Source organism: Bombina bombina, chromosome 6 (genome assembly GCF_027579735.1).
Source record: "Bombina bombina isolate aBomBom1 chromosome 6, aBomBom1.pri, whole genome shotgun sequence".
NCBI classification, from domain to species: domain Eukaryota; kingdom Metazoa; phylum Chordata; class Amphibia; order Anura; family Bombinatoridae; genus Bombina; species Bombina bombina.
The window spans coordinates 163,568,641-163,640,729 of record NC_069504.1 but is presented as its reverse complement, the minus strand read 5'-3'; the positions used below and the strand labels follow the sequence as shown (position 1 = coordinate 163,640,729).

The 72,089-nt window shown below is 37.9% G+C and overlaps 1 protein-coding gene across 1 annotated transcript; it reads left to right on the top strand.

Moving 5' to 3' along the window:
* Positions 1-20,616: 20,616 nt before the first annotated feature.
* Positions 20,617-65,930, top strand: LOC128664989 (hyaluronidase PH-20-like). The gene is made up of 3 exons (XM_053719766.1): positions 20,617-21,618; positions 23,922-24,011; positions 65,825-65,930. Exons 1-3 carry the CDS (start codon positions 20,665-20,667, stop codon positions 65,837-65,839), a joined length of 1,059 nt encoding a protein of 352 aa, XP_053575741.1. The 5' UTR covers positions 20,617-20,664; the 3' UTR covers positions 65,840-65,930.
* The last annotated feature ends 6,159 nt before the right edge of the window (positions 65,931-72,089 follow it).

Below are 72,089 nucleotides of genomic sequence, written 5' to 3'. Positions count from 1 at the left end.
ATGGGATACTAATTGTATTTGATAATAAACACAATTTTTCTCTCTTCATAGAAAGTTCAGATGATGGTTAAAGTAGAATTTAACATAACGAAAATGAGCTCTCTGTTTCTAAAATACTAAGATTTAAATTGTGTTTTGATGTATGTACCCTGATACCTTGAACTAATAAAAATGTAATCAATAGAAAAGTCCCACACTTGGCAGGCATCCTCAGTAATTGAAAGACTGCAGAAAAGTCACTGTAATCACAAAACTGTTTATGTCCCTTTAAACCCCAATTCAATAAACATTATTTAGCTATTTTTATGCAGATATTTTTATGTAGAAAATATTTTTTATTGTGGTAATATAATTCTTTTTTATATGCATATCAATTTCTAGAATTTTTCAGTCCCTTTTTTGCTGATATATAAAATAATGAATATATAAAATAGACAATCATTTTTCAAAAATATTTTTTGATAAGGACTATAATCAACATGGATTTTTAACGTCTTTTTTAAAAAATGAGGTACTTTATTGTCTTGGCCTGACAAAAAAAAAATCACATTGTGGACCTCACATGTTCTGTCATCCAAGATGGCGTCCCTTCAATATCGATTGGCTGATAGAATTCTATCAGCCAATCGGAATTAAGGTAGAAAAATCCTATTGGCTGATGCAATCAGCCAATAGGATTGAGCTCGCATTCTATTGGCTGATTGGAACAGCCAATAGAATGCCAGCTCAATCCTATTGGCTGATTGCATCAGCCAATAGAAATTAACTTCAATCCTATTGGCTGATTGCATCAGCCAATATGATTTTTTCTACCTTAATTCCGATTGGCTGATAGAATTCTATCAGCCAATCGTAATTGAAGGGACGCCATCTTGGATGACGTCATTTAAAGGAACCTTCATTCCAGAAGAGCCATCGGATGAAGACAATGCTCTGCGTCGGATGTCTTGAAGATGGACCCACTCCGTGCCGGATGGATGAAGATAGAAGATGCAGTCTGGATGAAGACATCTACCCGTCTGGAGGACCACTTCGTCTGGCTTGGATGAAGACTTCTCCCGGCTTCGTTGAGGACTTCGGCCCGGTTGGATGAAGACTTCTGCCGGTAAGGTGATCTTCAAGGGGTTAGTGTTAGTTTTTTTTAAAGGGGGTATTGGGTGGGTTTTAGAGTAGGGTTGGTTGTGTGGGTGGTGGGTTTTAATGTTGGGGGGGATTTGTAATTTTTTTTACAGGTAAAAGAGCTGATTACTTTGGGGCAATGCTCCGCAAAAGGTCCTTTTAAGGGCTATTTGTAATTTAGTGTAGGGTAGGGCTTTTTTTATTTTGGGGGGGCTTTTTTATTTTGTTAGGGGGATTAGATTAGGTGTAATTTGATTAGTATTTTCTGTAATTTGTTTTTGTACTTTAGATAATTTAATTTTATTGTATTTAATTGTATTTAATTTATGGAAATAATTTAATTATAGTATAGTGTTAGGTGTAATTGTAACTTAGGTTAGGTTTTATTTTACAGGTACTTTTGTATTTATTTTATCTAGGTAGTTATTAAATAGTTAATAGCTATTTAATAACTATTGTACCTAGTTAAAATAAATACAAACTTGCCTGTAAAATAAAAATAAATCCTAAAATAGCTACAATGTAACTATTAGTTATATTGTAGCTAGCTTAGGGTTTATTTTATAGGTTAGTATTTAGTTTTTAAGTAGGAATAATTTAGTTAATTATAGGAATTTTTATTTCAATTTCTTTTAATTATATTTAAGTTAGGGGGTGTTAGGTTTAGGGTTAGACTTAGGTTTAGGGGTTAATAACTTTAATATAGTGGCGGCAGATTAGGGGTTAATAAATGTAGGTAGGTGTCGGCGATGTTAGGGCCGGCAGATTAGGGGTTAATAATACTTAACTAATGTTTGCGAGGCGGGAGTGCGGCAGTATAGGGGTTAATATGTTTATTATAGTGGCAGCGACGTTTGGGGCGGCAGATTAGGGGTTAATAAGTGTAGGTAGGTGGCGGCAACATTGAGGGCGGCAGACTAGGGGTTTATAAATATAATGTAGGTGTCGGCGATGTTGGGGGCAGCAGATTAGGGGTTAATAAGTATAATATAGGTGGCGGAGATGTTGGGGGCAGCAGATTAGGGGTTAATAAGTATAATGTAGGTGGCGGCGATGTCCGGAGCGGCAGATTAGGGGTTAATAGTTAAAATGCAGGTGTCGGCAATGTCGAGGGCAGCAGATTAGGGGTTAATAAGTGTAAGATTAGGGGTGTTTAGACTTGGGGTTCATGTTAGGGTGTTAGGTGTAAACATAAATTTTATTTCCCCATAGGAATCAATGGGGCTGCGTTAGGAGCTAAACGCTGCTTTTTGCAGGTGTTAGATGTTTTTTCAGCCGTCTCTCCCCGTTGATTTCTATGGGGAAATCGTGCACAAGCACGTTACACCAGCTCACCGCTAACGTAAGCAGCGCTGGTATTGGAGTGAGATGTGGAGCAAAATTTTGCTCAACGCTCACTTCTTGTCTTTTAACGCCAGGTTTGTAAAAACCCATAATACCAGCGCTGTCTGTAAGTGAGCAGTGAGCATAAATTGCTCGTTAGCACCGCACAGCCTCTAACACAAAACTCGTAATCTAGGTGTAAGTTACAAAAAGTAACAAACACTAAGAGGGGTAGTTATCAAGCCATCTACTTTACCTGCCTTCGCCAGTCCAATACGCCCGCCTAAGCTCGCCTACCATCGCCGCCGCGGACCTGCAAAATTTCGCCTAAGTTATCAAAAAAGCTGTCAAAAAGCCACGCACCAAGTACGGGGCAATGACTGTGAGAGTTATCACTCAGCCGATCTCGCTGCTCTTCGGCTTTTTGACAGCTTTATTGATACCCCTGTCACTAAGCACCGACACTAACTACACTGTTCTACCCCCTATACCGGCGCCCCCGGAGCCCCCCGCAACTAAATAAAGTTACTAACCCCTAAACCGCCGCTCCTAGACCCCGCCACAACTCTTATAAATGTATTAACCCCTAAACCGCCGCTCCTAGACCCCGCCGCAACTCTTATAAATGTATTAACCCCTAAACCGCTGCTCCCGGACACCACCGCAACCTACATTATACCTAGTAACCCCTATCCTGCCCCCCTATACCGTCGCCACCTATAATAAAGTTATTAACCCCTATCCTGCGGATCCCGGACCTCGCTGCAACTAAATAAATAGTTTAACCCCTAAACCGCCGCTCCCGGACCCTGCCGCAACCTATCTTAAACTTATTAACCCCTAATCTGCCCCCCCTACACCGTCGCCACCTATAATACATTTATTAACCCCTATCCTGCCCCCCCCTACACCGCCGCCACTGTAATAAAATTATTAACCCCTAAACCTAAGTCTAACACTAACCCTAACACCCCCCTAACTTAAATATTAATTAAATAAATCTAAATAATCTTTCTCTTATTAACTAAGTTAATCCTATTTAAAACTAAATACTTACCTTTAAAATAAACCCTAATATAGCTACAATATAAATAATAATTATATTGTAGCTATCTTAGGATTTATTTTTATTTTACAGGCAAATTTCAATTTATTTTAACTAGGTACAATAGCTAATACATAGTTATTAACTATTTAATAGCTGCCTAGCTAAAATAAAGAGAAATTTACCTGTAAAATAAAAACTAACCTAAGTTACAATTACACCTAACACTACACTATACTTAAATAAATTATTCCTATTTAAAACTAAATATTTACCTGTAAAATAAACCCTAAGATAGCTACAATGTAATTAATAATTACATTGTAGCTATTTTAGGATTTATATTTATTTTACAGGTAACTTTGTATTTATTTTAGCTAGTTAGAATAGTTATTAAATAGTTATTAACTATTTAATAACTACCTAGCTAAAAGAAATACAAAATTACCTGTAAAATAAATCCTAACCTAAGTTACAATTAAACCTAACACTACACTATCATTATTAATTAAATAAATTACCTACAAATAACTACAATTAAATACAATTAAATAAACTAACTAAAGTACAAAAAATAAAAAAAGCTAAGTTACAAAAAATAAAAAAATAAGTTACAAACATTTAAAAAATATTACAACAATTTTAAGCTACGTACACCTAATCTAAGCCCCCTAATAAAATAACAAAGCCCCCCAAAATAAAAAAAATGCCCTACCCTATTCTAAATTAAAAAAAGTTCAAAGCTCTTTTACCTTACCAGCTCTTAAAAGGGCCTTTTGCGGGGCATGCCCCAAAGAATTCTGCTATTTTGCCTGTAAAAGAAAAATACAACTTCCCCCCCAACATTAAAAAGCACCACCCACATACCCCTAATCTAACCCAAACCCCCCTTAAAGAAACCTAACACTACCCCCCTGAAGATCATCCTACCTTGAGTCATCTTCGGTCAGCCGACCCACCGATGGAACTGAAGAGGAGATCCGGAGCAGCAGAAATCATCATCCAGGCGGCGCTGAAGAAATCTTCCATCCAATGAAGTCATCATCCAGGCGGCGCTGAAGAAGTCTTCCATCCGATAGAAGTCTTCATCCACCCTTAAAAAATCCTAACACTAACCCTCGAAGATTTACTTACAGTTTTGAAGATCTGACATCCATCCTCCAAGAAGCCGGGAGAAGTCTTCATCGAAGCGGCAAGAAGTTCTCCAAGAAGCCGGCCGAAATCTTCATCCAAGCCCGCAGAAGTCTTCACCCAGATGGCATCTTCTATCTTCATCCATCTGGCGTGGAGCGGGTCCATCTTCAAGACATCCGACGCGGAGCATCCTCTTCTTCCGACAGACTAACGACGAATGAAGGTTCCTTTAAATGACGTCATCCAAGATGGTGTCCCTTAGATTCCGATTGGCTGATAGAATTCTATCAGCCAATTGGAATTAAGGTTGAAAAAATCCTATTGGCTGTTGCAATCAGCCAATAGGATTGAACTTAAATCCTATTGGCTGATCCAATTAGCCAATAGGATTGAGCTTGCATTCTATTGGCTGATTGGAATAGCCAATAGAATGCAAGCTCAATCCTATTGGCTGATTGCAACAGCCAATAGGATTTTTTTCTACCTTAATTCCGATTGGCTGATAGAATTCTATCAGCCAAACGGAATCTAAGGGATGCCATCTTGGATGACATAATTTAAAGGAACCTTCATTTATCATTAGTCCGTCAGAAGAAGAGGATGCTCCGCGTCGGATGTCTTGAAGATGGACCCGCTCCGTGCCGAATGGATGAAGATAGAAGATCTGGGTGAAGACTTCTGAGGGCTTGGATGAAGACTTCGGCCAGCTTCTTGGAGGACTTCTTGCCGCTTCGATGAAGACTTCTCCTGGCTTCTTGGAGGATGGATGTCGGATCTTCAAAACTGTAAGTAAATCTTCTGGGGTTAGTGTTAGGATTTTTTAAGGGTTTATTGGGTGAGTTTTAGTTTTAGATTAGGACTTGGGCCTGCAAAAGAGCTAAATGCCCTTTTAAGGGCAATGCCCATACAAATGCCCTTTTCAGGGCAATTGGGAGCTTAGGTTTTTTTAGATAGCTTTTTATTTGGGGGGTTGGTTGTGTGGGTGGTGGGTTTTACTGTTGGGGGGGTATTTGTATTTTTTTTTTACAGGTAAAAGAGCTGATTACTTTGGGGCAATGCCCCGCAAAAGGCCCTTTTTAAGGGCCATTGGTAGTTTATTGTAGGCTAGGGTTTTTTTATTTTGGGGGGCTTTTTTATTTTCATAGAGCCCTTAGATTAGGTGTAATTAGTTTAAAGCTTTGATCAAAAAAAAAAATATTTTTGTAACTTAGTGTTTATTTTTTTGTGTAACTTAGTGTTTGTTATTTTTTTGTTACTTAGTTAGTTTTTTGTAACTTTGTAATTTTGTAGTGTAGATTTAAATTATTTGAGTAGGGTTAGGTGTTTAAATATATAATATATTTAATTTAATTTGTAGTTTTATGTAATTTTAGTATAAAAGTTAGGTTAGATTAATCATTAATTTAATATAGTTTAATGTATTTTTATTATAATAGGGTAGGTTAATTAATATTTTAATGTAATTTTATTATAATAGGGTAGATTAATGAATAGTTTAATATAGTTTAATGTAATTTTAAAGGTAAGTTTAAATTTATTATAAGATAGGGATGAGTTAATATTTAATATAAAGTTAGCGAGTTGTTAGGTTTAGGGGTTAATAGGTTAATTTTGTTTATGGCGATGTGGGGGGCTGGCGGTTTAGGGGTTAATACATTTATTTAGTTGCGGTGGGCTCCGGGAGCGGCAGGATAGGGGTTAATAACTTTATGTAGGTGGCGGCTGTGTAGGGGGCGGCAGATTAGGGGTTAATAAGTATAATGTAGGTAGCGGTGGGCTCCGGGAGCCGAGGAATAGGGCTTAATAAGTTTATTAGAGTGGCGATGGGCTCCGGGAGCGGCGGTTTAGGGGTTAATAAGTTTATTTAGTTGCAGTGGGGTCCGGGAGCGGGGGGATAGGGGTTAAACAGTTTAGTATAGTGTGGGTGTTTGGTGACAGTTTACCAATAAAGCTGGGGAAAAGCCGAAGAGCAGCGAGATCCATGACTGTTAGTTAACAACAGTCCGCTGCTCATCGCCCCGTACTTGGTGTGCGGCTTTTTGACAGCTTTTTTGGTAACTTTGGAGACCGTATTCAGGTCCATGGCAGCGAAATTAGGTGATCTTAGGCGAGCGCATTGGTGCCGTCGAATGCAAGTAAGTTGACGGCTTGATAAATAGGCCCCTATGAGTGAAATTTTCCTTAAAACGTGTCCTGTTGTTAATTCTTGAGGACTATTCTAGCACAGTTCTGCCCCAGATTAATTTATATAATTAAAGGTTTTTTGGTTGAGCTTAAAAGGACAGAAAACACTAACAAATGCAAGACATAATGATATATTCAAAGCAAATATTAGTTTTAGAATAATGTGCAGATGCCTCTTAATTTATAAGTTAAATATGGAAGAAATAAGTGTAATATTTGTGTTTCTATAATGCAATGGGTTTAAGTGCATCACAAGGAACACTGTGCAAATATATTTATTGAGTTTAATTTATTACAAGACAAAAGTAAACTCCTTTAATCACAAGGTGTTTCATATTGCTGATCGGGTTTAAACAACATTTTTTTGTTTAAACATTTTTTTTCTATTGACAAAAACTACACCCATAATCTAAGTATTATCCCTTGTGAGGAATTCTCACTAATGCAAACTACACTCATAATTAGTCAAATTTGTTTGTTATCCCTTGTCATGAATTCTCACTAATCCACTCAATAATTCATTGGACAGTAAGTTCATTTGAAAGTGCTCAATAATTTGCCTACATCAAGAAGAAGCATATAATTCAGTTACTAGCTGGGCACATATATTTTACTTTATGACTGAGCTCATTGCATATGGATGTTGAATGCATATTGACTGTACCAGCTACGTTGGGTGCCCAATAGGTAGATCGGGATCTACCAGTAGATCCCGAAGGCGCTGCTGGTAGATCACTGCTGATGTGATCAAAATGATGTGGTCAAGTTACGCGATCTCAACACTGGGGTGTGAGTAGAGTATGGTTGCTAGGGATACCGCTTTATCTACCGCAGTTTGTGAAGGGGCAGGTCATTAAACAGTTTGATGGATGAACATGAAAAGTACTACAGGATTGGATCTTGAGGGACATCAATTTCAACCAATTAATGTAGATGATTTTTGAACGACAACACAACTGGCCTATCAAAAGCATGATTGAGTGAGTACTTTCCGAATGGATACGGCAGTATAGTATAGTTAGGAGGGTAAGAGTCAATAGACAAAAAAAGTAAAGGCGAAGGCTGCTGTGCTATGTTAAAGAAACAAGTCTGATTGACGTCTGGCAAATGAACGTGTTGACATGGTAAGAAATGGTCTGCATGGTGCACTATTGCATGTATTATATGTATTTGTGTAAGCCTCACTGGGTCATATCAGGCCAAGCCTGTAGCACAAAGTAAAGGTGGTCAGTGGCAGTAATTTGAATGCAGTGTTTTGTAACATGGCACAAGGGGTTGCTCCGGTTAACCCAAATTAAAGTCAGTGCTACTTTTGTCGTCAGGATTAATCTGTTGTATCTTTATGCTTTTGCACATCCATGTGTTGCTAAATCATGCAACCTTAAAGGGATATGCAACACACATTTTATATTTTCTAATTTACTCCTATTATCAATTTTTCTTCATTCTCTTGGTATCTTTATTTGAAAAAGCAGCAATGTAAGCTTAGGAGAAGGCCCATTTTTAGTGGCTAGATCTCATTGAACTGGTCATTTGAAAAGTAGATCCCAACACAAAAAAGTGTGGGCACCCCTGCCATAGTATATACCACAAGCTAAATCATTGTAAAATGTTACTACAGTTACTATGTATTTAGAGTTCTTCATAGACTAGGGAGATAGCCTACATTCAGCTCTCAGTTCATGCATCTGGGTTTGGCATTTCATGCAGTATTTTTTAAAAAGATTAAATTATTAAATAATAATAGTTATTCAGTAGCTTAGGGCAAATCTGCAAGGAAATGTACATTTGTATGATACGTACTGTATATTATTCATTCTAAGACACCAGAACACTAGATTTACTTACTGACCTTCCATTCTAGTCAACATCATATTAAGAAAGATCATTTTGTAGGATAGACAAATCTGTAGTTCTGAGGCAGCCTTTACAATGCCGTCAGCTGAAGAGCACTTGGCCAGTCTTCGCAAAACATATTTGCACCTTGATTCACTGGCTTACACCTTGAGGTATGTCACAGTGATTTCAGCACAAACCTATCCAAAAGCAGAAAGATTTTTAATTATTACAGTAAACACAGTTAATTTATAGGAAATGTTTAATTATGTGTAGTAAAACAACTTTGCAGAATTTTTTTTTTTTTATTGTTGATAATTCTTACAACTGGTAGCACACATGGCCTAACAAGCCTAAACCTGTCACATATGTCTTACAAATTGATTATAAATTATTTTAATTGTTTTCAGGGATCTGACTGGAAAGCGCTCCAGTGTGAGTGTGTGTGTGTGTATAATATATATATATATATATATATATATATATATATATATATATATATATATATATATATATATATATATATATATATATATCTGTGTGTGTGTGTGTGTGTATGTGTATACATGTGTATATATGTATTTATATGTGTAAACATGTATGTATATGCACATATAAATACATAAATAAATAAATACACATGTATACATATATATATATATATACATACACATTTTTAAACATGTATATGTATGTATATATATATATATATACTGTATATATAATATATATATATATATATATATATATATATATATATATATATATATATATATATATATATTATAGCCCTTTGCAGTCAAGTCACACCTTGTCATATACCTTTCAAACCTTATAACTTTCTCTATTAATATTTATATGTATAGATTTTATTAGATAGTGTATATATGTAGTGTAAATGTACATTTTATGTATTTATATTGTGTTTGGTGCAACTTGGAATTCAACTCTAACCCTTTACGCAAGGACTTCAGTCACACTAACCTGATGAACCCAACATTTAGTTTGCGCTTGTGCGTTCACATTTACTTTTAACTTGTAATATGCACACAAGTTAATGTTGGCGCGATATCTCAATGTTGCGCACGCTAGCGTTAGCCCATCTCTTGTAATCTAGCCCACAATGTTTTATCACACAGATATACCTACAGTATATTGTTTTTTCTTATGATTCAAAACTTATGGCAAAAACATCTAGGCCTTCCTATCAACCCTTTATTTTCCAATTCTATAAACTGACATCATGACTGAGGGGAACATGTTTCAGATTTTCTTTAACTACTATATTAACTTTCACACAGACCATAACCTGCTAAAAAAAAAGCATCTGCAGCAGGTAGAGTTAGCTGGTATTTGGCATCCCTAGTCAAAAAGGATAATCTTCCTGGAATCATTCTGAAGTAATCAATGACTCCAGACTAGTCATCAGAAGCCATCCTGAAGTATGCCCACAGGCCAAAATGACTCTACAGACAGCCTCTTATCACATGCCCTTATATTAGCTTTAACTACCCATTCCCCAGATTTGCACAACCAACATTGTTATATTAATATACTTTATAACATTTAAACCTCTAACTTTCTGTCTGTTAATCTGTTTCCAATTACTTTTCTTTACCAGCTGCAGAGTATAAAATGTATGAGATTTGCTTTTTTAAGGTTTATTTGTGTATATGAAGTAGCTGATTTTGTGTTTTTAAGCCACAGCCTAATAAAATGGGTTAAGCTTGTACGTATAATCAGATCTCATTACTTTATCACATTGTGTACATATACATGCTTCTTTATCTTATATCTGTCCGCAAACCAATACTTGAAGAGAACAAAGGAAAATTAAAAGTTTGTTACCTGATCTCTTCTATACCCCACTGGGAGTGTAATTTCCTCTACTGGCTGTGTTAACACAGCTTGGCCTTGAGGCAAAAAACTTTCTGGAAGGCTAATGGAAATACTTGTAAACAATTTAAGACACTCCATCAGGTAAAGTGGATCATTGGGAACAAATTAAAGGGGAGAACATTTTTGAGTAAACTGTCCCTTTAAATCATTGTCTTTTTATTACGCACTTGTTAATTAAACAATTTTACTGCATTTAGTGGTCCTTTAAGTAGCGCAGCAGCACTGATTGAAGGTGTCCGGTGGGCTGCGGCAGGCCCCCCGTGACCGATTACCCTATGGCTCGGTCCTCACATGGAAACTCTAAACTCTAACATTTAAAACACACAGGCCTAGATTACGAGTTGTGCGTTAGCCTTAAAAAGCAGCGTTAAGAGGTCCTAACACTGCTTTTTAACGCCCGCTGGTATTACGAGTCTTGAAATGACAGGCTCACCGTTCACTTTTTTGGCCAGACTCGGAAATACCGCAAATCCACTTACGTCAATTGCGTATCCTATATTTTCAATGGGACTTGCATAGCGCCGGTATTATGAGTCTGACCAAAAGTGAGCGGTAAACCCTCTCCTGTCAAGACTGGTACCGCATTTAAAAGTCAGTAGTTAAGAGTTTTACACTACAACGCCGTAGCATAAAACTCTTAACTAAAGTGCTAAAAAGTACACTAACACCCATAAACTACCTATTAACCCCTAAACCGAGGCCCCCCCACATCACAAACACTAAAATAAATATTTAACTCCTAATCTGCCGAACCGGACATCACCACAACTATAATAAATATATTAACCCCTAAACCGCCGCACTCCCACATCGCAAACACTATTTAAATATTATTAACCCCTAATCTGCCGCCCCTAACATCGCCGCCACCTACCTACATTTATTAACCCCTAATCTGCGGCGCCAACGTCGCCCACCACTATAATAAAGTTATTAACCCCTAAACCTATGTCTAACCCTAACCCTAACACCCCCTAACTTAAATATAATTTAAATAAATCTAAATAAAATTACTACAATTAACTAAATTATTCCTATTTAAAACTAAATACTTACCTATAAAATAAACCATAAGCTAGCTACAATATAACTAATAGTTACATTGTAGCTAGCTTAGGGTTTATTTTTATTTTACAGGCAAGTTTGTATTTATTTTAACTAGGTAGAATAGTTACTAAATAGTTATTAACTATTTAATAACTACCTAGTTAAAATAAAGACAAATTTACCTGTAAAATAAAACCTAACCTAAGTTACAATTACACCTAACACTACACTACAATTAAATGAATTACCTAAATTAAATACAATTAATTACAATTAAATAAAATTATCTAAAGTACAAAAAACAAACACTAAATTACAGAAAATAATAAAGAAATTGCAGTAATTTTAAACTAATTACACCTAATCTAACCCCCCAAACAAAATAAAAAATCCCCCCCAAAATAAAAAAAAAAGCCCTACCCTACACTAAATTACAAATAGCCCTTAAAAGGGCCTTTTGCTGGGCATTGCCCCAAAGTAATCAGCTCTTTTACCTGAAAAAAAAGACAATCCCCCCCCCCCCAACATTAAAACCCACCACCCACACAACCAACCCTACTCTAAACCCTACTAGAGTAGGGTTGGCTGTGTGGGTGGTGGGTTTTAATGTTGGGGGGGGGATTGTAATTTTTTTTCAGGTAAAAGAGCTAATTACTTTGGGGCATTGCCCCGCAAAAGCCCCTTTTAAGGGCTATTTGTAATTTAGTGTAGGGTAGGGTTTTTTTTATTTTGGGGGGACTTTTTTTATTTTGTTAGGGGGATTAGATGTAATTAGTTTAAAATTATTGTAATTTCTTTATTATTTTCTGTAATTTAGAGGGGGGGGGTTGTACTTTAGATAATTTTATTTAATTGTAATAAATTGTATTTAATTTAGGTAATTAATTTAATTGTAGTGTAGTGTTAGGTGTAATTGTAACTTAGGTTAGGTTTTATTTTACAGGTAAATTTGTCTTTATTTTAACTAGGTAGTTATCAGTGATGTGCAGTCACTAGAGGCAGGTGAGGCAGTGCTTCACCTCTCATATGGGCAAAAATATATTTTTTTTTATTGGCTTTAAAAAAAAAATTGTATTTTTTTCCCCCAGCATTTTGTTTTCTCACAGCTATATGTTGTGCAATGAAGAGGCACAAGCAGGTCTGCCTACCATTACCCAACATTCTGCGCCACCTACTGGATGCAAGTGGTTAAGATCATTGCATGGCCCATTAACTGCTTATTTGAGGCAGTCCTATTTGGGCTGAACCAATCCAGCGAGAGGCATTAGTAAGTGGAACATAGGGTTGGGGCTGGATGTTAAATCATATAAAACAAAACAAAAACTGAAAAAAACAACTTTCATATATTTTGTTGCTGTCCTGTGAACCTGCTAGCTTTGCTAAAGTGAAAAAGAGAGTTCTGTTCTTCCCCTCTAAGTGCAGTGGAATGTGCCACTGTCACTTCCTGAATCCTTACAGAGCAGGAAGCAGGGAGAGAGGCACAGAGAGCACTGTTTCAGCCACATCTTATTGAAGTAAGATTTTACTGAAAGGGATTCTGTTAGTGAAAATGATAATTTAATGAATGTGGTTTAGTGTTTGTTTACTCTTTTACAGCAGGGTCGTTTTTGTATTTTGTTTACTCAAACTTTACACCCACTAACTTAGCAGCTTGCCTCTGTACTAATGTATAGTCTTACTTTCTGAACTCTCTGTAGCTCTGCTGTTTTATTACTTTAAAATGCAGTGGTCCCTCTCCCCCCCCCCCCCTTGTGTGTGTGTGTCTCTCTCTCTATCTATCCATCTCTCTCCTTATGTGTTGTTCTCCCCATGGTCTCTTTCTCTCTCTGTCTCTCTTCCTCCCCCTCTGACTCTCTCATCCCTTATGTAATGAAAGAATCTATAAGCATAATTTACAGCATTAAAGGGCCACTAAACCCAAAATCTTTCTTTCATGATTCAGATAGAGAATAGAAATTTAAACAGCATTACAATTTACTTCCATTATTTATTTTGCTTCATTTTTTAAATATCCTTAGTTGAAGAAAAAGCAATGCACATGGTGAGCCAATCACACTAGGCTTCTATGTGCAGCAACCAATCAGCAGCTAGTGAGCATATCTAGATATGCTTTTCATCAAAGAATATCAAGAGAATACAACAAATTAGATAATATAAGTAAATTAGAAAGATGTTTAAAATTGCATTCTCTTTATAAATCATAAAAGAAAAAATGTGGGTGGCATGTCCCTTTAAAGTAAAAAGTATGTTTTAAACATATTTTAATGGGCCTGGATTTCTAGATCTCATAATCAGAGCAAGCATTGTGTTATCTGGCAAGAGTTTCTGTTACAATCCTTTTAGACTAAAATCAGATGTTTACTAAGTTGACCAGTTTTCCAAGACACCATTTAAAGGGACATGAAATCCATATGCAAATTTAAATAACTTTCCAATTTACATCTAATATCTAATTTTCTTCATTCTTTTGATGTCCTTTGTTGAAAATCATATCTATATATGCTCAGTAGCTGCTGATTGGTGGCTGCACATAGATACCTCATGTGATTGGCTCACCCATGTGCATTGCTATTTCTTCAACAAAGGATATCTAAAGAATTAAGGCGTATCCTAGCCACTGCCTCACCAGCCTCTGATGTCACTGCACGTCACTGGTAGTTATTAAATAGTTAATAACTATTTAATAACTATTCTACCTAGTTAAAATAACTAGGTTTTGTAAAAACCGGGTTTGTAAAAACTTGTAATACCAGCGTTGTCTGTAAGTGAGTGGTGAGCATAAACTGCTCGTTAGCACCGCACAGCCTCTAACGCAAAACTCGTAATCTAGGCGTAAATTTCTGCCTGTTTCTAAGTAACTACAGACAGCCTCTTATCACATGCTTTTATATTAGCTTTTCACAACAGTAGACTGCTAGTTCATGTGTGCCATATAGATAATATTGTGCTCACGCCCGTGGGTTGGGGATGACACTGCACTAATTGGCTAACAAGCAAGACAATAGATAATAAATAAATAGTCATGTAATCAGGGGGCTGTCAAAAGAGGCTTTTATACAAGGTAATCACAGAGGTTAAAAGTATATTAATATAACCAGGTTGGCTGTGCAAAACTGGAGAATGGGTAATAAAGGGATTATCTATCTTTTAAACAATAACAATTTTGGAGTTGACTGTCCCTTTAACTCCCCTTACCTGTTGCTTTTTTTGGCAGAGCCAGTCTGGATTTGTTGATAAAACTTACATTGGTTTGCAGTATTTTATAACCTCTTCTGAGGACAGCTAGGCTCAGATATCTTGCAAGGTTAGACTTTCTATGTCTGCAGTGTGCGCACCCTTAATCTTCAGAGATAAATTACAGGGAAAATGTGTGTGGGAGGGATAAACAGTAAAAGTATGTGGAAATGTTTTGTTTACTGCACCTAAGACCACAGTGTTTCAGGCATCACACAAGACCGAAATACTGAGACTCTGGACTCCTGGAGATGTGTCTGTATCTTAATATATAAATAAACAGACATTTTGTACACTGACCCCCCATTTTTAAAGGGACACTGAACCCAAATTTTTTCTTTCATGATTCAGATAGAGCATGACATTTTAAGCAACTTTCCAATTTACTCCTATTATTAATTTTTCTTCAATCTTTTGCTATCTTTATTTGAAAAAGAAGGCATCTAAGGTTTTTTTTTGGTTCAGACCTCCGGACAGCACTTTTTTTTATTGGTGGATGGATTTATCCACCAATCAGCAAGGACAATCCAGGTTGTTCACCAAAAATTGGCCGGCTTCTAAACTTACATTCTTGCATTTCAAATAAAGATACCAAGAGAATAAAGAAAATGTGATAATAGGAGTAAATTAGAAAGTTGCTTAAAATTGTATGCTCTATCTGAATCATGAAAGAAAAAAATTGGGTTCAGTGTCCCTTTAAGTAACATAATTGTTTTAAAATTAGTTTACAATAGGGTGAGTTCCATTTATATTGGTTCTTATCTAAGCATAGCTTAATTTTTAACAAATACAAGTTATATTTTATGTTAAAGCAGATGATTAGTGCACAATATTATACAATTTTTTTAAGAGATATAAAACATCTTGACATTGTAATATAAAATGTTTAAAGGGACTCTAAAGTCAAAATTAAACATATGGTGATTAGATAAAGTACATCATTTTAAACAACTTTCCAATTTACTTTTATTATCAATTTTGCTTACGTCTCTTGGTATCCTTTGTTAAAGAATAATCCTAGGTAAATTCAGGAGCGTGCACATGTCTTTAGCCATCTGTCAGGATTGTTTGCAATAAGGTTTATAACTGTTATACATAGTTGCATGCTCTTATCAGCCTACCTACCTTTACTCTTTGCCAAAGGATACCAAGAGAACAAAGCAAATTACAAAAAAAGAAGCAAATTGAGACATTGACTACTGGTCAATGATGTTTTAAACAACTTTCCAATTTACTTCTATGATGAATTTTGCTTAGTTCTCTTGGTATCCTTTATTGAAGAGTAATCCTAGGTGAGCTCAGGAGCGTGCACGTGTCTTTAGCCATTTGGCAGCAGTGTTAACAACTTTGTTTATGTCAATTTTATACAAAGTTACAAACGTTGCTGCCACAGATTGATATAGACACTTGCAAGTTCCAAAGCTCCTATCAGCCTACCTAGATTTACTCTTCAACAAAGGATACTAAAACAACAAAGAAATTTTGATGATAGAAGTAAATTGGAAAGTTGTTTAAGATTGCATGTAATGTCTGAATCATTACATTTTAATTTGGACTTTACTGTCCCTTTAAGATCTAAAGCGTGGTGGAGTTAAAGGGACAGTCTACCATAGAATTGTTATTGTTTTAAAAGATAGATAATCCCTTTATTACCCATTCCCCAGTTTTGCATAACCAACACAGTTATATTAATATACTTTTTACCTCTGTGATTACCTTGTAACTAAGAACCCTCTTCCAGCCCCCTGATCACATGACTGTGACTGTTTATTATCTATTGTCTTAAATTTAGCATTGTTTTGTGGTAGATCTTAAATAACTTTCTGTGCCTGAACACAGTGTTATCTATATGGCCCACATGTACTTTCTGTCTCTCTGTGTTGAAAAGAGATTTAAAAAGCCTGTGATAAGAGGCAGCCCTCAAAGGCTTAGAAATTAGCATATGAGCCTACCTATGTTTAGTTTAAACTAAGAATACCAAGAGAAAAAAGCAAATTTGATGATAAAAGTAAATTGGAAAGTTGATTAAAATTAAAAGTCCTGTCTGAATAATGAAAGTTTAATTTATACTAGACTGTCCCTTTAAGTCACACCCGATCCGATCCAAGCAGGGGGCGGCATTGCACAAGCAGGGGCTTATGCAATGATAAATGCAAATAGCGAAGCTGGATGGGCTACCTGAGAGCAAACCTTGTCCATTGGTGATTTATAAATGGAACCCTATGGGGCCTATTTATCAAATGTCTTGCGGACCTGATCTGACAGTGCGGATCAGGTCTGCAAGACCTCGCTGAATGCGGAGAGCAATACGTTCTCTGTATTCAGCATTGCACCAGCAGCTCACAAGAGCTGCTGGTGCAACGCCGCCCCCAGCAGACTCGCGGCCAATGGGCCGCCAGCAGGGGGTGTCAATCAACCCGATCGTATTCAATCGGGTTGATTTCTGGCGAACAGGGTTATGGAGCAGCGGTCTTTAGACCGCTGCTTCATAACTACTTTTTCTGGCGAGTCTGAAGACTCGGCAGAAACACGGGCCCACAAGCTCTGTTCGGAGCTTGATAAATGGGCCCCAAGATGTTAAATTTTATTCTTATCTAATACAAATTAATATTTAATTGGAATATGAATTCTCCTTAATATTCTTTAATATTGCACCTACAAGAAGAAGCGTATGATTCAACAAGGTTTTCTAGTTACTAGCTGAACAAATATGTTTATGAGTAAGCTCATGATGATACATCTAGGTGTACGTTCAATGTGTCAACAATGTTGATTTTCCCAATTTGCAATAGTTATGGGCTAACTACACAATGCCATAGTGTACACAACAGGTTAAATCATTTCAAAAATGTCATTCAATTACTATGTATAACACTTTGTAAAATAGCAAAGGTTTTGCATTTAGCTATTGGTTAATTCATGTGAATTTAGCCTTTTGTTTCGTTTTTAGGAGTCATTTTAGTAAATAGTGAAAATAACAAACTACTGGTATTTAATGAACTAGGGCAAAACACCAATTTACTAAGTTATTGGGAAACGTGCCACTGCCTGGGCATGCATATTATTCATTCTGAGACACCAGCTTTTACTCACTCTCCAGCATTATAAAAAATGCCAGTTCTTGTCTTTCTGATTTTACTGACAAAGTCTTCACCATGCCACCAGCTTTGAGCTGGTCTTAGGGCACAGCTGTGTGCTACAACTGGTTGAAAACAAGAGGTATGTTACAGTGATGTTGGCAAGTATAGTTGTAGTCAAGCTTGTTTAAATTCTGGTTAAAGGGGCAGTATACACCAATTTTCATTTAATAGACACTACTATAAAGAATAAGATGCACAGATACTGATATAAACATCCAGTATAAAACATTTTAAAAACTAACTTAACATCTCCCATTTTAACACTGTTAATGAGATAAGCCTGGGACACCCACTAAAAGGGTTTGAGTGCAGAACCTCCCTTCTCCTCTGCACATGATAGACTCATTATACAAAAAGAAGCAGTGTGAAGTCTGCATACATCAGTATACATCTAAAACTTTGGGGCTTGGTTAGGAGTCTGAAAATCAGCAAATTGTTATTTAAAAATAAGCAAAACTATACATTTTTACAAAACACACACCCAGATGGGCTATATAAATGGATTATCTACAAAACATTTATGCAAAGAAAAATATGGGGGCATATTTATCAAGCTCTGTATGGAGCTTGATGCCCCTTGTTTATGAAGCAGCGGTCTAAAGACCGCTGCTCCATAACTTGTCTGCCTGCTCTGAGGCCGCGGACAGAAATCAACCCGATCGAATACGATTGGGTTGATTGACACCCCCTGGGTTGATTGACACCCCCTGCTAGCGGCCGAATGGCCTCGAATCTGCAGGGGCGGCATTTTCTAATTTACTTCTACTTTAATTTTCTTTGTTCTCTTGTTTTTTGTTGGAAAACAGACGTAAGCTCAGTAGCAAGCCCATTTCTGGAGCACTATATGACAGCGGTTTTGCAAGAATGATATCCATTTGTAAGAGCACTATATGGCAGCACTATTTCCCTCTATGCAGTGCTCCAGATGCCTACCTAGGTATCGCTTCAACACAGAATATCATGGGAACAAAGTTAATTTGATACCTATGTTATTTTTTGCACTGGTGAGCCTTGATCACTTTGGCTTAGATTACAAGTGGAGCGTGATTGTTACCATAAGAAGCTTAAACGCTTGCGCAAGCAATTGGTACCATAAGAAGCACATACGCTTGCACTTGAGTGGTAATAACATCAACGCTGCAAATATTACCAAAGTAAAAAGCTCTGGTAAATGCATTGTGGCTGCTGATACAGACTTCATAAACCTTTAAAGTAGCCTCTTAGGTTTTATTTTCACACCATTGCAAGACTTTTTACAAAGAACATTGCTTTTGTGCATAAAAAACACACTAATGCCATGTTTAGATGTACTTAAAGGGATAGTGTACTGTAAAATTGGGTTTCCCTTGATGTGTTTACAGTGATTTGGTATAAAAACCTATGTAAAATTATTGCTTTAGGTATATTTTGTATATGAAATAGCTGCCCCTGCTAGCTGAAACCACAAACTAATCAAACAAGCTTAGTTTTAGGGAGAGCAGTTCTAATGTTTAGACAGCTCTTCTATAACCAGCACATATTGACATTTACACTATGGGGTCTATTTATATATGTGCGGACAGACATGATCCACTTATATCGAACCATGTCCGCCGCACATCGATAAATTCTGACAGCATACGCTGTCGGCATTTATCATTGCACCAGCAGTTCTTGTGAACTGCTGGTGCAATACCGCCCCCTGCAGATTTGCGGCCAATCGGCCGCTAGCAGGGGGTGTCAATCAGACCGCTGCTTCTTAACTTCTGTTTCCGGCGAGCCTGAAGGCTCGCACGGAAACAAGGGGAACAGGGGCCATTCGGCTCTTGTTAAATAGACCCATATAGGTGTGGATACAGCAGACATACAGTAAGCAGCTATTTAAAATGGCAAAATAAATGTAACACACTAAAGCAGACTAAATGGATCATTGTGAACACATGAAAGGGGAGAAAAAAAATCACAGTACACAAGAGGTTGTGAAATCAATGGTATTTGTTTATAAGTTTGCTTATTTTAAAATAAAATGTGTTTTATTTTGGCAGAGTTTTTGTCTAGAAACATGGGATTCTGTACTATAAAATTATTTTCCCCTTAATGTATTCCAAATTACTAGTTATACCTACTGCAGAGCATACAATGTATGGGAACCTTACCTTCATGTTTATTTTTTAAGTAAACTTACGAGCAGTCTCATCTTTAGTTCAGCACCTGGGAAGCGCTTGCTAAATGCAGCCACCAATCAGCAAGCGTTATTGAGGGTGCTGAACCAAAAATGGTCCACCTTGTAAGCTTTACATTCTGGCTTTTTTAAATAAAGATGCCAAGAGAACAAAGAAAAATTGATAATAGGAGTAAATTAGAAAGTTGCTTAAAATTGCATGCTCTATCTGAATCATGAAAGAAAAGAACAGTTTGGGTTCAGTGTCCCTTTAAGGCTTACACCAAAAATCAAATTATGTAAATTTGTCACCACTATTGTAAAATATAATAAAGTGAAATAAACAAATTATAAGATATATTAAAATTAAATTTAATTAATTATCTTGTTTGTTTGTTTTTGTCTCCAATTAGGGTGTAACAGATTTCATCGAACTTCCAAATATGTGTTACATTATATGCTGGTTCAGTTTAGCAAACTAAACCAACCATAATCACTCATATCTTCAGAATATAGTGTGATATCCATAGCTGTGCTAGCCATTATAAATCATTAAAGCTGTTATGGAGACTGTCCCAACCGCAGCTATGTTTCAAAAGTCTGCCTGCAGCAAATTATGGTACTTTTTGTTTGCTCTTTTGTTCCCATGTTGTCAAACTTTGCATGCCAGAGCTCCACCACTGTCACATTCTCCTTTCATGTCCATATGGAATGCTCCTACAGAACTTTGCATGAAAAAATTCAAAATCTATATAGATACCAGAGTTTTCCAGATGGCAGGAAGCACATTACCATCTGCCAGGGCTCAGAACATCTCACTGTTCTATACTGATAGACTGGGGTATTATCCCTATATAAATCTGACTACAGGACAGAGCTATAACGGTGGTATCCCTCAGATGGTAAATATGAATCAGCATTTAAAGAAGGCTAAAGAAGACATTCTGTACTACATGCCGTACTCCACGCAAAAGGGCTTGGCTGTAATTGACTGGGAGGACTGGAGACCTACTTGGATGAGAAACTGGGCTTCAAAAGCTGTCTACAGGAAACAGTCAGTTGAGTTTGCACAACAGAAAGACCTTTCACTCACTGGACATAAGGCATCATCAGTTGCCAAAGCTCAGTTTGAATTTGCAGCAAAAAACCTCATGTTGGATACATTAAAACAGGGGAAATCACTGAGGCCGAACTATTTGTGGGGCTTCTACCTTTTTCCTAACTGCCATAATTATGACTATAATCAAAATCCTCATAATTACACAGGACGCTGCCCAGCAATTGAAGTGTTAAGAAATGATCACCTCAGATGGTTGTGGAAGGAAAGCACAGCATTTTATCCAAATATTTATCTGGAAACTGCCCTCAAGTCTTCCTATAATGCAGCACTTTTTTCTCGGAGTAGAGTTCAGGAGGCTATGAGATTATCTACACTGCCAAATGTGCCACATTCCCAACCTGTATTTGTATACACACGTCCTGTATTCACTGATCAACCTTTTCACTATTTATCTAAGGTTAGTACAAGCGGATAACATACAGATATAATGGTGTGCTTAAAGGGGCAGTATACAACAATTTTCATTTAACTGCATGTAATAGACACTACTATAAAGAATAATATGCACAGATACTGATCTAAAAATCCAGTGTAAAACCTTTTTAAAAACTTACTTAGAAGCTCCCAATTTAACACTGCTAATGAGATAAGCCTGGCGCCTGGCACACCCACTGAAAGAGGCTGATAGCAGAACCTCCCCCTTCTCCCCTCCCCTGCATATGAAAAGACCCATTATACAATCAGAAGCAGGCTGAAGTCTGTATACAGCAGTATACATCTAAAACTTTGGGGCTTGGTTAGGAGTCTGAAAATCAGCACAATGTTATTTAAAAATAAGCAAATATATATTTTTTTTACAAAAACACACCAAGATGTGCTATTTAAATGGATCATCTACAAAACATTTATGCAAAGAAAAATCTAGTGTACAATGTCCCTTTAAAGAGACAGCAAACAGCAATAAAATGTTTAGTTATGTGAAGTACTTCCATTATTTATTTCCCCCTCTTTTTATATAATTTAGCTCTGAAAATAAATTGTGGCTTTCTATTTCTCAGAGCTGCAAATGCACACTGGAGCTTTATCAAGCCTAACCCTGCTACATATCTTTCCATAATTGTGTTTAGCAGATAACAACTGCAAAACAATGCACTTTATACTAAAATAATGACCACAACTTCCCCTTGGTGTCTGCAGACTCAAGCCCAGATTGGCTCCTCTAAAAAAGCCAAGTGGTGAGTGGAGTTGAAAAACAATTTGGAGCAAACAAGTTTTTTGTTTTAAAAATGTGTAAGACTTGCAACACAAAATTGGATATTTGCAGTCTATGCCTATCTGCTAAATCAAGAAAAAAAATATAATAAAACAATAGCAGGTGTTAAATTAACTTGTGGGAATAGAAATGTTGGATGTCTACCCAAAGATTCATATTTCCTCTTAGGCTAAGAGTCACCCAGTTAAAATAGATACCTACCAAAAAAAAAGAGATTTTCTTTGGAAAATATAAATTGTTATATTTTAACTTTTAGTTACATGGAATGTGAATTATTGAGAATTTTCTATATTTTATCTGCAACCTTCACAGGGTTAGATTACGAGTGGAGTAGTAGTTTGCACTTGCGTTTTATCATTAAAACCGCTAGAATTATTTTTTTGCGCTCAGCAACTCGCACTCGTATTACAAATTAAAAGTAAAAAGGTTGAGTTCTAGTGTTTGCAAAGTCACAGTAACAAATAGACTTTGAGAAGTTGCAATTGTAAAATCACATTCCCCCATAGATTTGAATGGAGCTGAAAATGTTGGAAAAAAAACCTAACACCTACAAGTCGGACAAACCCAATCGCGGTTATTTAAAAGTGCAACATTAGAAGGTAATATTGCATATTTCATAATACAGAGTTTTGAACATAGCAGAATATGCTCTATTTAAATATATATCTGATGGATTTCTGCACAAATATATATTTATATATATAGATATATAACTTATATATAAAGGAATATCTATTTCATCTATTTTAAAATATATAGAACATATTACTCTATGTGCAGAACATTGGAATGTGAAATATTTACATTAAATACACAGTATAAAACTTTATTTAATAGGAATATTGCGTATATATGATCTCTCATGTTTTCATCTACTTGACTGCAAGTAGTTATGTGTTTACATGTATTTATTTGTCTGTAAATACATATATACACATATAAATACATAAATACATATGTACACAGATCTAAACATATATATATAAACATACATTTACATATTTAGACATGTGTATGCAGCTCTATGTTGAAGCCCTTTGAAGCCTTTTTTCTTTCTAATACCTGAGACCTAATATCTTTGAGCCCTTATAACTTTTTATTGCAATTTTTTAAAATAATTTTTATTAGACAGTGTTATTATGAGTGTATTTTTTAAACGTATTATTGATGTGTTTTGTGACACTTTTTTGTCTCGCTTAACAGTTAACCAGAGCTCTAAGGGTCACGGTATTCATTCTAGCATAAATCGCAATTGCTTTAAACTTGTAATAGGGGCGGAATTTAACTTGTGCCTCAAAAACACGATATTGCGCGCTCGCAAAAAATAGCGCTCTACTCGTAATCTAGCACGTAATGTATAAAAAGTATATTTGCACACAGTAGCATGCTCTGCTGTAAGGCATACAAGCTATAGATACTGTAAATAAATCAATGTAATTAGACATATACAAAAGATTAAAGTACAATTAATATTTATTTTTTTACAGACTGATTTGATTAATACCATTGGAGAAAGTGCAGCATTAGGAACCAATGGATTTATAATGTGGGGTGATGTCAACTTAACATTAAGTGTGGTAAGTTAATTTCAAACAAAGCTGTTGCCCAAGTGTCCATGGACACTGTGTCTCGCTCTCCTGTGACATCATGATATGATAGTACATAATGTATTGCAGATCTAGACAGCCTCAGTTTATCATTTCAGCTATTAAAGCGTTAATACATGATTTACGCTCTCCTGTGACATCATGATATGATAGTACATAATGTATTGCCGATCTAGACAGCCTCAGTTTATCATTTCAGCTATTAAAGCATTAATACATGATGTACGCTCTCCTGTGACATCATGATATGATAGTACATAATGTATTGCAGATCTAGACAGCCTCAGTTTATCATTTCAGCTATTAAAGCGTTAATACATGATGTACGCTCTCCTGTGACATCATGATATGATAGTACATAATGTATTGCAGATCTAGACAGCCTCAGTTTATCATTTCAGCTATTAAAGCGTTAATACATGATGTACGCTCTCCTGTGACATCATGATATGATAGTACATAATGTATTGCAGATCTAGACACCCTCAGTTTATCATTTCAGCTATGAAAGTGTTAATACATGATGTACGCTCTCCTGTGACATCATGATATGATAGTACATAATGTATTGCAGATCTAGATAGCCTCAGTTTATCATTTCAGCTATGAAAGTGTTAATACATGGGGCGCGATCCGATATCGATCGCAGTTTGCGGCGCAAGCGAGGGAACCGGCGTCGCCCGCAGTTTCAGCTCGCAACTCGAGCCATCCCATATAGGTCACCGTCAGATGCTAACGTGCCGTAAGTCTCACAAACCAGCGATGTCCAGAAATCTGCGTAAGTACAAATTTCTGGCGTCGCCAGTGACTTGCGCCACGTTAGAAACTGCCGGCGCCTATAAAACCTGACTAAAGTTTAAAACACCCGCACTGTCTAACACGCCTCCCTAAGATAGCCCGCACTGTCTAACCCTCTATCCGCTATCCCCCCTCACTAGCCTAACAATAAAAAAGCTATTAACTCCTAAACCGCCGCTCCTTTACCCCGCCGCAACCTAATAAAGTTATTAACCCCTAAACCGCCGCTCCCGTACACCGCCGCCAGCTATATTATATCTATAACCCCCTAAAGTGAGCCCCTAACACCGCCGCCATCTATATTAAAATTATTAACCCCTAATGTAAGCCCCTTACACCGCCGCCATCTCTATTAAAATGATTAACCCCTAATTTAATCTACCTACCCCGCCGCCAGCTATATTATCTATATTAACCCTAAGTATATTATAGTTAATATAGGTATTACATTATATATATTAACTATATTAACCCTAATTATATTAGGGTTAATATAGTTACTATAGTATTTATATTAACTATATTAACTCTATCTAACCCTAACTAAATTTATATTAAATTAATCTAATTCATTTATAAACTAAAATATTCCTATTTAAATCTAAATACTTACCTATAAAATAAACCCTAAGATAGCTACAATATAATTAATAATTACATTGTAGCTATGTTAGGGTTAATATTTATTTTACAGGTAAATTGTTAATTATTTTAACTAGGTATAATAGATATTAAATAGTTATTAACTATTTAATATCTACCTAGTTAAAATAATTACCCAATTACCTGTAAAATAAATCCTAACCTAAGTTACAAATACACCTACACTATCAATAAATTTAATAAACTACAAACATCTATCTAAAAATACAATTAAATTAACTAAACTAAATTACAAAAAATAAAAAAAAGATTACAAGATATTTAAGCTAATTACACCTATTCTAAGCCCCCTAATAAAATAATAAACCCCCAAAATAAAACAAATTCCCTGCCCTATTCTAAATTCAACAAATTTCAAAGCTCTTTACCTTACCAGCCCTTAAAAGGGCCTTTTGTGGGGCATGCCCCAAAGAATTCAGCTCTTTTGCATACAACAAATACAATACCCCCCCCCCATTACAACCCACCACCCACATACCCCTATTCTAAACCCACCCAAACCCCCCTTAAAAAAGCCTAACACTACCCCCCTGAAGATCTCCCTACCTTGTCTTCACCACACCGGGCCGAACTCCTGATCCGATCCGGGCGATGTCTTCCTCCAAGCGGCAAAGAAGAATTCTTCCTCCGGCGATGTCATCCTCCAAGCGGCAAAGAAGAATTCTTCCTCCGGCGACGTCTTCCTCCAAGCGGCAGCAAAGTCTTCATTCTTCCGGCGGCATCTTCAATCTTCTTTCTTCGCTCCGCCGCCGCGGAGCATCCATCCCGGCCGACTGCTGAACTTGGAATGAGGTACCTTTAAATGACGTCATCCAAGATGGCGTCCGCCGAATTCCGATTGGCTGATAGGATTCTATCAGCCAATCGGAATTAAGTTAAAAAAATCTGATTGGCTGATTGAATCAGCCAATCAGATTCAAGTTCAATCCGATTGGCTGATCCAATCAACCAATCAGATTGAGCTCGCATTCTATTGGCTGATCGGAACAGCCAATAGAATGTAACCCTAATATAATTAGGGTTAATATAGTTAATATATATAATGTAATACCAATATTAACTATAATATACTTAGGGTTAATATAGATAATATAGCTGGCGGCGGGGTAGGTAGATTAAATTAGGGGTTAATCATTTTAATAGAGATGGCGGCGGTGTAAGGGGCTTACATTAGGGGTTAATAATTTTTATATAGGTGGCGGCGGTGTAAGGGGTCAGATTAGGGGATAGATAAGGTAGATGGCGGCGGTTTTAGAGGCTCACAGTAGGGGGTTAGTTTATGTAGATGGCGGCGGGGTCCGGGAGCGGCGGTTTAGGGGGTAATAACTTTATTAGGGATTTCGGGGGGGGGGGGGATCGCGGTTGACAGGGAGATAGACATTGCGCATGCGTTAGGTGTTAGGTTTATTTTAGCAGATCGCGGTTGACAGGGAGATAGACATTGCGCATGCGTTAGGTGTTAGGTTTATTTTCTAGTTAGTTTAGGGAGTTACGGGGCTCCAATAGTCAGCGTAAGGCTTCTTACGGCTGCTTTTTGTGGCGAGGTGAAAATGGAGTAAGTTTTCTCCATTTTTGCCACGTAAGTCCTTACGCTGCATATTGGATACCAAACTGCGCGGGTTTGGTATACCTGCCTATGGCCCAAAAAACTGCGGGCGACGGCAGAAATATACGGGCGTAACTTCTAGGTTACGCCGTATATGTGATACCAAATCCGCGCAAATATTGGCGTCGCCGGCTTTTGCGGGCGACGATTTATATCGGATCGACCCCATGATGTACGCTCTCCTGTGACATCATGATATAATAGTACATAATGTATTGCAGATCTAGACAGCCTCAGTTTATCATTTCAGCTATGAAAGTGTTAATACATGATGTACGCTCTCCTGTGACATCATGAGATGATAGTACATAATGTATTGCAGATCTAGATAGCCTCAGTTTATCATTTCAGCTATGAAAGTGTTAATACATGATGTACGCTCTCCTGTGACATCATGATATAATAGTACATAATGTATTGCAGATCTAGACAGCCTCAGTTTATCATTTCAGCTATGAAAGTGTTAATACATGATGTACGCTCTCCTGTGACATCATGAGATGATAGTACATAATGTATTGCAGATCTAGACAGCCTCAGTTTATCATTTCAGCTATTAAAGCGTTAATACATGATGTACGCTCTCCTGTGACATCATGATATGATAGTACATAATGTATTGCAGATCTAGACACCCTCAGTTTATCATTTCAGCTATGAAAGTGTTAATACATGATGTAAGCTCTCCTGTGACATCATGATATGATAGTACATAATGTATTGCAGATCTAGACAGCCTCAGTTTATCATTTCAGCTATGAAAGTGTTAATACATGATGTAAGCTCTCCTGTGACATCATGAGATGATAGTACATAATGTATTGCAGATCTAGACAGCCTCAGTTTATAATTTCAGCTATGTACGCTCTCCATCCTCTGTTGCTGATGAGTGAAGTTATCTGGCTCCTAAAGAGGAGGAGCCCAATGGTGCGATCCGACAATAGTCACAAATGCGCTAAGAAAAAAACACAGCCGGTTTAATTCCTCTAAAGCTAAAACTACCACTTTATTTTACAAAACCATTACGATAACAGCCATAAAAAGTCACTTAAAGATGTGCAAACAATCAGTGGATGAGGGCAGCTTGTGATCAGTCAATTGTAGTGCTGCACTGTTGCTTGATTAATAAGATTTGATTGCAAATCTACTGTATTAAAGCTAACTTGTTAGTAAAGACAACATTAAACTATGATTCAGAAAGAGCATGCAATTTACATCTATTATATAATTAACTTCACTCTGTTGGTATCTTTTGTTAAAAAAACATAGCTGAGTAGGCTCAGAGGCAGCAATGCCTCTGAGCCTACTGGGAGCAAGTTGCTGATTTGTGGCCAGTGCTAGCTCCCAGTAATGCATTGGTGCTCCTTTAACAAAGGATACCAGGAGAATGATGCAACTTTGAGAAAAGAGGGAAAATAAAAGTTATTTAAAATTGCATTCTCTATCTGGATCATTAAAAAGAAAAAAATGGGTTTCATGTTTCATTAAAGGGACATAAAACCCAAACTGTTAATTTTATGATTCAGATAGTGGCTAATTTACTTCTATTATCAATTTTGCTTCATTCTCTTGGTATCCTTAATTAAAGGAACATCAATGCACTACTGGGAGCTAGCTGAACACATTAGTAAACCAATAAAAAGAGGCATATATGTGCAGCCACCAGTCAGCAGCTAGCTCCCAGCTCCTGAGCCTATCTAGGTATGCTTTTCAACAAAGGATATCAAAATAACTAAGCAAATTAGATAATAGAGGTACATTGGAAAAGTATTAAAAATTGTATGATCTCTTTAACCCTTTCCTGCTGAGGTTAAAGTGTCTACATCGGAACAACTGTTCCGATGTAGACAAATTGAAATCACGCAATCATGCACAGGATCGCGAGATTTCAATTATTGGATGTGGTCTGGGTGGCGTCCCTTTAACGCTTGCAACACCCTCCAGACCGCGATCAAATCTAGGAAGCGCAGTACGCTTCAGAACAGCCGTTGGCTATGATGTTGTATTCCGTCATAATGGCGCTAAAGCCCAGCCTCATTTGGACAGAATACAACAGCATAACGGCGGCAAAAGGTTAAGGGCCCAATGATAAAAAAAAAATAAAAAAATCACTGGTACAGAGAGAAATCACACAAAATGTTTGGGTCTTTTATTGTATTGTATGTGTCTCTCCTTCACATCCAGAACCAAGCATTAGCTATTTCAGTACTGTTACGGTGCTTAGTGGGATTTAGCAGGCGAAACACAAGCCAGTGTGCTCAGTTGTATTCTCCTGCACTGTCAGTCACCGTCTATATTAGCTGAATCTGAGCAAACTCAGGAAACAAGGCTACTGAATGAAATTGTACAACAGAACTGCCACTTTCTATATAATCCTTTGACTTCATCATATTGTTACCTCTCCTTTAAATGATTAGTTACTTATATAGCTTTTGAGATACATATTTTAAAAAAATTACCAGTTGTTAGTGCATATTCCTTTAAAACTTAATACACTACTCACTCTTCCTGCTGCATTGCGGCCTCAAAATGATTTACTTGCAAAGCCGTTTTTTCTGTCATTACTAACTTTTTTTATTGTATTTTTTTTCAGTTACATTAAATCTATCCCTCTAATTTGTTTATTTATTACTTATTTAATATACAGTCTTCTTATACCAGACCATAACAGAACTTTGTATTATCTGTAAAAAAGCCATTACCGTAAAGCCCAATCATGGAGAGTCAGAGGCACCTCACACATGGGGGCTGATTTATTAAGGCCATATTCTGCCTTATGCAGCTGTTTCCGTGTGAAACTTCAGGCTCGCCGGAAACAGGAGTTAAGACCGCTGCTCCTTAACTCATCTGCTACCTCTGAGGCGGCGGACAGCAATCAGCCCGATCGCATAAGATCGGGTTGATTGACACCACCTGCTAGTGGCTGATTGGCCACGAATGTGCAGGGGGCGGCATTGCACAAGCAATGTGAAATGCTTGTGCAATGATAAACGCAGAGAGCGTATGCTGTTGGCATTTATCGATGTGCGGTGGACATAATCGTTAAATGCCAACAGCATACGCTCTCTGCATTTATCATTGCACAATTTGTACTAACAGCTCTTTACAGAAAGGATGGTTGACTGATACTACAGATATCCAGTAGATTTAAAAGGTACAAATACTATAAGGTAATTCAGTAATACTGGTTATACTCATAAGGCTATCCTAAAAATTAAAGGGATAGAAAGGTCAAAATTTAAATGTGCATAGATGCATTCCAATTTAAAATAAAATAGTTTTTGCACAATACACACCCCCACCCCCTCTCTGAACCTGAATGCTAGTGCACAGGCCCTCACAGGATATGTGCGTATGCCACTGAAAAACGGTAATAACTTTTACTAGAAGCATTTTTGCTAATGGATGTATATTGTAAAAATGCTTCTATTAAAAATTGAAATGCACCCATACAAAATGTCAATGTTGACCTTTCTATCCCTTTAATTACATATACTCTTCAGTAGGAAATTATGGCAGACTTGATTGATCTACTGGTACAATTCTATGTTAATGTTTTCTATGAATGGCATTTACTTTTTAATTCCTCTGAATGTCCCTAAATGTCATCCTGAACATATGGACCATACCCACTGAGATACATTGGGATTGTCTTGTGACGTTGACACCGAGATTAAAGGGAATGTCTAGTCAAAATTGAACTTTCGTAATTCAGATAGCATGCAATTTTAAGCAACTTTCTAATATACTCCTATTATCATTTTTTCTTTGTTCTCTTGGTAACTTATTTAAAATAGTATTAATGTAAGCTTAAGAGCCGGTCCATTTTTGCTTCAGCACCTGGGTAGCGCTTGTTGATTGGTGGCTACATTTAGACTTTAAATCTAGGACATCCTTTTTAGAAGCATCAAATAATATTCCAAAAATCCCATGGGCGCGATCCGATATCGATCGCAGTTTGCGGCGCAAGCGAGGGAACCGGCGTCGCCCGCAGTTTCAGCTCGCAACTCGAGCCATCCCATATAGGTCGCCGTCAGATGCTAACGTGCCGTAAGTCTCACAAACCAGCGATGTCCAGAAATCTGCGTAAGTACAAATTTCTGGCGTCGCCAGTGACTTGCGCCACGTTAGAATCTGCCGGCGCCTATAAAACCTGACTAAAGTCTAAAACACCCGCACTGTCTAACACGCCTCCCTAACATAGCCCGCACTGTCTAACACGCCTCCCTAACATAGCCCGCACTGTCTAACCCTCTATCCGCTATCCCCCCTCACTAGCCTAACAATAAAAAAGCTATTAACCCCTAAACCGCCGCTCCTTTACCCCGCCGCAACCTAATAAAGTTATTAACCCCTAAACCGCCGCTCCCGTACCCCGCCGCCAGCTATATTATATCTATAACCCCCTAAAGTGAGCCCCTAACACCGCCGCCATCTATATTAAAATTATTAACCCCTAATGTAAGCCCCTTACACCGCCGCCATCTCTATTAAAATGATTAACCCCTAATTTAATCTACCTACCCCGCCGCCAGCTATATTATCTATATTAACCCTAAGTATATTATAGTTAATATAGGTATTACATTATATATATTAACTATATTAACCCTAATTATATTAGGGTTAATATAGTTACTATAGTATTTATATTAACTATATTAACTCTATCTAACCCTAACTAAATTTATATTAAATTAATCTAATTAATTTATAAACTAAAATATTCCTATTTAAATCTAAATACTTACCTATAAAATAAACCCTAAGGCCTAGATTTAGAGTTCGGCGGTAGCCGTCAAAACCAGCGTTAGAGGCTCCTAACGCTGGTTTTGGGCGCCCGCTGGTATTTGGAGTCAGTGATTAAAGGGTCTAACGCTCACTTTACAGCCGCGACTTTTCCATACCGCAGATCCCCCTACGCCATTTGCGTATCCTATCTTTTCAATGGGATCTTTCTAACGCCGGTATTTAGAGTCGTTTCTGAAGTGAGCGTTAGAGCTCTAACGACAAGATTCCAGCCGCCTGAAAATAGCAGGAGTTAAGAGCTTTCTGGGCTAACGCCGGTTTATAAAGCTCTTAACTACTGTACCCTAAAGTACACTAACACCCATAAACTACCTATGTACCCCTAAACCGAGGTCCCCCCACACCGCCGCCACTCAATTAAAATTTTTAACCCCTAATCTGCCGACCGCCACCTACGTTATACTTATGTACCCCTAATCTGCTGCCCCTAACCCCGCCGACCCCTATATTACATTTATTAACCCCTAATCTGCCCCCCACAACATCGCCGCCAGCTACTTAAAATAATTAACCCCTAATCTTCCGACCGCAAAGCGCCGCCACCTACGTTATCCCTATGTACCCCTAATCTGCTACCCCTAACACCGCCGACCCCTATATTATATTTATTAACCCCTAATCTGCCCCCCACAACGTCGCCGACACCTGCCTACACTTATTAACTCCTAATCTGCGAGCGGACCTGATCGCTACTATAATAAAGTTATTAGCCCCTAATCCGCCTCACTAACCCTATCATAAATAGTATTAACCCCCTAATCTGCCCTCCCTAACATCGCCGACACCTAACTTCAATTATTAACCCCTAATCTTCCGATCGGAGCTCACCGCTATTCTAATAAATGTATTAACCCCTAAAGCTAAGTCTAACCCTAACACTAACACCCCCCTAACTTAAATATAATTTACATCTAACGAAATAAATTAACTCTTATTAAATACATTAATCCTATTTAAAGCTAAATACTTACCTGTAAAATAAACCCTAATATAGCTACAATATAAATTATAATTATATTATAGCTATTTTAGGATTAATATTTATTTTACAGGTAACTTTGTATTTATTTTAACCAGGTACAATAGCTATTAAATAGTTAAGAACTATTTAATAGTTACCTAGTTAAAATAATTACAAAATTACCTGTAAAATAAATCCTAACCTAAGATATAATTAAACCTAACACTACCCTATCAATAAAATAATTAAATAAACTACCTACAATTATCTACAATTAACCTAACACTACACTATCAATAAATTAAATAAACACAATTGCTACAAATAAATACAATTAAATAAACTAGCTAAAGTACAAAAAATAAAAAAGAACTAAGTTACAGAAAATAAAAAAATATTTACAAACATAAGAAAAATATTACAACAATTTTAAACTAATTACACCTACTCTAAGCCCCCTAATAAAATAACAAAGCCCCCCAAAATAAAAAACTCCCTACCCTATTCTAAATTAAAAAAGTTACAAGCTCTTTTACCTTACCAGCCCTGAACAGGGCCCTTTGCGGGGCATGCCCCAAGAAGTTCAGCTCTTTTGCCTGTAAAAGAAAACATACAATACCCCCCCCCCAACATTACAACCCACCACCCACATACCCCTTATCTAACCCAAACCCCCCTTAAATAAACCTAACACTAATCCCCTGAAGATCTTCCTACCTTGTCTTCACCATCCAGGTATCACCGATCGGTCCTGGCTCCGATATCTTCATCCAACCCAAGCGGGGGCTAGACATCCACTGAAGAAGTCCAGAAGAGGGTCCAAAGTCTTCCTCCTATCCGGCAAGAAGAGGACATCCGGACCGGCAAACATCTTCTCCAAGCGGCATCTTCCATCTTCTTCCATCCGGAGCGAAGCGGCAGGATCCTGAAGACCCCAGCGCGGAACATCCATCCGGACCGACGACTGAACGACGAATGACTGTTCCTTTAAGGGACGTCATCCAAGATGGCGTCCCTCGAATTCCGATTGGCTGATAGGATTCTATCAGCCAATCGGAATTAAGGTAGGAATTTTCTGATTGGCTGATGGAATCAGCCAATCAGAATCTAGTTCAATCCGATTGGCTGATCCAATCAGCCAATCAGATTGAGCTCGCATTCTATTGGCTGATCGGAACATTCTATTGGCTGATCGGTATTGTATGTTTTTTTTTACAGGCAAAAGAGCTGAACTTCTTGGGGCATGCCCCGCAAAGGGCCCTGTTCAGGGCTGGTAAGGTAAAAGAGCTTGTAACTTTTTTAATTTAGAATAGGGTAGGGAATTTTTTATTTTGGGGGGCTTTGTTATTTTATTAGGGGGCTTAGAGTAGGTGTAATTAGTTTAAAATTGTTGTAATATTTTTCTTATGTTTGTAAATATTTTTTTTATTTTCTGTAACTTAGTTCTTTTTTATTTTTTGTACTTTAGCTAGTTTATTTAATTGTATTTATTTGTAGCAATTGTGTTTATTTAATTTATTGATAGTGTAGTGTTAGGTTAATTGTAGGTAATTGTAGGTAGTTTATTTAATTATTTTATTGATAGGGTAGTGTTAGGTTGAATTATATCTTAGGTTAGGATTTATTTTACAGGTAAATTTGTTATTATTTTAACTAGGTAACTATTAAATAGTTATTAACTATTTAATAGCTATTGTACCTAGTTAAAATAATTACAAAGTTGCCTGTAAAGTAAATATTAATCCTAAAATAGCTATAATATAATTATAATTTATATTGTAGCTATATTAGGGTTTATTTTACAGGTAAGTATTTAGCTTTAAATAGGATTAATTTATTTAATAAGAGTTAATTAATTTCGTTAGATGTAAATTATATTTAAGTTAGGGGGGTGTTAGTGTTAGGGTTAGACTTAGCTTTAGGGGTTAATACATTTATTAGAATAGCGGTGAGCTCCGATCGGAAGATTAGGGGTTAATAATTGAAGGTAGGTGTCGGCGATGTTAGGGAGGGCAGATTAGGGGTTAATACTATTTATGATAGGGTTAGTGAGGCGGATTAGGGGTTAATAACTTTATTATAGTAGCGCTCAGGTCCGCTCGGCAGATTAGGGGTTAATAAGTGTAGGTAGGTGTCGGCGACGTTGTGGGGGGCAGATTAGGGGTTAATAAATATAACATAGGGGTCGGCGATGTTAGGGCAGCAGATTAGGGGTACATAGGGATAACGTAGGTTGCGGCGGTTTACGGAGCGGCAGATTAGGGGTTAAAAGTGTAATGCAGGGGTCAGCGATAGCGGGGGCGCCAGATTAGGGGTTAATAAGTGTAAGGCTAGGGGTGTTTAGACTCGGGGTACATGTTAGGGTGTTAGGTGCAGACGTAGGAAGTGTTTCCCCATAGGAATCAATGGAGCTGCGTTAGGAGCTGAACGCGGCTTTTTTGCAGGTGTTTTTTTTCAGCTCAAACAGCCCCATTGTTTCCTATGGGGGAATCGTGCAAGAGCACGTTTTTGATGCCGGCCGCGTCCGTAAGCAACTCTGGTATCGAGAGTTGCGTTTGCGGTAAAAATGCTCTACGCTCCTTTTTTAGAGCCTAACGCAGCATTTGTTTGAACTCTCGATACCAGAGTTAAATTTATGGTGCGGCCAGAAAAAAACCTGCGGAGCGTTAACAGCCCTTTTACCGCCGAACTCCAAATCTAGGCCTAAGATAGCTACAATATAATTAATAATTACATTGTAGCTATGTTAGGGTTAATATTTATTTTACAGGTAAATTGTTAATTATTTTAACTAGGTATAATAGATATTAAATAGTTATTAACTATTTAATATCTACCTAGTTAAAATAATTACCCAATTACCTGTAAAATAAATCCTAACCTAAGTTATGGAGAGATAGGTAGGGAGATCTTCAGGGGGGTAGTGTTAGGCTTTTTTAAGGGGGGTTTGGGTGGGTTTAGAATAGGGGTATGTGGGTGGTGGGTTGTAATGGGGGGGGGGGGATTGTATTTGTTGAATGCAAAAGAGCTGAATTCTTTGGGGCATGCCCCACAAAAGGCCCTTTTAAGGGCTGGTAAGGTAAAGAGCTTTGAAATATGTTTAATTTAGAATAGGGCAGGGAATTTTTTTTATTTTGGGGGTTTATTATTTTATTAGGGGGCTTAGAATAGGTGTAATTAGCTTAAAAATCTTGTAATCTTTTTTTTATTTTTTGTAATTTAGTGTTTGTTTTTTTTTGTAATTTAGTTTAGTTAATTTAATTGTATTTTTAGATAGATGTTTGTAGTTTATTAAATTTATTGATAGTGTAGGTGTATTTATAACTTAGGTTAGGATTTATTTTACAGGTAATTGGGTAATTATTTTAACTAGGTAGATATTAAATAGTTAATAACTATTTAATATCTATTATACCTAGTTAAAATAATTAACAATTTACCTGTAAAATAAATATTAACCCTAACATAGCTACAATGTAATTATTAATTATATTGTAGCTATCTTAGGGTTTATTTTATAGGTAAGTATTTAGATTTAAATAGGAATATTTTAGTTTATAAATTAATTAGATTAATTTAATATAAATATAGTTAGGGGTGTTAGTGTTAGATAGAGTTAATATAGTTAATATAAATACTATAGTAACTATATTAACCCTAATATAATTAGGGTTAATATAGTTAATATATATAATGTAATAACTATATTAACTATAATATACTTAGGGTTAATATAGATAATATAGCTGGCGGCGGGGTAGGTAGATTAAATTAGGGGTTAATCATTTTAATAGAGATGGCGGCGGTGTAAGGGGCTTACATTAGGGGTTAATAATATTAATATAGCTGGCGGCGGTATAGGGGGATTAGATTAGGGGTTAATAATTTTTATATAGGTGGCGGCGGTGTAAGGGGTCAGATTAGGGGATAGATAAGGTAGATGGCGGCGGTTTTAGAGGCTCACAGTAGGGGATTAGTTTATGTAGATGGCGGCGGGGTCCGGGAGCGGCGGTTTAGGGGGTAATAACTTTATTAGGGATTTCGGGGGGGGGGGGGATCGCGGTTGACAGGGAGATAGACATTGCGCATGCGTTAGGTGTTAGGTTTATTTTAGCAGATCGCGGTTGACAGGGAGATGGACATTGCGCATGCGTTAGGTGTTAGGTTTATTTTCTAGTTAGTTTAGGGAGTTACGGGGCTCCAATAGTCAGCGTAAGGCTTCTTACAGCTGCTTTTTGTGGCGAGGTGAAAATGGAGTAAGTTTTCTCCATTTTCGCCACGTAAGTCCTTACGCTGCATATTGGATACCAAACTGCGCGGGTTTGGTATACCTGCCTATGGCCCAAAAAACTGCGGGCGACGGCAGAAATATACGCGCGTAACTTCTAGCTTACGCCGTATATAGGATACCAAATCCGCGCAATTATTGGCGTCGCCGGGTTTTGCGGGCGACGATTTTTATCGGATCGACCCCCATATTTCTAAGTATTTTCTAATATTTATATTAATACAAATCAGTCTTGTCTGTTGTATTTCCGACACACCCCCCCCCCACCATATTTTAATGACTTTCTATTTCACATCAAAGTAAAGCAATAAATTAAATCTCTTACATTTTTTCTTCTTTCTTTTACAGAAAACTTGTACAACTTTAAATCATTACCTTGTGAATGTTTTAAATCCCTACGTTATCAATATTACATTAGCTACAAAACTTTGCAGTAAGGTTCTCTGTCACAATAATGGAGCGTGTGTACGGAAATATTGGAACACAAACCATTATCTGCACCTGAATGGAAAAAATATGTTGATTGAACGAAAGCAAGGATCATACTTTGTACAAGGACAGCCAACTTTAGCAGACCTGAATCAATTTGCGCTAAACTTTAAATGTCACTGTTATGCAGGGAGGACTTGCAAAACACCTTCTGATTTACAAAGCATTGGCAATGTGTCTGTATGCATGTCACATAACATCTGCATAAAGACAAACTTTAATACAAAGTCAAATAATATTGCCATTATTAATAAAGACAAACACAAGAGGGCGCCAACATAGTTTTAGCACATAAAACAAAAGGCCACTGTTAAATCTTAATTAAAGGGGTAGTAAAGTCAAAATTAAACTTGCATGATTCAGACAAAACATAAACAGTTATGTCTGCTCACCATATAGCTTAGTGGGCACACAGCTATGTCAACTTTCTGGGTTCTCTTTGGTACTAGAAATCTGTAGCTGACCATAGCATGCCTATAGACAAAGTGCTAATTTCTCTTGAGTATAACAAATATAAAAGTTAAAGAATATAACTTTTTAGACACTTAAAAAGAACATATCATGCAACAATTTTCTCAGACATTTAAGGGCCATTGTACACTAGATTTTTCTTTGCAAATGTGATCCATTTATATAGTTCATCTGGGAGTGTTTTTGTAACATTGTATAGTTTTGCTTATTTTTTAATAACGTGCTGATTTCAGACTCTTAACCAAGCCCCAAAGTGTCAGATGTATACATGCCTTTACAGACTACTGCTGGCCTGTTAGTCTAACCTATCTTTTCATATGCAGGGAAGGGGGGAGGGTCTGCTCCCCGCCCCTTTCACTGGGTGTTTCAGTTTAACTTCATCCACAGTGCTAAACTTGGAGCTTCTAAGTACGTTTTTAAAAGGATTTATACTGGATTTTTAGATCAGTATCTAAGCATATTTTTCTTTATAATAGTGCATATTACATGCAGTTATATGACATTGGTGTATACTGTCACTTTAAGGGAAGTTTAACCAACCAGAAACTAGATCAATGATCAAAAATGTCATAACATTGAAATAATAAAAACAAAAAACCTGGAAATGTTAGTGTTTAAAGAGACAGAGAAGTTTAAATGAAACATTTGTGATTCAGATGCACAATTTAAAAAGAAATGTACATTTTTCTTGGTTAAAACTTAGATCCTTTCCATGAGAGCATACTCCAAAGTGTGCATGCCTTTTGTAGGAGAGTAGTAGAAATGTTAGACAAGCAACCTCTAGAGGGACACTGCAGAAGGTAGTGCTGAGTAAACTCCCACAGCTCTGGCTTCACTTACTACTCACACTCACTGTTTGGATGTCTCCTGTATGAAAATAGATGCACTCTCAATTTGCATTTATTCTTTATTAAATAATACTGATATATCACAAAGTATCATTTTATTTTGCATATGGTACAAATATGAAACTAAACTGTATCATGTTACTACTTTGTGAGGATTGTGTGAATGTCATTGTGTCTAAATGAAGGAATTGAACATGTCTGTGTGTGTATCGATTGGTAGATTGCTAGATAAGTTTAATTTAGAAGCTGAGAGTTGCAACATTATGAAACAAGATGTTGTATATAAATGATGTTTCACTATGTGGTAATTTTGATAGGATGAGACTGATTTTTTTTATATGTTGTAACCATTGTGACTAAAATAAACTAAAATAATATTTTGAAGTAACATGAGTCTGTATGGTGTTCTTGCAAGTAAACATAACAAATAACAGTTACGTGTCGATTTATTTTTTTATTTGTAATTTTTTGGGCAGCCAACCCTCTACAAATTTCTACTGAAAAAAACCCCTCTTATAAAAGAGGAAAACTTTCTATTTCAATTATGGGAACCATGCTTTTACAAGAACATGACCATATCAAGCCAATCACAAAATAATCAGTTATTTACTATAACATATCTTGGTCATCTAACAATTTAGGGCGAGATTACATATGCACCGCAGGCTTCAGCATAACATAACCCGCGCTGCCCGTAATTTCACCTCGCACATCGGGGAATCACATAAACCCCCTGCCGGAAGTTCATAAAGTGCCGTAAGTCGGATAAACTAGCGATGTCCAGAAATGTGCATAAATACACATTTCCTGGAGTCGTCAGTGACTAAATGAACTTTAGAAACTGCCTGCACCTAAGAAAAAAAAAAAGTTAAATCTCCCATAAAAGTCTAACCCGCCTCCCAAAAATAAACCAGACACGTAAAAAACCCTATATTCGCAATTCCCCCACATCGCACCTAATAATAAAAGTATTAACCCCTAAACTGACAACCCCCACAACGCAATATGTCTAATAAAACTATTAACTTCTAATTCGCCCTTCACCCACATTGCAATCTACCTAATAAATGTATTAACCCTTAATCCGCCATTCACCCACATCGCAATCTACCTAATAAAAGTATTAACCCCTAAATCTGCCAACCCCAACATCGCAAACTACCTAATAAATGTATTAACCTGTAAACCGCCAAACCCCCACGTTGCAATAAACCTAATTAATCTATTAACTCCTAAACCGCCAACCTCCCACAACGCAAATAACTAATTTAATTACTAAGCCCCCTAACCTAACACCCCCTAATTTAACCCAAAATTGCATAAAATACTAAATTACAATTAAAATAAAAAATCCTAGCAGTACTTAAAAAAAAACTAAGATTAAATTAAATTAATCTAAAATTACAAAAAATAAAAAAGACTAACATTACAGAAAATAATAAACCAAATTATAAAAAAATTAAAAGCTAATCCCTATCAGATAGATAACAAGTTATGCACGCTATAGGGAATTTAACGAACGCAACAAAAGTTGTGTTATTTAAACCTCTATAGCGCAGCCATTACAAGTTTTAAAACAGCCGGCTTGTGCGTACGATATGGTTGTATTGAGCTCCATACCTAACAAAATACAAGGACTGTTTTGACGTGCTCGTGCAGGCTTTCCCCATAGACATCAATGGGGAGAAGGGGTCAGAAAAAACCTAACACCTGCGATCGCGGAATGAAAAGCTCCGTAAAGCAGCCCCATTGATGTCTATAGGGAAAAATAGATAAGTTTAAACCTAACACCCTAACATAAACCTCACGTCTAAACATCCCTAATCTACTGCCCCCAACATTGCCCACACCTACATAATGTTATTAACCCCTAATCTGCCACTCCTGATATTACAGCCACCTAAATAAACCTATTATCCCCTAATCTGCCGATCCTGATAATGCTGCCACTATACTAAAGTTATTAACCCCTATTCCCCTGCACCCCAACATCGCCCACACTATAATAAACCTATTAACCCCAATTCCGCTGCTCCCCGACATTGCCTCCACTAAATAAAGTTATTAACCCCTAAAATTCTGATCTCCCACATCACTACCACTAAATAAACTTATTAACCCCTAAACTGCCAGCCCCCCACATCGCAACAACCTAAATTAAACTATTAACCCCTAAACCTACCGTAACCCTAACGTAACCCTAACACTCCCTAACTTTAACATAATTGAAATAGAGCTAAATTAAAGTTATAATTATTAACTAAATAATATAAGGAGTAAAAAAGCATACAAAAAGAGGAACTGGAAAAATAATTGTGCTTTTTTACAAAAACCATAATCACCATAAAAAGGATGGGCCTCATGGACTCTTGCCAATATAAAAGAAATTAATTTATCAGGTAAGTTCTTACATAAGTTAAGTTCTCTTTCATGTAATTGGCAAGAGTCCATGAGCTAGTGACGTATGGGATAGAAATACCAAAGATGTGGAAGTCCACAGAAGAGTCACTAGAGAGGGAGGGATAAAATAACAACAGCTATTTCCACTGAGAAATTATATCCACACAATAATAAAGTTTTTGTCAAAAAAACTTAAATCAGAAGCAGTAGAATCAATCTATAACAGCTGCCTGAAGAACTTTTTCTACCAAAGGCTGCTTCAGAAGAAGCAAATACATCAAAATGGTAAAAACAATAAAAGTATGCAAGGAAAACCAAATGACTGATTTGCAAATATGATCAACCTAAGCTTCATTCTGAAAAAGCCCAAGAAATGGCGACTGAACTTAGTAGAATGAGCTGTAAATCTCCGAGGCGGAGCCTGCCCTGCCTCGGAATAAGCCTTGAAAAACAAAAGATTTAATCAGAAATGGCAGAGGCTTCCTAACCTTTTCTGGAAGCAGAAAAGCAGCAAATAGACTAGAAGTCTTCAGAAATCCTAGTAACCTCGATATAGAATTATAAAAGCTCTTACCACATCCAAAGGGTGTAAAGAACTCTCAAATAATTCTTTAGGATTAGGACACAAAGAAGGAACAACAATTTCTCTACTAATGTTGTTCAAATTCACAACCTTAGGAAAAAAAGAAGTCCACAAAACAACTTATCTAGATGAAACAATCCGATAAGGAGACACACAAGAGAGAGCTGATAAATCAGGAACTCTTGTAGCAGAAGAGATAGTCAAAAGAAACAAAACTTTCCAAGAAAGTAGATAATCTTCAAAGAAAATATAGGCTCAAAAGAAAAGCCTGCAAAATCTTTAAACCAAAAAGGAGAAATTAATTAAATGAACAGGCTTGATACCAACCAAAGCCTGAACAAAACAGTGACTATCAGGAAGTTTAAACAATCTTTCTAGTAAAAAAAACAGAAAGAACAGAGATTTGTCACTTCAAAAAATTTGCAGACAAACTTATCCAAACCATCCTGAAAAACTGTAAAATCCTAGGAAATCTAAAAGAATGCCAAAAGAATTTATGAGACGAACACTATAAAATATAGGTTTTCCAAACCTGATAATACATGTTCCTTATACGCCTGCAACATAGTGATAAAAAAAACCTCTATGACTAAACACTAATCAATTTCCATACCCCCAAATTAGTAACTTGAGATCCCGATGGAAAAAATAGCCCCTAAAACAAGAGGGCAGGCCAAAGAGAAACCGGCCAAGGATGGCAACTGTACATCCGAATAAGTTCCACATACCAAACCTGTGAGGCCATGCTGATGCTATCAGAAACACATGACAGTGTTTCAATATGATATTGAAAATCACCTTTGGAAGAAGAAAACAGAGGCGGAAAGATATGGTAAGGTTGCAAAACCAAGACACTGCTAATGCATCCACCATCTCCACCTGAGGATCTCTGGACCTAAAAAGGTATCTGTGAAATTGAGAAAACACATCTGTATAGAGACACCAATCTCCCGGATGTAAAGACTGACTGCTGAGATAATCCACCTCCCAAATGTCTAAAATCATAGAAAATAGACAGGAGATTAATTCCATCTACGAACGTATTCAAAATACTTATTGCATCCACCATCTCCACCTGAGGATCCGTGGACCTGAAAAGGTACCTGGGAAATTGAGAAAACACATCTGTATAGAGACACCACTCTCCTGGATGTAAAGACTGACGACTGAGATAATCCACCTCCCAAATGTCTAAAATCGTAGAAAATAGACAGGAGATGAATTCTATCTAAGAACATATTCAAGATGCTTCTTAATTGCTAAGGAACTATGAGTCCCTATTTTTTATAGACATTTGCCACAGTTGTGATATTGTCTGTCTGAAAGCAAAAAACAAAAAAGTTCTCTCCTAAAAGAGGCCAAGCCTGAAAGAGCTCTGAACAAATTGCACAGAGTTCTAAAATATCGATTGGAAAACTCGCCTCTTAAAGTTTTCAAACCCCTTGTGCTGTCAAAAGACCTTCAGACAGCTCCTCACCTGTAAGACTTGCGTTTATTAGGAATACAGTCCAGGAAGGATGAACAAAAGGAGGCCCCTTGAATAAAATTATGATAAAATAATCACCAAAACATAGAGAGTAGAGTGTTAGGATTTAAAAATTTAAACTGTGATATCTAAAAACAATCCCTGTATCATTGATTCAGTATGAAAAGCAAAAAGAGATCTCAGATGAGAAACGAGCAAAGGGAACCACGCCCGATGCTGCAGTTATGAGACCTATAAACTTCCATGCACATAGCAACTGAAATAAATGTTTTAGACTATAAGATAGACAGGCTAACGCCACTTACAATTGAATTTTGTCAGAAAAAGACAAAGACATGAACATAGAATTCATCTAGAAACCCAAAAAGAAGTGACCCTTGTCTGAGGAATCACGAAACTCTTAGGTAAATTAAATCCTCTAACCATTTCTTGAAGAAACAAAACTTAGTTGATTCATATTTGAATAATGCTCTTTCATATGTATGTATTGGGTACTTGTAAAGCGCGTCTAATCACCCGTAAGGAACTCAAGATGCTGCTCATTTAATCGACCTTGGAAGTATGAAAGCCAGGAATCGAACCTGCAACCCTCAGGTTGCTACAGAGCTCAGCCACAGTGCATTAGCATGCTGAGCTATCTGTCCGGCTTTAATAAAGGAAAAGTATAAGCTAATACCAAGATACCATCCAAATAAGGAAGCACCACAATACCCTACGATCTGAACACAGAAAGAAGGGCACCAAGAACCTTCAAAAAGGTTCATAAAGCTGTCCAAATGGAAAAGCGACAAATTGGTAAAGCTTAAAAAGAAAATCTCAGAATCCATAAGTGGTCTGAATGAAATAAAATATGAGGATAAACATCCTGAAAAATGGAGTGGACATGAAATTACCTTAACAAAAAGGCATAATAGTCCTAATAATCGCCAAGTTAAGACTCTAACAAAACAATATAAAAGCCTTCAGATCCAAGAATGGACTGAATAAATCTTTCTTCTTAGGGACAAAGAATAGAAATTGAATAGAAACCCAAATCCTGTTCCTGCAAAAAGAACTGACACATGGAGGGGTACTTATCAAGCCGTCTACTTTACCTGCCTTCGCCGGTCCAATACACCCGCCTAAGCTCGCCTACCATCGCCGCCGCGGACCTGAATACGTTCGCCTAAGTTATGAAAAAAGCTGTCAAAAAGCCGCGCGCCAAGTACGGGGCGATGAGCAGCGGATTGTGAGAGTTATCACTCATCCGATCTCGCTGCTCTTCGGCTTTTTGACAGCTTTATTGACAAGCTGTCACTAAGCACCCACACTAACTACACTGTTCTACACCCTATACCGGCACCCCCGGAGCCCCCCGCAACTAAATAAAGTTACTAACCCCTAAACAGCCGCTCCTAGACCCCGCCGCAACTCTTATAAATGTATTAACCCCTAAACCGCCGCTCCCGGACACCGCCGCCACCTACATTATACCTAGTAACCCCTATCCTGCCCCCCCATAATAAATTTATTAACCCCTATCCTGCCGATCCCGGACCTCGCCGCAACTAAATAAATAGTTTAACCCCTAAACCGCCGCTCCCGGATCCCGCCGCAACCTATCTTAAACTTATTAACCCCTAATCTGCCCCCCTACACCGTCGCCACCTATAATAAATTTATTAACTCCTATCCTGCCCCCCCTATACCGCCGCCACTGTAATAAAATTATTAACCCCTATCCTACCCCCCCTACACCGCCGCAACTGTAATAAAATTATTAACCCCTAAACCTAAGTATAACACTAACCCTAACACCCCCCTAACTTAAATATTAATTAAATAATATAAAAAGAAATTCCTGAGGAGGAAAAAACTTAAGAGGATGCGCTTGGAACACAGGTTATCAAAGTGGGACCTACCACTTTATGATTGGGTTTGTACCCGTATGCATAAATAAAAAAAAAATATTTTTATAAACAGCACAGTGTTTGGTATGTGTAAAAAATTTATAATAATGACGAAAATAAATTGTGTGTAAAACAAGTGCTCAGGACAATTTGTGTATAATATTAGTGATACATTGAAATAATCAGATATCACAGATAAACAATGATATTTGTGGCGATTAGTAAAATATATAAAAAAAGTACTTATCAATGTCCCAAAAATTGCTGTGATGTAAAAAATAAGTGTCCAATCCTAATATGTGAACGGTGATGTGTTCAGGTGTTTGGCGTGCTCCTCTTGTGTCCCGCGGTGCGATGGGTCAGGGTGTCTAGAATGGAAGATAAACAAGGGGCGCCAACATAGTGTGAATCGTTCAAACAACAAATATAAAAGTGATGTGCAAAAAACTACTCACAAGGAAAGTGGCACCTTAAATGAATAAGGTGCGATAAAGCAGGCTGACATTCAAATTCCAGCAGTCAGTACGCTGGAGGTCTCACCCAGAGGACCTGTGGAATCCAGATAGGCGTCTAGAAAGTAGCACCCACGTTTTTTAGGGCCAATGGCCGGACCAGGTGAGCTGCAAGCTGATAGGTGTTCTCCTGCTGCACTCACGCCACCGAGACTTTTCTCCAAAAACGACAGTGTCAGTGTATGAAAGGTTCCGTGGTAAAAGTCCTGTTTCAAAAACAAGTGGATCGTGGAAAGAAGCAAAAATACCGGGTCGTGGTATAAAACAAACAGTATTTATTTTGCAACGCGTTTCTCAGTCTATTCCAGACCGTTTCATCAGGCATAATCATAGTTAACAATAGAGATCTATTTAAACCCACAGTGACCCGGAATTGAAACAAAAGGTCAACTCTATTAACAATGTTGCAATTGCAAAAACATTTAACTTTTGATACATTGTATAAATTTATACAATGTATCAAAAGTTAAATGTTTTTGCAATTGCAACATTGTTAATAGAGTTGACCTTTTGTTTCAATTCCGGGTCACTGTGGGTTTAAATAGATCTCTATTGTTAACTATGATTATGCCTGATGAAACGGTCTGGAATAGACTGAGAAACGCGTTGCAAAATAAATACTGTTTGTTTTATACCACGACCCGGTATTTTTGCTTCTTTCCACGATCCACTTGTTTTTGAAACAGGACTTTTACCACGGAACCTTTCATACACTGACACTGTCGTTTTTGGAGAAAAGTCTCGGTGGCGTGAGTGCAGCAGGAGAACACCTATCAGCTTGCAGCTCACCTGGTCCGGCCATTGGCCCTAAAAAACGTGGGTGCTACTTTCTAGACGCCTATCTGGATTCCACAGGTCCTCTGGGTGAGACCTCCAGCGTACTGACTGCTGGAATTTGAATGTCAGCCTGCTTTATCGCACCTTATTCATTTAAGGTGCCACTTTCCTTGTGAGTAGTTTTTTGCACATCACTTTTATATTTGTTGTTTGAACGATTCACACTATGTTGGCGCCCCTTGTTTATCTTCCATTAATTAAATAAATCTAAATAATATTTCTCTTATTAACTAAATGAATCCTATTTAAAACTAAATACTTACCTTTAAAATAAACCCTAATATAGCTACAATATAAATAATAATTATATTGTAGCTATCTTAGGATTTATTTTTATTTTACAGGCAAATTTCAATTTATTTTAACTAGGTACAATAGCTATTAAATAGTTATTAACTATTTAATAGCTACCTAGTTAAAATAAAGAGAAATTTACCTGTAAAATAAATCCTAACCTAAGTTACAATTACACCTAACACTACACTATACTTAAATAAATTATCCCTATTTAAAACTAAATACTTACCTGTAAAATAAACCCTAAGATGGCTACAATGTAATTAATAATTACATTGTAGCTATTTTAGGATTTATATTTATTTTACAGGTAACTTTGTATTTATTTTAGCTAGTTAGAATAGTTATTAAATAGTTATTAACTATTTAATAACTACCTAGCGAAAAGAAATACAAAATTACCTGTAAAATAAATATAACCTAAGTTACAATTAAACCTAACACTACACTATCATTAAATTAATTAAATTAATTAGCTACAAATAACTACAATTAAATACAATTAAATAAACTAACTAAAGTACAAAAAATAAAAAAGCTAAGTTACAAAAAATAAAAAAAATAAGTTACAAACATTTAAAAAATATTACAACAATTTTAAGCTACTTGCACCTAATCTAAGTCCCCTAATAAAATAACAAAGCCCCCCAAAATAAAAAAATTCCCTACCCTATTCTACATTAAAAAGTAAACAGCTCTTTTGCCTTACCAGCCCTTAAAAGGGCCTTTTGTGGGGCATGCCCCAAATAAAACAGCTCTTTTGCCTGTAAAATAAAAATACAACACCCCCCCCAACATTAAAACCCACCACCACCATACCCCTAATCTAACCCAAACCCCCCTTAAATAAACCTAACACTACCCCCCTGAAGATCATCCTACCTTGAGCCGTGTTCAGCCAGCCGACCACCGATGGAACCGAAGAGGAGATCCGGAGCGGCAGAAGTCATCATCCAGGCGGCACTGAAGAAATCTTCCATCCGATGAAGTCATCATCCAGGCAGCGCTGAAGAAATCTTCCATCCGATGAAGTCATCATCCAGGCGGCGTCTTCAATCTTCATCCATCCGGAGCGGAGCCATCTTCAGAGGAGCCTACGCAGATCCATCCTCTTCTTCCCGACGACTAACGACGAATGACGGTACCTTTAAGTGACGTCATCCAAGATGGCGTCACTCGAATTCCGATTGGCTGATAGGATTCTATCAGCCAATCAGAATTAAGGTAGAAAAATCTGATTGGCTGATTGAATCAGCCAATCAGATTCAAGTTCAATCCGATTGGCTGAACTTGAATCTGATTGGGTTTTTTAAGGGTTTATTGGGTGGGTTGTATTTTTAGGGTTTGGGAAATGTAAAAGAGCTAAATGCCCTTTTAAGGGCAATGCCCATCCAAATGCCATTTTCAGGGCAATGGTTAGCTTAGGTTTATTTAGATAGGTTTTTATTTGGGGGGTTCGGTTGGGTGGGTGGTGGGTTTTACTGTTGGGGGTTGTTTGTATTTTTTTACAGGTAATAGAGCTGATTTCTTTGGGGCAATGCCACGCAAAAGGCCCTTTTAAAGGCAATTGGCCGTTTAGTGTAGGCTAGGGTTTTTTTATTTTGGGGGGGCTTTTTTATTTTGATAGGGCTATTAGATTAGGAGTTTAAGGATTTAATTTTGTGTAATTTAGTGTTTGTTTTTTTTGTAATTTAGATAATTGTATTTTAATATTTTATTTTATTGTAATGTTAGGTTTTATTGTACAGGTTACTTTGTATTTATTTTAATTAGGTAGCTAGTAAATAGTTAATAACTATTTACTAACTAGTCTACCTAGTTAAAATAAATACAAACTTACCTGTGAAATAAAAATAAAACCTAAGCTAGCTACAATGTAACTATTAATTATTTTATAGCTAGCTTTGGGTTTTTTTGACAGGTAAGTTTGTATTTAGTTTTAAATAGTTATTAGTTAGGTAATAATTGTAAGTTTTATTTAGATTTATTTTAATTATATTTAAGTTAGGGGGTGTTAGGGTTAGGGTTACGTTAGGGTTATGCTTAGGGTTAGGGTTGCGTTAGGGTTAGGTTTAAAGGTTAATATATTTATGCAGTGATGTAGGAGGCCAGAGGTTTAGGGTTAATAGTTAAAGGGACAGTCTACACCAGAATTTTTATTGTTTTAAAAGATAGATAATCCCTTTATTACCCATTTCCCAGTTTTGCATAACTAACACAGTTATAATAATATACTTTTAACCTCTGTGATTATCTTGTATCTAAGCCTCTGCAAACTGCCCCTTTTTTCAGTTCTTTTGACAGACTTGCAGTCTAGCCAATCAGTGCCTGCTCCCAGATAACTTCTCGTGCACAAGCACAGTGTTATCTATATGAAATACGTGAACTAACACCCTCTAGTGGTGAAAAACTGTTAAAATGCAATCTGAAAGAGGTGGGCTTCAAGGTCTAAGAAATTAGCATATGAACCTCCTAGGTTAAGCTTTCAACTAAGAATACCAAGAGAACAAAGCAAAATTGGTGATAAAAGTAAATGGGAAAATTGTTTAAAATTACATGCTCTATCTGAATCATGAAAGTTTATTTTGGCCTAGACTGTCCCTTTAAATTTAGTATATTTCGTTGTGGGGGGCTTGCGGTTTAGTGGTTAATAGGTTTATTATAGCGGCGGTGTGGGCAGATTAGGGGTTAATGATATTTAAATAGTGTTTGCGATGCGGGTGGGCGGCAGTTTAGGGGTTAATAGGTTTATTATAGTGCGACGATGTCGGTGAGCAGCGGAATAGGGGTTAATACATTTTAATAGTGGCGGCGATGTCCTGAGCGGCAGATTAGGAGTTAATAAATTTATTTTAGTGTTTGTGATGCGGGAGGGCCTCGGTTTAGGGGTTAATAGGTAGTTTATGGGTGTTAGTGTACTTTGTGACAGTTTAGTTATGAGTTTTATGCTACAGCTTTGTAACATAAAACTCACAATTAGTGACTTTAGATGGCGGTACGGATCTTGTCATTTTAGGCTGTACCGCTCACTTTTTGGCCTCACGGCAAAGCTCGTAATAGCAGCGCTATGGAAGTCCCATTGAAAAGGACTTTTTAAAAAGTGCGGTACTGATATTGCGTGACGGCCAAAAAGGTGTGTGGTACACCTATCCTGACAAGACTTGTAATAGCGGCGTTAGGGAAAAAAAGCATTGTTATGAAGCATAACAATGCTGTTTCACTCATAACGCAAAACTCGTAATCTAGCTGATAGTTAATAGGAGGACTAGACTCCTAAAAGCTATAAATACAAAAATGTCCTTAACAAAGAACAAAAAATGTTCAAATGAAAATGATACAGGATCCTTCGAGCCAAAGAAACCTTCATCAGTAGAATAAACTTAAATATGCTGTCGGTCAGAACAAAATTAATTAAATCTTAACAATTTTGAAAAGACCTCGTAAGTTTACTTAAAGGCATAATAGCAGTTATAACCTTTTATTATATAAGCAACAACATGTGATGTTTGCAGATGAAATCAAGTACATGAACTGAATATGTAAAAAACAGTAAATGTCATTGTACATGTAGAAACATTGCTAGCATAAAACATAATAAATAAATAAATGCAACATAATTGAGCTGAAGAAATGACAACAGCTTAAAAAATGAAAAGAACACACTTAGCTTTGTAGAATTGTGTTGCATGGCATAATAGTTTCTACAGTAACATCAGAGTCAGGAACAGAATGAGACATCTCGCAAAATGTAATAGAAAAAGAAAAATAACATTAGGCAAAACATTCAATTTCCACAATGTAACAGTTTCAGTAGAGAAAAACAAAAGCAGGCATAATAGCTTTCAAAGTTCATGAATACAGCGAGCAATAGAGGGAGAGGGGTAAAATAACTAAAATTTGGCACCAAGAATGACGGAATACGCAAAAAAGAAGTTAAACATTTTTGGTGCAAAACTAACACCAGGAAATGACACAACTCGCGTCATAACAAAACGCGATTTTCGCGCCAAAACAACTAGCGTCAACAAAGACACAGGAAATTATGAAATTTGCGCCATCAAAGGAGCAACTTTGCGGCAAAAAAATGTGTGCCAAGAATGATGCAATACAAAACAGCATTTTGTGCCCTCTCGAGTCTAGATTTGCATGTGAAAAAATTAAAGTCAAATTAGAAAAAAGACTGAACCCCACATAAGATTTAAATAAACTTTCCAAACATGATACCTATACAGAAACTGTTTAGACTGCAAAGGGAAATACACATACAGGGAGTGCAGAATTATTAGGCAAGTTGTATTTTTGAGGATTAATTTTATTATTGAACAAAAACCATGTTCTCAATGAACCCAAAAAAATCATTAATATCAAAGCTGAATAGTTTTGGAAGTAGTTTTTAGTTTGTTTTTAGTTATAGATATTTTAGGGGGATATCTGTGTGTGCAGGTGACTATTACTGTGCATAATTATTAGGCAACTTAACAAAAAACAAATATATACAAATTTCAATTATTTATTTTTACCAGTGAAACCAATATAACATCTCAACATTCACAAATATACATTTCTGACATTCAAAAAAAAAAACAAAAACAAATCAGTGACCAATATAGCCACCTTTCTTTGTAAGGACACTCAAAAGCCTGCCATCCATGGATTCTGTCAGTGTTTTGATCTGTTCACCATCAACATTGCGTGCAGCAGCAACCACAGCCTCCCAGACACTGTTCAGAGAGGTGTACTGTTTTCCCTCCTTGTAAATCTCACATTTGATGATGGACCACAGGTTCTCAATGGGGTTCAGATCAGGTGAACAAGGAGGCCATGTCATTAGATTTTCTTCTTTTATACCCTTTCATGCCAGCCACACTGTGGAGTACTTGGATGCGTGTGATGGAGCATTGTCCTGCATGAAAATCATGTTTTTCTTGAAGGATGCAGACTTCTTCCTGTACCACTGCTTGAAGAAGGTGTCTTCCAGAAAGTGGCAGTAGGACTGGGAGTTGAGCTTGACTCCATCCTCAACCCGAAAAGGCCCCACAAGCTCAACTTTGATGATACCAGCCCAAACCAGTACTCCACCTCCACCTTGCTGGCGTCTGAGTCGGACTGGAGCTCTCTGCCCTTTACCAATCCAGCCATGGGCCCATCCATCTGGCCCATCAAGACTCACTCTCATTTCATCAGTCCATAAAACCTTAGAAAAAACAGTCTTGAGATATTTCTTGGCCCAGTCTTGACTTTCAGCTTGTGTGTCTTGTTCAGTGGTGGTCGTCTTTCAGCCTTTCTTACCTTGTCCATGTCTCTGAGTATTGCACACCTTGTGCTTTTGGGCACTCCAGTGATGTTGCAGCTCTGAAATATGGCCAAACTGGTGGCAAGTGGCATCTTGGCAGCTGCACGCTTGACTTTTCTCAGTTCATGGGCAGTTATTTTGCGCCTTAGTTTTTCCACACGCTTCTTGCGACCCTGTTGACTATTTTGAATGAAACGCTTGATTTTTCGATGATCACGCTTCAGAAGCTTTGCAATTTTAAGAGTGCTGCATCCCTCTGCAAGATATCTCACTATTTTTGACTTTTCTGAGCCTGTCAAGTCCTTCTTTTGACCCATTTTGCCAAAGGAAAGGAAGTTGCCTAATAATTATGCACACCTGATATAGGGTGTTGATGTCATTAGACCACACCCCTTCTCATTACAGAGATGCACATCACCTAATATGCTTAATTGGTAGTAGGCTTTCGAGCCTATACAGCTTGGAGTAAGACAACATGCATAAAGAGGATGATGTGGTCAAAATACTCATTTGCCTAATAATTCTGCACTCCCTGTAGACCTGACTCATGGCAAATATAAGTACAATACATATATTTAAAACTTTATATTCATACATAAAGTGCCAAACCATAGCTGAGAGTGTCTTAAACAATGATACATACTTACCGAAAGACAACCATCCACATATAGCAGATAACCAAACCAGTACTGAAAACTATCAGCAAAGGTAATGGTATATAAGAGTATATTGTCGATCTGAAAAGGGAGGTAGGAGATGAATCCCTACAACCGATAACAGAGAACCCTTGAAAAGATTTCCCGTAAGACAGTGGCGTATTTAGGTTTTGTGCTGCCCTAGGCACTCAGAATTTTGCTGCCCCCCGCCTGCCCCGCCCCACACGTTTTAGGCCATTTATGGTCATAATATTTTTTGCTCAGGGAGTAAATATTTTTTTTTTTCATGGCATTTCTAAAGTAAATGTTTACCAGGGCTTGCAAAAAACATACACACGTCACACTCATATGCACGCACACCATACAAATACATATTTATATGCACGCATACACTCACACACAGGGATACACAGCTGCACACACACACAGGGATACACAGCTACACACACACACAGGGATACACAGCTATACACACACACAGGGATACACAGCTACACACACACACACAGTGATACACAGCTACACACACACACACAGGGATACACAGCTACACACACACACAGGGATACACAGCTACACACACACAGGGATACACAGCTGCACACACACAGGGATACACAGCTACACAAACACAGGGATACACAGCTACACACACACACACACACACACACACACAGGGATACACAGCTACACACACACAGGGATACACAGCTACACACACACACACAAAGGGATACACAGCTACACACACACACACAGGGATACACAGCTACACACAGACACACACAGGGATACACAGTTGTGGCGCCAGCAGGTATTTTAGAAAGCACTAGCATGTGTCCCAAAAGGAACAATTTTGCTCTGAAAGTTTTGGGGATCAATGGATTTAACCTAAACAGTAAGCTGGTTATACATTTTGTTAAGATCTTCACTAATTAGGAAAATGTTCCAAAAACATGAAGATCTGAGGTGTTTAGAAGTTACTAGGTAAGGTTTAGACATGGTGATAGGAGCTAAGAGTTTCAAGGTCTTCTGGAAACACATGGCTTGAAGTGTAAGATTCATCTAGTGATTTAAATTAATTGCATGGAAGACATTTTACAATAGTGTAACATGAAGAACATTATAGTTTAGTTAGTCATGCAGAAATGACCTTTAAAAACATGTTTATGTATATTTTGATCAACCCATTTTTTGTGCCAACCTGCACAGCCCTCTGTACTAACCACTTATCTGTCAGAGGGGGCATGCCAACCAGTGGCTCCTGTAAGCGGTGCAAAGCGTAGCTGGAGGGAGCTTTGACCGCGGAGCAAATGAAGGCTGGGCTAGGTGGGGAGGAAGTGGAGGAGGAGCCGCGAGGTGTTATAGCCTGGTGGCTGAGCGGGAAAGCCAGCAGTTGTTATTCAGAAAAGTGAAGCTGGAGGGAGCTTTGACCGCGGAGCAAATGAAGGCTGGGCTAGGTGGGGAGGAAGTGGAGGAGGAGCCGCGAGGTGTTATAGCCTGGTGGCTGAGCAGGAAAGCCAGCAGTTGTTATTCAGAAAAGTGAAGGAAGTATCTCCCTCCCACCCGTCCCTGTTGTTTTTTCTGTTTGCTAAGAATTTGTTTTGTTTTAATTTTGATTGTCGCAGTTGGTAGGCGGGGGTGCTAGCCCTTACACTTGAAGTAAATTATGGCCAAAGTGTTCGTGTGGTATTTACATCCCCTTGGGGAGAAGTTAAGATGGGGTCTCTAAGGGCAAGGGGTTCCTTAGAGAATTATGTTGATTACGGGCTCAATCAATTTGCACGGTTGAGTCCAGTGGATGGAGTAACGGCCAGATTTTATATTTAGGTCTAGCACCGCTGTTATATGTAATGTGTTTTTGGAATTATTTGCACTGTTATTTATTGAAGTTATTAAAGTTTATAAAGTTATTTATTAATAAAGGAGCTGCGGCCAATTTATACCAAAGCTAAGTCTGATGTCTTTATTGTGGGGGGGTTTAGGTCTTGTTAAGGAAATGTGATTAAGATATTTGTGTTAAGAGCCGAAAATTAGTGACATAAAAGGTCAAGCAATGCCATCCTTTGCATAACAACCCATTAGCTGTCATAACTGACTGCAGCCTTCTCTTTTCTGAAATAGTATAAGCACATCAACAAAACGAATAACAATCAAGCAGATGAATTAAAAAGAAAATGTAAAAGTGCAAAGAAATGAAGAAAGAACTAGGCAGCAAACTAAAACAGTTCCCCTTTGAGCACAGGTACAAGGCAGCAGCGGCGTTACAAATGGGGTCAGCGGATTGGCCTGCGGGTTATAGGACCAGTCTTGGGGTACTTACTAGAGTCTGGCCTGGTGTTGTAGGGTCATGGAATAAACCTCACGGAGCTGGCAGGGGATGCGCACAACCGAAAATCCCCCGTCCCCATTTTGACTTGCAGCTGCAGCAGCACTACCACCCCACATGGAAAGTCCCTCTGAGCTTCCTCTCTTGGAAATCCCCTGTCCTCTCCTGCATTACTTAGCCAGCTGCCAGACAGAGAGGCTCGTTCTTCTGTGAGTGCAACCTGAACCTCAAGCCACTGACTTACTTTGTTCTAACAGAGACTACACGTCACTATCAGTAAAAGTAGTCGAGGTGTGTGAGTCTGGCTGGCAAAAGCATCCTGTGCTGAGCCGCGTCACTGGCGTGTCACATTCTAAACGGTCTTGTGTATATCTCTTTCTTGGTGGTCGCCACTTCAGTGCTGCGCCTAATGAAGCCCGGTATCGGCAAAAGCTTTGAATATATTATATATAGACTTCAAACGTTTTTTGATGATATCTGGATGGCTTCATTAGGTGCAGCAGTGAAGCAGCAGCCACCAAGAAAGAGATATACACGGAACCGCTTAGGATGTGATACTGCAGTGATGCAGCTCCGCACTTGATGCTTCTGCCTGCCAGGAGGTAAACTAAACTGATTTATTGTCGCACGCACGTAGGACCTCAGGGTGGCTGGTATTTCTCAAAGGGGTCGGGGAAGGTTCTCTTCTTGTTGTGCGGCAGTGTCCCACACTGACTACACAAAAGTACAGCTGAGCTTCGGCTATCTGCCACCATGCCACGCCCCCCCAAATTGCCGCCCCCTCCAATCTGCCGCCCTAGGCTAGGCACAGTATACGCTAAGGGGCGTATACTGCATTTTCACATGAAAAATGCACAATTAAATTTGTATTTTAAACATCATACAAAACAAATATTTAAACCATTCACACAAAAATAAGCATGGAAAAATTGTTTTGTAAAGGTGCATCAAAAATCGTAACAAAATTCTTCACCAAAAATCGTATGTTAACATAAAAGTAAAATTTGTATGTAATTTACACAGGAATAAATCAAATTAAATATGCACAGCATAAATCGTAATTGTAGTACACTGGATGTGCAAAAATCACACAGAAATATGAATTAATAAATACAAAATGCAAAGCGTAATTGTTGTTTTTTCGTAAAACGGGCTGAACATGACATAACCATGGGCGTATATGAAAATGTCTCTCTAATCCCAGAGTAATTCTATAAAGATTTTCGCACTGCAAATCTCACAGTTTTTTCTCGCCAACTGAAAGGTTTTTTTTTTTTTTCAAAACAATACAAACACTTATAACCCCAATAGAAAAACAAATGAATACTAAAATATAGGCAAATGTAAGATGCTATATGCAGAAAGTAGCATAATGTGAGTTATATTGGCTGCAGGATTTTAATTTTAAAGTGCTCCCCCTGCTCCCTGCTAACTTAGCACTAAGGAGCAAAGTTTCCCTAACCAGCGAGCTCCAATACTTTAACAAACCCCCTAACACTATACAAACCCCTACCCCCAAATCCACAAAATAAAAATAAAGTAAAACCTACCCATTGCCCTGAAAAGGGCATTGATATGGGCATTGCCCTTAAAAGGGCATTCAGCTCTTTTTCCTGCCCTTAAAAGGGTATTCAGCTCTTTTATGAAATGTCCAACCCCTAATCTAAAAATAAAAACCCACCCCAAAACAAAATAAAAACATTACATAAAATAAAAAACGAATTATCAAAAATAATAAAAATTATTCCTATTCTAATACCCATTTAAAAAAAAACACCGCAAAATAAAAAACCTAATCTAGAATAAACTACCAATATCCTATAAAAGGGACTTTTGTAGGGCATTGCCCTAAGTTAAACAGCTCTTTTACCTGAATTTTTTTTTCAAAGACCCACTAACATTACAAAAAAAACTATCTAAAAAAAACCTAATCTACCCATTGCCCTGAAAAGGGCATTTGTATGGGCATTGCCCTTAAAAGGGCATTTAGCTCTTTTACGAAAAGCCCAAACCTTAAACTAAAAAAAAACCCCACCCAAAAAACCTTAACAAATCCTAACACTAACCCCTGAAGATCCACTTACAGTTGCTGAAGTACCGCTTGAAGGATCTTCATCCCGGCGGCTCCATCTTCATCCAGGTGGCAGGTGGCTCCATCTTCATCCAGACGGCAGGCCAATCCATCTTCATCCAGGCGGCATCTTCTATTTTGATCCCGGCTGCGTCTTCTATCTTCATCCCGGCGGCGCAGATCGGGTCCATCCTGAAGACATCCGGCGCGGAGCATCCTCTTCATACAGTCACCGCCGTATACTGAATCTTCAATGCAAGGCGACCGTATGAAGAGGATGCTCCGCGCCGGATGTCTTCAGGATGGACCCGCTCCGTGCCGCCGGGATGAAGATAGAAGACGCCACCAGGATGAAGATAGAAGATGCCGTCTGGATAAAGATGGATCCGCCTGCCACCTGGATGAAGATGAAGCCGTCTGCAGCCTGGATCAAGATAAAGCTGCTGGGATGTAGATGCTTCAAGCGGGACTTCAGCAACTGTAAGTGGATCTTCGGGGGTTAGTGTTAAGATTTGTTAAACTTTTTTGGGTGTTTTTTTTTTTTAGTTTAGGGTTTGGGATATTCGTAAAAGAGCTAAATGCCCTTTTCAGGGCAATGCAATAGAGCTAAATGCCATTTAAAGGGAAATGCCCATACAAATGCCCTTTTCAGGGCAATGGATAGCTTAGGTTTTTTTAGAGTTAGGTTTTTTATATTGGGGGGTTGGTTGGGTGGTGGGTTTTACTGTTGGGGGGTCTTTGTATTTTTTTTACAGGTAGTGTTAGGATTTTTGTAATGTGTAATATAGTTTATTTAATTGGTAGTTAGTTTAATTGTAGTTTAATATTTATATTAGTTTAATTGTTAGTTTAAATTTAGTTTTTTTAATTTGACAGGAAAGTTTTAATTTAATTTAAGATAGGGAAATTGTAATTTTAATATAAAGTAGGTGTAGGGGTTACTAGTTAATAATTAGTTTATTGCAATGTGAGGGGCTTTTGGTTTAGGGGTTAATAGTTTAATTTAGTATATTTCGTTGTGGGGGGCTTGCGGTTTAGGGGTTAATAGGTTTATTATAGTGGCGGCAGTGTAGGGCTTAATAACTTAAGTATAGTGGGGGCGATGTGGGTTATTATATTTAAATAGTTCAAAAAATATATAGACTAGTTGGTCACAGTTGACTTTCTATCTGTATAAGGTATGTCCATCTAGGTACATATAATATGGCCGTTCAAAAAAATAGGTGCAGACCCATAAATTCATTTGTATAATATGGTATAGGAAAAAGGATCATATACTTAGTGAGTCATAATATACCCACTTAAAAGACAGGGAAATCAGCACTCATAGAAAATACGGCCATTATACTCAAAATTAATGTTTATTAATTACAAAAAGGGATTAAGTTCACACTGTAAAAAAAGCCCGGCATCAGAATGCCCTCTTTAGGAAATCTATATACAAAGTATCAATACATTAGATAAAGTAAGTAAAGAAAAAAGAAAAAAGAAAAGGAAAAGGAAATAGAAGAAAATAGAGTGCATTAATTTATTGTGTTAAAACAGATTAGTCACTAGGGGATAATCAGACTGCAAGCTCACATAACATATAAATGCTATAAAATATATCTTTGGTGTAAACAAGTGACTGAACCTCCCAGCAACTACTCCCCTACTGAACACAGAACCCCCAAATAGAAATGGGAGGTATAGCCTGGTCAGTATATGTGATGGGGATCTAAGTAGTAAGCGGTTATTTGCCAAACATATACATATTGTACATATTACAGGGAGTGCAGAATTATTAGGCAAGTTGTATTTTTGAGGATTAATTTTATTATTGAACAACAACCATGTTCTCAATGAACCCAAAAAACTCATTAATATGAAAGCTGAATATTTTTGGAAGTAGTTTTTAGTTTGTTTTTAGTTTTAGCTATTTTAGGGGGATATCTGTGCGTGCAGGTGACTATTACTGTGCATAATTATTAGGCAACTTAACAAAAAACAAATATATACCCATTTCAATTATTTATTTTTACCAGTGAAACCAATATAACATCTCAACATTCACAAATATACATTTCTGACATTCAAAAACAAAACAAAAACAAATCAGTGACCAATATAGCCACCTTTCTTTGCAAGGACACTCAAAAGCCTGCCATCCATGGATTCTGTCAGTGTTTTGATCTGTTCACCATCAACATTGCGTGCAGCAGCAACCACAGCCTCCCAGACACTGTTCAGAGAGGTGTACTGTTTTCCCTCCTTGTAAATCTCACATTTGATGATGGACCACAGGTTCTCAATGGGGTTCAGATCAGGTGAACAAGGAGGCCATGTCATTAGATTTTCTTCTTTTATACCCTTTCTTGCCAGCCACGCTGTGGAGTACTTGGACGCGTGTCATGGAGCATTGTCCTGCATGAAAATCATGTTTTTCTTGAAGGATGCAGACTTCTTCCTGTACCACTGCTTGAAGAATGTGTCTTCCAGAAACTGGCAGTAGGACTGGGAGTTGAGCTTGACTCCATCCTCAACCCGAAAAGGCCCCACAAGCTCAACTTTGATGATACCAGCCCAAACCAGTACTCCACCTCCACCTTGCTGGCGTCTGAGTCGGACTGGAGCTCTCTGCCCTTTACCAATCCAGCCACGGGCCCATCCATCTGGCCCATCAAGACTCACTCTCATTTCATCAGTCCATAAAACCTTAGAAAAATCAGTCTTGAGATATTTCTTGGCCCAGTCTTGACGTTTCAGCTTGTGTGTCTTGTTCAGTGGTGGTCGTCTTTCAGCCTTTCTTACCTTGGTCATGTCTCTGAGTATTGCACACCTTGTGCTTTTGGGCACTCCAGTGATGTTGCAGCTCTGAAATATGGCCAAACTGGTGGCAAGTGGCATCTTGGCAGCTGCACGCTTGACTTTTCTCAGTTCATGGGCAGTTATTTTGCGCCTTGGTTTTTCCGCTTCTTGCGACCCTGTTGACTATTTTGAATGAAACGCTTGATTGTTCGATGATCACGCTTCAGAAGCTTTGCAATTTTAAGAGTGCTGCATCCCTCTGCAAGATATCTCACTATTTTTGACTTTTCTGAGCCTGTCAAGTCCTTCTTTTGACCCATTTTGCCAAAGGAAAGGAAGTTGCCTAGTAATTATGCACACCTGATATAGGGTGTTGATGTCATTAGACCACACCCCTTCTCATTACAGAGATGCACATCACCTAATATGCTTAATTGGTAGTAGGCTTTCGAGCCTATACAGCTTGGAGTAAGACAACATGCATAAAGAGGATGATGTGGTCAAAATACTCATTTGCCTAATAATTCTGCACTACCTGTATAATGAACTAAACCAAAAGCATGTGTTTGTGTCCTTAAATGTAATTGGACTTATTATCAAGGCCCTTGTATTATCTTGTAGCATGCACTTGTTCCCTTCTCAATCCAAGTGATTCGGGATATAGTCATTCATAGCATACTTTTCTTGGTTTCGCAACACTTTAGTATAGCATAGCAGTACTTTCATGTCTCAGGATTAGATCTTATACATATTTCAAACATGTGCATAAGTATAGTAAACAGTTCCTTGTCTCAAAGTCGAGGCTTATATTCCTAATAGACATGCATGTTAATGCAAGTAGGAGTCTGATATGCACGTTAGTGTAGCATAATTTGCAAGTCTTTGTGTCAGAAATAGGGATTATATCCCGTCATCATGCATATTAGTATAGAAAACTGTTCGTTAGGTAATACAGCTCATAACTTTGCCATGGTACTCACACCTCGGTGTCACTGAAATCCATAGGTTTACAACGTGTGTAATATTTGAGCTGCACTTGCTACTTGCCTGGTATCCACCAGCTACGATGCCTATCAGCAGAGCCGGTTCCTTTTACCCTTGTCAGTGTCTCGTAAGAAGATACCAGCGCCTCACGCTCTCCTCCTCCGCTTCAATATATTTAAATAGTGTTTGTGATACGGGAGGGCCTCGGTTTAGGGGTTAATAGGTAGTTTATGGGTGTTTAGTGTACTTTGTGACAGTTTTGTTATGAGTTATAAGTAACAGTTTTGTAGCGTAAAACTCATAACTACTGCTCTCGGATGGCGGTACGGATCTTGTCGGTATAGGGTGTAACGCAAGCTTTCTAGCCAGAATGCAGTACTTGTAATGGCAGCGCTATGGAAGTCCCATGAAAAAACGTAATTTTAACGTGTGTGGGACTGACGTTGCGTTACAGGCTAAAAGGCTTGTGGTACAGCTATACAGACAAGACTTGTAATTGCTGCAGTGCTGTTTTAACGCTAAAATTTAAAATTTTTAGCGTTAAAACCCGAACGCAAAACTTGTAATCTAGGTGAATGAAAATAAAAAAGCCCCCCCAAAATAAAAACACCCCCTAATCTAAACTAAACTACCAATAGCCCTTTAAAGGGACTTTTGTAGGGCATTGCCCTAAGTTAAACAGCTTTTTTGCTTTTAAAAAAAAAAAGTCCCGCCCTAACAGTAAAAACCCCCACCCACCAAACCCCCCAAAATAAAAAAACTTTACACTAAAAACCTAAGCTACCCATTGCCCCTAAAAGGGAATTTGTATGGGCATTCAGCTCTTTTACTGCCCTTAAAAGGACATTCAGCTCTTTTACTGCCCAATAAAATCCATAATCTAAAAAAAAAAAAAGCCTAAGTCTAACCCCAAGATAGGTACTCACGGTTCCTGAAGTCCTGCGGTGAAGTCTTCTTCCAAGCGGCAACATCTTCTTCCATCGCGGCAACCTCTTCTATATTCAGGACCGCGGAACTGCAGACCGGCGACCGTGGAACCATGGAGCATGGAGGATATTGAATGCAAGTTACACCTTTAAATATGGCGTACTTTGCATTCCTATTGACTGATTTAAATCTTCAAATTCAAATCAGCAAATAGGATGAGCGCTACTGAAATCCTATTGGCTGATTTGAACAGATTCAAATCAGCCAATAGGGATGCAAGGTACACCATATTTACGCGTAACTTGCATTCAATATTCAATGTATGGTGGTGATCGTACAAAGAGGATCCTCCGTGAGTACCTATCTGGGGGTTAGACTTATGCTTGTTTTTTTAATGATTTTTTTTTTTAATTTTTAGATTACGGATTTTATTGGGTGGTAAAAGAGCTGAATGCCCTTTTAAAGGCAATGCCCATACAAATGCCCCTTTAGGGGCAATGGGTAGTTTAGGCTTTTTTTAGTGTAATTTTTTTTTATTTGGGGGCGTTTGATGGGTGGGGGTTTTAGTGTTAGGGGAACTTTGTTTTTTTTAAATCTAAAAGAGCTGTTTAACTTAGGGCAATGCCCTACAAAAGCCCTTTTAAGGGCTATTGGTAGTTTAGATTAGGGGGCGTTTTTATTTTGGGGGGTCTTTTTATTTTCATAGGGATTAGGTTTAATTTTTTTAATTTTGATAATTTGGTTTATTATTTTCTGTAATGTTAGACTTTTTTTTGTAATTTTAGATTAAGCTTATTTTTTTTATTTTTAAAGTAATGTTAGGTTTTTTATTTTAATTGTATTTTAGTATTTTTTAATTTTAGGTAATTGAGGTTAATTTAGGGGTTGTTCGGTTAGGGGGCTTAGTAATTTAATTAGTTATTTTATTTGTGGGGGGATGGAGGTTTAGGAGTTAATAGCTTAATTAGGTTAATTGTGTTGTGGGGGGTTGGTGGTTTAGAGGTTAATATACTTAAAAAGCAGCGTTGAGAGGTCCCAACGCTGCTTTTTAACGCCCGCTGGTATAACGAGCCTTGCAGGTACAGGTGTACCGCTCACTTTTTTAGCCAGACTCAAAAATACCGCAAACCCAATTACGTCAATTGCGTATTCTATTTTTTCAATGGGACTTGCATAGCGGCGGTATTACAAGTCTTCCAAAAAGTGAGCGGTAGACCCTCTCCTGTCAAGCCTGATACCGCATTTTAAAGTCAGTAAATAAGAGTTTTATGGGCTAACGCCGTAGTATAAAACTCTTAACTAAAGTGCTAAAAAGTACACTAACACCCATAAACTACCTATTAACCCCTAAACCGAGGCCCCCCCACATCGCAAACACTAAAATAAAATTTTTAACCCCTAATCTGCCAAACCAGACATCGCCGCCACTATAATAAATATATTAACCCCTAAACCGCCACACTCCCGCCTCGCAAACACTAGTTAAATTTTATTAACCCCTAATCTGTAGTCCCTAACATCGCCGCCATCTACCTACATTTATTAACCCCTAATCTGCCGCCCCCAAGGTCGCCGCCACTATATTAAATGTATTAACCCCTAAATCTAAGTATAACCCTAACCCTAACACCCCCCTAACTTAAATATAATTTAAATAAATCTAAATAAAATACTAAAATTAACTAAATTATTCCTATTTAAAGCTAAATACTTACCTATAAAATAAATCCTAAACTAGCTACAATATAACTAATAGTTACATTGTAGCTATCTCAGGGTTTTTTTTTTATTTTACAGGCAACTTTGTATTTATTTTAACTAGGTAGAATAGTTATTAAATAGTTATTAACTATTAAATAGCTACCTAGTTAAAATAAAGACAAATTTACCAGTAAAATAAAACCTAACCTAAGTTACAATTACACCTAACACTACACTATAATTAAATTAATTCCCTAAATTAACTACAATTAAATACAATTAAATACAATTATCTAAAGTACAAAAAAAAACAAAAATTAAATCCAATAGGATTGAGCTCGCATTCTATTAGCTGTTCCAATCAGCCAATAGAATGCAAGCTCAATCCTATTGGCTGATTGGATCAGCCAATAGGATTGAACTTCAATCCTATTGGCTGATTGCATCAGCCAATAGGATTTTTTCTACCTTAATTCCGATTGGCTGATAGAACCTAACCTAAGTTACACTAACACCTAACACTACACTACAATTAAATAAATGACCTAAATTAAATAAATGACCTAAATTACAAAAAAAAACACTAAATTACACAAAATAAAAAACAAATTACAAGATATTTAAACTGATTACACCTAATCTAATAGCCCTATCAAAATAAAAAAGCCCCCCAAAATAAAAAAACCCTAGCCTAAACTAAACTACCAATATCTCTTAAAAGGGCCTTTTGCAGGGCATTGCCCCAAAGAAATCAGCTCTTTTACTTGGAAATCAATACAAACAACCCCCCAACAGTAAAACCCACCACCCACAACACAACCGACCAAATAAAACCCTACACAAAAAAAACCTAAGCTCCCCATTGCCCTGAAAAGGGAATTTTATGGGCATTGCCCTTAAAATGGCATTTAGCTCTATTGCAGCCCAAACCCTAAGCTAGAAATAAAACCCACCCAATAAACCCTTAAAAAAAACTAACACTAACCCCTGAAGATCCACTTACAGTTTTGAAGAGCCAACATCCATCCTCAACGAAGCCGGGAGAAGTCCTCAACGAAGCGGCAAGAAGTCCTTAACGAAGCCGGGAGAAGTCTTCATCCAAGCCGGGAGAAGTGGTCCTCCAGACGGGCAGAAGTCTTCATCCATACGGCATCTTCTATCTTTATCCATCCAGTGCAGAGCTGCTCCATCTTCAAGACATCCGGCGCGGAGCATCCATTTCCAACAAAGTCTTCTTCCAGAATGAATGTTTCTTTAAGTGACGTCATCCAAGATGGCGTCCCTTAGATTCCGATTGGCTGATGTAAATTTATTAGCCAATGGGAATTAAGGTTGAAAAAATCCTATTGGCTGATACAATCAACCAATAGGATTGAACTTCAATCCTATTGGCTGATTGGAACAGGTCAGAGAGCGGCAGGATAGGGGTTAATATCTTTATTTAGTTGTGGCGGGGTCCAGGAGTGGCGGGATAGGGGTTAATACCTTTATTAAAGTTGCAGCGGGGTCGGGCAGCGGCGGGATAGGGGTTAATACCTTTATTAAAGTTGCGGCGGGTCAGGAGCGGCGGGATAGGGGTTAATTACTTTATTTAGTTGCGGCGGGGTCTGGGAGTGGTGTTTAGTGACAGGATATAAATAAAGCTGGGAAAAAGCAGAATAGCAGCGAAATCGATGACTGTTAGTTAACAACAGTCCACTGCTCATCGCCCCGTACTTGGTGCATGGCATTTTGACAGCTTTCTTTATAAATATGGAGAGCGTATTCAGGTCCGCAGCCGCAATGTTAGGCGATGTCAGGTCGAGCGTATTGGTGCCGTCGAATGCAAGAAAGTTGATGGCTTGATAAGTAGGCCTCAATGTAAATTGTGTGACCATAGTGTCACTTAAAAAACACATTATTTCATCATTGACATCAACACATAACTATTGTATGAAACACATCCCTGTATACTGCTCATATTCAATGTGCACATGCATGTTATAGAGTTTGACATGTGAATCAGTATAGGCCCTAGCATGTATCAATGTAAATTGTATGCCCACATGGACATATATCTGACTGTACTAATCCCTCTCATCCTTTAACTCCTCCCCAGAAACTCCTGTCATAAGGATACAAACAGCCATGCCACCACCACTACCACCACCAGTCTTCAGGCAACCGCATAAACAGTGTGCCTCCAGGCATGAGCATGGTTGGATGGCTTCAGTTGAGGACCCGGGAGTGATGCCACCGCCATTGCCATATGACCCCTGGCAAGATTCCTGGCCAGAGGAATATCCTTCCTTTGGTTATGAGGGGGAGCCAAGACAGCCACAAAGGGTCCATGTATTTACACCCCCCACAACACAATCTCATGTCAGTCATGGTTATTACCCACAGACTATGTCACAAGATGTGCCGATTGTAGAGGCTGAGTGGTCACACACTGATCATCAGTGGGACTACCAATCATCCATGAGAGCTCCACTATCCTCTTCCATGGGACGAGCTCCACCATCCTCTTCCATGGGATGGGCTCCACCATCCTCTTCCATGGGACAAGCTCCTCCATCCTCTTCCATGGGACAAGCTCCACCATCCTCTTCCCTAGGACTAGCTCCACCATCCTCTTCCATGGGACTAGTGCCACCATCCTCTTCCATGGGACTAGCGCCACCATCCTGCAGATGGAAATACAGCAGAAACTACAGCTGCCCCTCAAGCAGCAGAAGATACAGCTGAACATGCCCCTCAAGCAGCAGAGGATACAGCTGAACCTGCTCCTCAAGCAGCAGAAGATACAGCTGAACCTGCTCCTAAAGCACCAGAAGCTACAGCTGAACCTGCCCCTCAAGCACCAGGAGATACAGCTGAACCTGCCCCTCAAGCACCAGAAGATACAGCTGAACCTGCCCTCAAGCAACTGCCAGCCCAGTTGCTCAAGAGCCTGTAGATGCATTATATTCTTCCCTGGGTGAGGAATACTTTGCACTCCAGAGGAGGCTCATCACAAGCACTGAGAGCATACAAAGAGGCCAAGAGAAGTTCTTCAGGAGCCAAGAGCGGTTCTTCAGTGGCCAAGAGAGGTTACACAAACGTAGCATAGAGCTGCAGAGGGACATGGCAGGATCGTTAAGTGCAAGTGTTCAAAACCAGTCACAGATTATGTGAATTCTGTCTGCAAAATCAACTCTTAGGTGTGTTGGTTGAGCACTTTACACACCAGCAAGACACTGCCTCCAACCTATCATTTGTGGCCAGCACACCAGCAGAAACACCAGAATCTGCTAGAACAAGGAGAACAAGGCAATCCACTACAGGCACCTCAGCTCCCTCATCCAAGAAGCCAAAAAATAAATAAAAATATATATAGTTCACCATAAACCTTGTCCTCTGTTATTTACCATGCAATTGTCATACACATCCATGTGAGGTGTGTTTTATTACACTAATATTGTTAAAGCATATAATATGACCTAATATGGCAATAAAAAACAGGTAATATCATGTTTATGACATATTCTTGTACTATAACTCACATCCACATAGTTGTGTATGAAGGGTACATATAGTAATATTCACTTATGAGATGTAAATCAATGTATCGCACATCCAATATAAATTGACACATGGGTATATATAATACTGATAGGGTGTGCCTTATCAGGTGTTTTAAGGCTGCATGTGAGAGGATTTGCTGTTTGTGATTGGTTTGACACAATTGCAGAGGAGGAATATTGATTTTAAAAATTAAGTAGGCAGCAAGGTTTAAAGGGACATTTTACTCAAAAATGTTCTTCCCTTTAATGTGTTCCCAGTGATCCCCTTTACCTGCTGGAGTGAATTAAACTGTTTACAAGTATTTCCTTTACCCTTGTGATTGCATTTGAAATATTTTATTTAGCCTGTGGTATCCCCACCCATCCTTAAATATTTTAGCCTCAAGGCCAAGCTGTGTTAACACAGCCAGTAGAATAAATTACACTACCAGTGGGTTCTAGAAGATATAAGATACTAAAATGATTATTTTCCATTGTTCTCTCCAAGTATTGGTGATTGGTTTATGAACAGATATAAAATAAAGAAGCAAGTATATGTACATAATGTGATAAAGTAATGAGATCTGATTATACCTACAAGCTCAGCCCATTTTATTAGGTTGTAAATTCAAAACACAAAATCAGCTATTTCAAATACAGAAATAAACCTTAAAAAGAAAATCTCATACATTTTATATTCTGCAGCTAGCAAAAGAAGAAATTGGAAAAAGAAAAATAATTTTATAGTATACTGTCTCTTTAACTTTTGAGATGCTGCTTAAATGCATGTGTTTGTTAAAGGGTTAGAAATTGATTCCCATGTGAAACTAATTAAACTATATTATTATAATTACTATGATAAATGTAGTAATTTAAAATAGTTTTTTTTATTAAATTAAGCTTTCACATACCTTAATTTTAAAGGTTAAATTGTCATGAAATGTGTGATAATGACAGCCCTTAAAATGAGGCATGGCTCATATAATCCAGCATCGGCCCCCCATCCAATGGTAAAGCTGCTGGGCCCCTTAATTTAAATAATACATTCAGTCAGCATCGCATGCGCAGTACTGACGTTAAAGCACAGCTAGTTATCCTATTGGTTGAAGGGGCAGCTTCACACCGGAGACAGGGAACAATATAAACAGGTTCTATATTACTCACGCTTCAGTATGAGAGCTGTGCTGCAAGACTTTACAAGCTGCTTCTGTGCTACACTTTATCCCTGCTGCACTAAGGAGAGCAGCGTGTATATTAGAATTCTTCCCTGCCTGTGATTAAGTCCATATGTGTTTTAGACGTTAACTACAACTACGGCAGTGAGTTTGAGAGCTATGTTAATTTAACTGTCGGGCTCATCTCCCCCCTCCCTCTGGCTGTGTTTGCTTGATTAGTGACGGTGAGGGCTCCGTTTCCACATAAAAGCAAACACAGCCAGAGGGAGGGGGGAAGATGAGCCCGACAGTTAAATAAACATAGCTCTCAAACTCACTGCCGTAGTTAATGTCTAAAACAAAGATGGACTTCATCACAGGCAGGGAAAAATTCTAGTGTACACGCTGCTCTAATAAATGTCTCTTCCCCTCATTTGCAAGCGATAATTTGCACTCAATCCGTGACTCTCTTGATGCCGGTGTCAAAGAATTTATGCTTCTGTCAGGAGACTGGGGGGCGAGTCTGCGCAGTGCGCATGTGTTGCTTATAAAATAGTTTTAATGCGCATGCGGGCCACCATGATGTTTCTACCTAGGTAGAACATCATAACAGGCCCCATATAATGCTTAGAAAATGGGTTTGGCGCAGTACTAAGTTTCAAATTGAAATTACAAAAAAAAGAAAGAAAACTTTACAAAGGTACCAATTGCAAATGTATTTATTATTTTAAGAAGTATTTAATAAGTAAAAAAAAAATTTGGGTTTACTATCCCTTTAAGGCTTCCAGGGAGTTACGTTGCTTTTTTAGTCAGTGCAAGGGTTGCTGCGCCTGCCATGTGTGGCAAGATGAAACTGGAGTAGATTTTCTGAATTCTGTGCGGGTAAGTCCTTGCGCAGTATATTGGATACCGAATTGCACGCCAGTTCTATGTTAGTTTATAGGAGTAAAAAGTGCAGGCGACGGGTGAAATATATGCGCATAACTTGTATGCTACGCCATATAGGTGATACCAAAACCACGTAAAAGCCGGCGTAAAAAAGCCCTGTATCTTTAAAGTTTTATCTATTTAGCATATGAGCAGACCAAGCTTTATCTTTCCGTTAAGAATAATAAGAGAACAAATAAAATTATGTGATATCATATAATTGCAATTTTTTGAAAATGTACATCCTTAATTTCAATAGTGAAATTTTTAAATTAATTTAATGTCATTTATAAAAAAATAAAAAAGTAGTGAGCAAATGGTTATTGGTCAAACATGAGATACCAATGTCTAGCTTTTCAAAAATGTATATTTGTAAATGAAAGCCTTTTGATTAATGGCTGATATATTGAAATCCGAGTTACAATATAATTATATTAAATGCCATTCCCTAATATTTGATATTTTAATTGTATTGTCCTTTTACATATAAAACACTGATCAACAGCTCATCCTCTATCTGTGATATGTAGGGGTAGCGTTGACGCAACTACATCAAGACCATCAACATCGTCATCCACGTTGATGCCAAGTAGTGCAGTCCTACATGGACAATTCATTCGAAGCACCTCAACAACTAGCCACACCATGTCATCAGCTGATACCATTCCTGATATAAGGATCAGCACTCCTGAAAACAATGTTGGCAGAGGTACAGGTAACAAACTTTTTAAAATAAAAAACCTGTTTTTTTATTTATTTTCTTTTTCTTTTTGTATTTTAGATTACATTAATTGTGTAATCTAAAATGCAATGTTTACTACAATTGACATAAAACTGCAAATATAATATTATGTACTTTTATTTCTTCACCACCTAATTTATACTTCAGTGTTTGTCATATAAAATATCTCTTTTAAGTATCACACTTGTACAGCTGTAACTCAACACCCATAATTTATTATATGATTGTATATATATATCAGTATATATATATCTACCATTGTTTCGTTAGCATGCAGAAGTAACACATTCCATTATCTGATGAAGCATATCTATATGCAAAAACATAAATTACGCTTACCTGATAATTTTCTTTTCTTCTGACGGGAAGAGTCCACAGCTGCATTCATTACTTTTGGGAAATACAGAACCTGGCCACCAGGAGGAGGCAAAGACACCCCAGCCAAAGGCTTAAATACCTCCTCCACTTCCCTCATCCCCCAGTCATTCTGCCAAGGGAACAAGGAACAGTAGAAGAAACATCAGGGTGAAAAAAGGTGAAGAAAAAAAAAATTACAGCCGCCTCAAAGATAAAAACACAAACGGGAGCTGTGGACTCTTCCCTTCAGAAGAAAAGAAAATTATCAGGTAAGCATAATTTATGTTTTTCTTCTTAAACGGGAAGAGTCCACGGCTGCATTCATTACTTTTGGGAAAACAATACCCAAGCTAGAGGACACTGAATGGAAACAACGGGTGGGTACAAAATGCAGACCCTTCGAAAGGCACCACAGTCTGAAATTACTCGACACCCTATAAAAATATAGACGACACATGTGAAATCCCGAAGCCCAGGTAACTGCACATTAGTTACACCACCAGCAAAGCTGAACTAGAGACTACTCAGACTCAGAGTCCATCGAGCCCAAACAGCCTCCGAGGAGTCAGCCCCGTGGTTCACGACTCCCATGAAGGTACCTGGCCGAAAGCCAAGGACGGCTATCTGCCCCCGAAAGGGAGAACAGATTCCCAGGAAAAATCCAAAGGATCATTCCACATGGCTCAACAAACATAGAACAACACTTGGTTGTCTTACAATAGTAGCACCCAGGGAGACGAACTCCCTAGAAACACAAGGACCTAATAAAAAAGAGATCCATACACAGGGAAACACATCCCAAAAAGGTCTCGAAGGACACCCTCATATCCCTGACTCAGTACCATACCATAAGGTACTCCAGAAAAACATGAGTTCCCTGTTGCCTCGTATTAGATCGAAACCTGCAGGCTAGGCAAGCAGAGACAGCAGAAATAGGATAACTATCCCAGCAGTTAGTAAAGAGCTCTCCAAGAGAACACCAAACCGTCTGAACAGGAACTCTCAATGACCAGCTTCCAGGTAGGAAAGCTGACTCAACCATCATAAAACCCAAATAAGTCTGCTAGCACACATTCAAAGTGCAAAAACTGTAGCTGGTTTCAAACCGCAAACCTTCCAAGGGCTCCACAACAGCCCTCCAAATACTGGGCTGAAAGGAGCGTCCCCTCCCAGCACCAGACGCCAGTAGAAAAGAGGAGGACATCAAAAGTCCTCCCACCGAAGGGGAGGACCGACTCTGTAAGAAAATGGTCAACACTGCATAGAATAACCGATCCCCAACCTCCCTCCAGGGTAATGTTCCCAGCCCAAAAACTAGTCAAAGACCGAAGACAAAAGTCCCAGACCTCTGGAAGAGAAAGGGAAGGGTCAATGAGGAACAAAGCCCCGGGGTAGACTTCTGACCGCTACTACAAGAGGCATGCTACCGTGAGTGAGGATAGACATTGTGCTCGGGTACGACACCCTGCTGCTGTCTTACCCAAAGAGGAATACTTTCCAAGGGAAGATGGCTCTCAGACCCCCAGCATCTATATATCAGAATCCAACAATTATCAGGAGCCCCAACCTCCCGCTGCAGGAACGGTGGAACCAGCTACTACTCCATATCCCCCTTCCAGGATTCTGAAAAACGCAAGAAGGGAAAAAACCCTTACAAGG

Bases quoted from the DNA above. Each gene is read 5' to 3' on its own strand.
- LOC128664989 (XM_053719766.1), top strand. From the start codon at position 20,665: ATGGAGACTGTCCCAACCGCAGCTATGTTTCAAAAGTCTGCCTGCAGC. The intron at 21,619-23,921 runs GTTAGTACAAGC...ATTTTTTTACAG, and splicing joins CTTTTCACTATTTATCTAAG to ACTGATTTGATTAATACCAT.